This window comes from Neovison vison, chromosome 6, assembly GCF_020171115.1.
Source record: "Neovison vison isolate M4711 chromosome 6, ASM_NN_V1, whole genome shotgun sequence".
Classification (NCBI taxonomy): Eukaryota; Metazoa; Chordata; class Mammalia; order Carnivora; family Mustelidae; genus Neogale; species Neogale vison.
Genome location: NC_058096.1, coordinates 126,657,002 through 126,729,090, shown reverse-complemented (window position 1 = coordinate 126,729,090; position 72,089 = coordinate 126,657,002).

Genomic DNA, 72,089 nt, shown 5'->3' with positions numbered 1-72,089 from the left:
AGCTGCCTGGAAGTCTGGGCCACTTTCCAGTGGAGGTTAGTGAGAGGTTGCCAGGTGATGAGATGGCCACTGCAAGAGAACGGAGGCCATGGCTTTCCTTATTATTACGTACTCACCGAGTGACTTATCTTGGTTGCAGTGCAAAGGACTTTACAAATTTAGTTGTTTCATCACTTCTCCCAGCATTCCCTTGAGTAAGAAAATTTAAAAATTAAAAAAAATATATATGGCATGACTCTTCCTCAATCTTTACAAAATAACTCAATATCTTGAGGTGCTCTTGATATTATAATTTTTTACGTCTAGCAATTTTTTAAATGTTAATATATGTGGCAAATTTACCATCTAATTTACTTATAGATATACCTGTACTGGGTTGTATCTGTATTTTCTTGCCATTATTCACTGTTAGAGAGTTCACTACCCAGGCAGCAGGATGTCCAGGGCTGGCACTTCCTCTTTTTTCCTCTGGCTGTAGGTTTTGGGCCCTCACCTGTCCAGCACGACTGAGTATGAGCACACAGGCTAAGATGATGAAAGGCACATCAGGGACTCTGTTCTCTGTTACGTAGCCATGTTGGCTAAAACTATTTGGCTTATTTATGAATTTCCATTGTCCAAGCTGGCTTCTGCCACTTTTCCTGAGGACTAATCCCAGATGCCTTTCTCTCTCTCTCTCTCTCTTTTTAATAGGCCTAAAATGTCTAATCTTGACCCTAATTTTGGAGGTGCTGTAGCTGCATGAATTACTGGGATCCTGTCGCCAGCTCTCCTCTCTCTGGCTGGCCTGGCCGGCTGTGAGCCAAACTGGAGTAAGGCCTAGGGCACAAAAAGATCCTGTCCTGGTTTCCCTGATCCTGGCAGCACCAGGCCTGGCAGGTTCTTACTGGGAAAGTGAACAACTAATGAGGGGGAGAAATGGGAGAGACATGTCAGGAAGTTCTGTTTTTTCTTCCACTATAGTTTTTGCTTTGAACACCAGCCTTGAGAGGCATCCAGACCCTCTGAGATGAAAACTCAAAACATTTTGCATGTCCTGGTGTTGGGGGTAGGGGTGGAGGGAGGCAGAGAATTAATATTTTGGATCAGTCAGCTCCTTGCTTGTCCAGGTGTCTTTGGAAACCACCTCTTGTCAAAGGAAAGGAACAAATAAAAAAGAAGAAAGTAGGGGGTGGGGGAGGGAGAAACAGAAACAGAGAAAGGCCTTTGCTGAGCCCATGCCTTTGTGCACCGCATTCAAACTGATTTGTACCCTTTGTAGTCTTAATTATTTGTGAGAGCGGGATAACAGGAGTACCCAGCTCACCCATTATTTCCTGCATAAAAAAAGGCGCACAGAAGCCGCTGATCATTTTTGAATTAGCAAACATGATACTAAAAAAAAAAAAAGCATAAAAAAATTCATTAATACCATCAGGGATTAGGAGGCTGATTAAAGTGTAGCTGTTAGCGTATGCAAATGAGCGATAGGCATTTATCGGGGCCTGTGCAAGCTGTCTTGGAGCTGTAAAGCCCATGTATGTTTTTCAGCTGATTAAAATAGTTTTAAGTTCTGGAGAATTTTTTTTTTTTTGTAGGGAATTTTAAAAAGAGACCATCATCTCTACTTTCCCTTTTGGCAAAATTTCTCTAAAGTATACTCCAACCATTCCACTTGACTGCACTCTCTTCTACAGCCTCTTCTCCTTTGAGTGATGAGGATGCTGCATTCCAGTTACAACAAGCTGGGCTCTTTTCCATCTTTCTTTCTCTAGGAATTTTCCAGAACTCCTGTTGCAAGACAAACGGATTTCTTAGCAATGTCCCATGGCATTACCAGGACTCCAGGTTCTCCCCTAAGATGACCATCTTTCTTCCCCAGGCTTTCCCCAAATGAAAACATATTTCACCCAAGCACTCCCATACATGAGAGGAGTCTGCACGCACTCACTCCAGAGTCTGGGTTCTGTGAGGCAAGGAAGGAAGGGTGGAATGGATAAGAAGATGAGGGCTGGCGGGTCAGAGTAGATCTATACTAACACAGACACAGATGAGAGCTGGGTGGTCCTGGCTGCCCTTGGCCTTGAAGCAAAAGCCTTGTGTTGATAAGGAAGGAGAGAGGGACTTCTCCACTTTGGGTCCAAATCCAAATCCCATTTTTAAGACTTTCTATTAGCATCGAAGAGAATTATTTTCACTTCCAGGACTACAGAGGACCACCCACTGACTAGTGGCCAATAGATAATAGTCATAATCATTATTGTTGCTTATTAAACAATGACTATGTTCTAGGCACTGTTATAACGTTTTTTTCATGTTTAATCCCATTTGATCCTCACTATTCCCATCCTCTATAAAGAATAAAATAAATCCAGAATATGACCCCTTCTTAGTATCTATACTGCTAACCTACTGATTCAAGACTAAAATCTGGGTCCTGCAATATTTTCCCTAACTGTTCCTTGCTTCTAATCTTGCTTCCCCCATCTGTCCAGTCTATTCCAAGAATAGCAGGTGGAGGGATGCTTTTATTATACAGTCACATCATGTCATCCCTCCACTCTAAACTCTCAGCAGTTCTTTTTTCCACATGGAATAAAGGCCAAAGTCTTTTCACTGACCCATACGACTGCATAGTCTGCCCTCCTACTTCTCTCACCTAATTTTTACTCTGTCTCCCTTACTACACACCATCTACAATCCAGCTGGGTTCCTTAAGCACTCCAGACACATTCCTATCTCGCTTGACTTTTTATTTCTTTTTTAGCACCTATTTCTTCTAATGCAGTTTAGACTTACATGTTTATTCTCTATTGAACCCAGTTAGACTATAAACTCCTGGAGGGAAGAGGGTTTATCTATTTTATTCACCAGTATATCCCACATATCTAGACTAGGCATTTATTATGAGTTCAGTACTTACTTGTTGATTTAATTTGGAGAACAGTGTGGAGATTCCTCAAGAAATTAAAAATAGAGCTTCCCTACGACCCTGCAATTGCACTCCTGGGTATTTACCCCAAAGATACAGATGTCGTGAAAAGAAGGGCCATCTGTACCCCAATGTTTATAGCAGCAATGGCCACAGTCGCCAAACTATGGAAAGAACCAAGATGCCCTTCAACGGATGAATGGATAAGGAAGATGTGGTCCATATACACTATGGAGTATTATGCCTCCATCAGAAAGGACGAATATCCAACTTTTGTAGCAACATGGACGGGACTGGAAGAGATTATGCTGAGTGAAATAAGTCAAGCAGAGAGAGTCAATTATCATATGGTTTCACTCATTTGTGGAGCATAACCAATAGCATGGAGGACAAGGGGCGTTAGAGAGTAGTAGGGAATTTGGGTAAATTGGAAGGGGAGGTGAACCATGAGAGACTATGGACTCTGAAAAACAGTCTGAGGGGTTTGAAGTGGCGGGGGGATGGGAGGTTGGGGTACCAGGTGGTGGGTATTATAGAGGGCACAGCTTGCATGGAGCACTGGGTGTGGTGAAAAAATAATGAATACTGTTTTTCTGAAAATAAATAAATTGGGAAAAAAAAAAAAGAAACTCCAAAGTAATTTGTAACAGTTCTCATAAATAATTAAATGTGTGGTGAAAGCCCCAAGACACCAGAAACCATGTCTGTCTTGATTCTCACACTATCCCCAGCACTTAGCCTATGGTGCCTATGGTAGATAATAAATAAATATTCAGTGAATAAATAAATAATTGGGACTAAACTTGGCAAATGATATTTCTCTGCAAAATACCCATTTTTCAGTTCTGGTCACACATTTAAAAATAAACAAGCTCAGCCAGTTGTACATAAAGAATGATTCTTTTTAGATCCAAATATTTATTTAAAAATTTTTCTTTAGTCTGCCAGTGGCAAATTTTCCCTAGAGAGTGTTTACATTCTCTATTTTGAGCTGAACCAGAGCCATCTGAGCTCCCTTTGGGGTGAGTGGTCTCTAAAACCCAAGGTTCTATGAGAAGGAAACCCAGCATTAGTCCCAGTTCCATAACCGCCTGTGGGGCCCTGAGCCCAAGCCGAGGTTCTGAGAGGGGTGGCCTCTTGATCTGGCCACCTCCCAAGCCCATTTTCCAGTCCTCTGAGTACCTTCAATGTGATGTCCAAGGAGAGGACTTCCCTGGCTCAGGGAGCCATGGCCCAATCTGGCCGGCAGATGAGAATGAACTAGAGTCTGTTGAAACATCAAGCAAAGAAGCTGATTTATTGAACATTAACTCTGTTGCCCAATAGTGGTTGTGGGGGTGAAGAATGGCAGAGAGGATGGAAGAAACAGAAAGATTTTAAGACCTTCAGGGTTTCAAATGTAGTTAGTGAATTCAAGCAGCTTCACAGGATACCTGAGCCAATGTGGGATCTGGTCCAAGGAGAGTGAGGGGAGTCAGTAAAGGTTTAGGAAGTGGCCTTTGAAGAAAAGGATAGATTAAAGCTTTCTGTATTGGGGAACCATTGTACAGAGCAGGAAAGGGGAGAGAATGTCCATGAGTAAAATGATTTGTGTGTTGGAGAGGAGACTGAAGATCAAATTAGAAAGATAAATGAATGTCATTTTGTGGAAGACTTGAACGTCATGCTAAATGTTTCAGTCTTTGCTCTATGGGTAATAGGGAGCTCCTGAAGTAGGCTCAGGACAAAAATGAGGAAAGGGAGCATCTGCCTCAGGTGGAAAATTGAAGAAGGTGGCAAAACAGTAATTAAGATAAATAATACCATAATGGAAAGTTCTAAAAACTCAAATTGACAAACTAGAGCCATACTTTTTGTAAATAAAGTTTTCCCTGAAGAGTTTGAGTTGGGAATGGCATGTTGAAAGGTTCCCATTTTGGAACATTTAGGGTGGTGGAGAGCTCATCTGGGAAGGCTGGTTTGAGACCAGGTCCTGCCTCTGCCTCAGTGGTAGGAAAAATAGCAGGTATAGCAAGTTGGTGTAGGAGATGCCCCTCATCTTGCTCCCAGACCATCTTGCTGGTTTTTTCCCTCCTATCTTTCTGCCTTCTGCATCCTGCTCTCTGCTCTTCCCAGAGATGCCGAGACTATCAGAATTGAGTGGCTGAGGGATGCCTGGGTGTCTCAGTCAGTTAAGCATCTGTCTTCAGCTCAGGCCATGATCCCAAGGTCCAGGAATTGAGTCCACCATCAAGCTCCTTGCGCAGCTGGAAGTCTGCTGCTCCCTCTGCTTGTACTCTCTGTCTCTCAAATAAATAAAATCTTTAAAAAAGAAAAAAAGAATTGAGTGGGAGAGACAGGTATGTAAACCATTACCCAAGTCAGAACAAAATAAGGGCTGTGAGAGGCACAGCAAATAGTGTTGAGGGGTTGGTTGGCTGACTCCATTTGTTGGCACCTAAACTAGGCTTTGAAGCATGATCTGATCTGGTTCCAATTCTAGCTCTGTCATTTACCAGTTGTATTATCTTGGGTAGGTCATTTGACTTTTTTGAGCCTTATTTTCCATATCTATAAAATAGGGATAATAATAATATTTTCCTCACAAGGCTGTTATGAGGTTTACTTAAGAAATTTTAGTATGGTGGGGTACCTGGGTAGCTCAGAGGGTTAAGCCTCTGCCTTTGGCTCAGGTTATGGTCTCAGGGTCCTGGAATCGAGCCCCTCATTGAGCTCTCTGCTCAGCAGGGGGAGCTTGCTTCTACCTCTCTCTCTGCCTGCATCTCTGTCTCCTCCTTTTGATCTCTGTCTCTGTGTCAAATAAATAAAATATTTTTTAAAAAAGAAATTTTAGTATGTTGATATTGAGGACTGTTATTGTTAATGATATTTCACAGATCAGTCATAGCTTAGTTCATTTGTCAAGTAAAATATGTCTTGTGGGTGAAGATAGCACTGGAAACTAGTTTTCCTGAATGAAGCACAGCCATTGTCAAGTAGAAGAAAGATTTGAGTGAAAGTCAGAGTGATATCTAATGTTAGATTTCTCAATGATTAATTAATCATTAGATCAACTATTACATGATTATTGAATACCTCTTATTTGTAAACTAGGCATTGTGGCTGACTCAGAGAAATACAAGACATAGGTTCTGTTCCCAGTGAGCCTAGAATCTGGTAGATAAGACTTGATATCTTGGACATCCATTATTTTGCAGCTGATATCCACTTTTTTCTCCTCTAATAACAGAATCTGGATTTTTCTGTGGAAACCACCATGTCCCCTCTCTGTCCAACACAGTGTGTATGGTGTTAGAACTGATATCAGTCTAAATCCTGGGTTGACTTTTGGCTCAGCCCCAGCCAATTAATTTATTGCCTTACCCCAGGCCCTATAACTGGTTCAGAGATGGGCACATGACCCAGTCAGAGCCAAGGAGACTCAATGAGACTTTTGCTGGCCCAGCTCTTTTTCCCACTTGACCTGAACCCAAGAGGAGATAAGGTTGAAGTTGCACAAAGCATCTTGCCACTACAGAGGAAAGCTATTCTAAAAATGGGACCCAATTGTAGAGCCAAGAAACGGTTAAGAGAGAAAAATATCCTAGTGTTTATTTGAGCCACAGAAGCACACCATATTTGAACTCAGATTTTTTTCAGTTATTGGGTCAACAAATTCCCTTCTTGCTTAAGCCAGTTTGGGCTCAGTGTTTTGTTCCTTGTGAAACCAAAATCATCCTAACTAATGCAGTTAATATTATTTTATGAAAAGGCTTATCACCAAAAACAACTCCCTTTTTCCTCTTCCAGTAAAATACTGATAAAGAACAAACAGAAATCTGTCATATTGCTGATGAGTAGTGTGGACACAACAACCATTGTGAGCAAAGGAGGGGTCCCTACTCCAGGAATTGGTGCTATAGAAGGTAGCTTCTCTCACACTATCTTCCTCTGAAGATGTCATTGATCCTTGTAATTGGCATGAAGGGCTGCCATACAGCTTTGGGAGCCAGGTGGTTGGTCATATAAGGCTTATGCCAGTTCTCAAGTGCCATTCTTTACCAATGGGAGGGACATTGATCCAGACTGTTTAGAGTGATGGATCACTAATTTAATGTTGGCTTAAAATGGAGTCTTATGAGATGGTGAAACTTTGCAATAAGTTTTGCCTGGTCTCCACCACTCCCTGATTTTTCTTCTCTGTGTATGTCTTATTTCCAACTCCTATCAGCATACGTGGTTTTACATAAGTCTTATGCATAGCTCCCAAGTGTTCTTCAGCAGACTACACAGAAAGAACAAAAGACCTTGCAAAATATGTACTCCACCTCTTTGACTTGCTCCCAATTAGGGGACTTGTGGTTCTATTCAACACAAATACCTAAATTACTAATACGTAGTAAAGACAAAATATACCCTAAGGGGTATCACAAGCTTGCCTATGACAAACTTAACATTTATAAGATATATATTATAAGCCTTATGAAGTACTTTCTGTACCTCATCTTCATTTTTAGATTGTCTACACAGGTTTGTGTTTTAGTTTTATCCTCTTTTTCAAACCAAAGATAATGGCAGTGTTGTGTTTTATTATTGTATTTTCCTTCCCTACTTGTATGCATAGATGTTATCTGTTGGTCATTATTTGGAGAACTAAATACCAGAAAAACACATTTCTCCATCACTATTTTTCTGGACCACATCTTGTTAGTACCACTGATTAGCTGTGTGTGTTGGAATGACCAAATTGCTTGTTCATAGTTTTATTTGTCTCCTTTTAGAGATTGTCTGTATTATACAAATTGCATCTTTTGAGCAAAAGTATAGTAGGTACAGGATGGAATTATTGGCTCAGGGAAACAAATTGATGGCAAATGCCTTTTCTGATAGTAGGGGACATGTGACTAATCAACATGTCGGTTACAACTGAACCTATCTAGCATCATTAGAGAGTATACTCTGAAAATTTAAAGAATTTTTGTTTATGGTAAACCTATTGTCTTTTTGTCAATACTCATCTATAGCAGGTGAATTTGAGCTTGTTTTGGTCTTAAAATATCAAGAGAAACTATAGTGAATGTTTTGTCAAGGTATTTGGTATTAGTTCTCTCCCTTGTGCCAATAATTCCATTCCTACTCGTTACTATACAGCTACTAAAAAGACATGTTATTTATATGATGCAGACAATATCTAAAATGAGACAAATAAGAGTTTGAACAAGAGATTTGTCTGTTCTGACCCAGCACAACTAGTGAAGCCTGCTTTGCCTGAGGTGAAGGCTGCGGTGCCCACATTTGCTGGTCATGACAAATCAAAATGAGAGAACCTGTCCTTTGTGTCCTGAAATTCAGTGGCATAGATTAAGACCTAGCCATAAACCAGCACTGGTTTCTGCTCCTGATGACACCATTATCATTTTTAAACTTATCATTTATTCATTAAAGCAGCCCCAGAGCTTATGGGGTTGTTGACAGAACATAAATACAAACATAAAAATAAATCACAATCAAAGTCCTTTAGAGCTGCCTGGGACTTCAAGGTCAACTGGTCCAATCCCCTGTTGAAGAGATGTAGTCATCAGATTCTTTTCTTCTGTTCCCAAAGTCTTCATTTCTGAAGTCTCTTCTAAGATGAAAGACCTCCATGAAGAGCTAACTAGCTTTTATTCTTTTATCTGGACCAAGAGATAATATGTCTTAATTTTGCCTTAAGTTAAGTAATATTAGTTAAGTAAAATTAAGTTGCCTGAAGTTTGTCACATCTCCGCTAAGAACTCTCTATTTTAGGCTGTGGGCATGCCTCCTTATGGACCTCACATCCCCTGGTCCTTTCAGGCCCAGGTTGAATATGATGACTTCTCCCCAGCTCCCTTCCTACATTGAGTTTGCTAGCTCTTTGGTCATTGATGTCACCTAGCTGGGCACCTTTTCGAAAACATCCATGCTTACTTTTAATTGATATATAGTGCTGGGTAAAATGATAGCATATAACTATGTTGAATAATAAGATAAAAATCCTTTCATACATATACACCCTAACACACATACACATAAGCACACTCCTTCAAGTTATATGACCTTGCACACATAACAACTTCTCTGGTCTTCAATTATTTTCTATAAAATGATGAGTTGGACTAGATAGTATCTATGAACTGTTCATGGATCTGTTCTGATAGGTGAAGACTAAACACTTCCGCTCTCAAAGTGAATATAGAAAGTAATTGTACTCAGATATTCCCTGACAAGTTGAATCATTTGAGTAGGATGGAAAAAAAAAGGTTATGAACCTCTTCCCTAGAAGCAATTTGCCTATGTAGAGCCTACACCTGATTTCTACTCCTTTAGAAAGCATTACTTATAGGCATTGGATGCACTTAATTGATAAAATAAAAGCTCTTGATGAGTTGGATAGCATGTTAATGAATGGTCTACTTTAAGGACTTTAGAACTGGAAGCTTGTTTTTAGTTTCTGCTGCCAATGTTATCTTTGATACAATTCATTTCTCTTTGCCTATTTTTCTACCTGTAAACAGGGATCCCATGCTTCTTTACACTAAGTTTGTAAACCAAATGACATACTGCATTTGAATTCCAACACGTGTATAGTTCAGAAAACTCTGGGGTGCCTAAGTAGCTCAGTGTCTGACTCTTGGTTTTGCTCAGGTCATGATTTGAGGGTTGTGAGATCGAGCCCTGTGTCAGTCTCTTTGCTCAGCACAGAGTCTGCTTGAGATTCTTTCCCTTCCCCTCTTCCCCTCCCACTGCTCATTCTCTCTCCCTCTCTCTCAAATAATTAATAAAATCTTTTTAAAAAAAGAAAGCTTTGTAGGTCACAGTTTTTTACATGCATGTAAGTGTTCTTAACTAGATTACGTCTTCTTGAGAGTAAGAGTTAAGGCTAGCATTCCCCTCTGACCTTTACCTTAACATATAGTAGGATTCAGTAAGGCTTGGTGAGTGGTTAACAGTAGGCCAGAAACCCTTTACAACAACAACCTTAAAAGAAAGGAGAAAGAGAGAAAGAAAGAGAGAAAGACAAAGAAAGAAAGATAGAAAAAAGAAAAGAAACAAGATTTCTAATAAGAAACTTAAGTCTTATCTCATTTTCAACTTTTTTTTTCCATTTTACTATCAACAATAATCATGGTGAACAAACAACATTTTACAATGTCTAAAGGGAGAGAAAAGGGGGAAATGAGATGGACAAGCTACAGAGCACCATGTATGAAATATAAATGTCTGAGTGGTAGTTGTTCTTCCAGAAAATTCTAAGATGTGGTTTTCTAGCTGTTTATATTTTGTGACTATAAAAAGGGATAAAGTTTCAGGTGAAAAATGAATAATGAAGTTATGGAAGATGCTTACAACATTATTTTCATTGTTAAAAAACAAACAAACAAAAAATCAGCCTAAGCTAAAATGTCTTGCTGATGTCCCTAAAATATTCCATCTTTGGACAGAACCATTAACTATTTTTAAAAAGCCAATAATCAATAAGTCTTAATTTGTTGCACTGACATTTGTGCAGGTTTCATCTAGATGAAATTAATTAGAAAGAAAATGGTTTCTCAGCGATTGGCGAGAGGAAGGGAGTCTGTGGCAAGATAAGTTTGACCCTGTGTCGTAGAAACATTTTAATGAGGTTAAGCCTCAGCGTATTTGGATCTGGCTGCTCGTTGGGTGTGCACTGACATTTCTAATGGGCTACTAGAAGATTCTGAAATGGGCCAATGACTTTGAAGGCATTTTGTGGGTCACTGAAGTTCTAGGTAGATAAATTATAATAAGACTGAATAAAAATGTATATAGTTTGTGAAATGAATATCTGGGAGAGAAAATTGTGAAGAACAATCTCACCAAGAACACAGCACTCTTCTCTCCACATTTCTCAGCTGATGCTTTAGTTTCTGTACACCATTAATTGAAGTGAAGTCAGATCCTAATTTGTTGCACCAAAGGACACCATTGCTGTATGAGGGATCCTCTGTCCAGCCTTACCTGTGCCATTCACTGGGGAAAACCAGGTTCTGAGAAGAGCAGGGAAGAGATATTCATCCCAGAGGCCTCAGGGGATAGCACTTGCTTTAATTGCTTCGTATCAATGAGACTAATGGAATTAGACAAGGAAAATACTAACAAGACTTGATCAAATACATTGGATTTCCCCCTTTGTGTATAATTAGGTTAAGAGGTGTGATTTAGAGCAAACCCAAGGTTCTGGCTCATCATTAAACTAAGTCTCCAGGGTATACCATAAGTGCCTGGACACTGAGGTTTTTAGTTTTGGTGTTATATGTCACTTGGAAGACATGCTAAGCAGCCTGTCAGGTCAGTTCTGCTCAGGCCCAGGGCCTGCAGAGGGGTGGTAGAGTCTGAACTTGGGGGGATATCTGATCTCAACATGACTGCTCTCTTTTAAATGGTCTTTTCCAATGTGGGGCTCTTTTCTCCTCTTTGTTTGACCCTGCATTCCCTCTTAGGGAAACTCAGAAGGACACATTAATCAGGCAAGGACTCTCCAGCAGTTGTAAAATGATAGCAGTCAAGTGAACACGGAGACAAGGCGACTAAAAAAAAAACAGTCATGGATAAAATATGTTTATGAAAGTATCTGAGGTTTATGTGAAGCTTAGAAGAGGTTGTGGCATCAACAGTGTGTCCACTGCCTTTGGGTTGTCTTTTTTAGAATAATAACAATAATGAGCACAAACAACTATTTTGCAACCACTGTATACCAAGTACTGTGCTAAGTGTTTTACATGCACTACTTCTTTAACACTCATAGCAACCCCACAAGACACTTTACAGAAAAGGAACTAAGGCACAGAGAATTTAAGGGGCTTACTGAAGGTCACACAGTTGGCCAATAGTTGAAGCCAGTCTGACTGAATTTTGCTCACCAGTTATATCTGTTGTGAATCATCCAATTTGGCCTCACTGCTAGAGAACATCTTTCTGTGGTAGAGTACTAAAGGGATGGATAATGGCTACCTAGAGGGGATAGTAGATAAGACTGAGTAAGAAATTATGAAGAAAGAGTCCATAAAATGAAGGGAATAACATTAATGGTGGTGACACATGACACTGTGGAGAAAAGAGAATTACTGCATTATTAGAGCTACACAAGGTGAGAGCTGTTTGTTCTTCACATAGAGGGTGAATCTGTGTTCCTCTAACTAAGAGCCCTCCAGAGGCACATGGCATGGGGTAACAGGAATCCCGATAATCCCCCAGGAAAGTGGAGTGTCTTGCAGGTGGGAGAAGGGAAACTGTGACATGTGTAACCAAACATAGTTCAATCAGAGGTGGGCTGCCGTCTGGTATCATAAACTTAAAACATGGCAAAATAGACTGCAAGACTGAAAACACACATCTCCTCCCAGTTCTGCTGCTTTGCATACCTTCATTCAAAAGTATTAAGTTAGCCTCCACTGTGATTCATGAACAAGGGATACAAAAGTAAATGAGATAGCAACTTTGCCTTCAAGAAACTCAAGGTTGAAAAGATGTAAAAGCAAAAAATTGCAGCAGAAGGAAACTTGTGATGGATGTTAAAACAGAGGTATAGAAATGTCAGAGTTTAGACCTTAAAGAGGTAGAGGTCAACCCTATGTGGGGTAGTGTTTAAAGTCTCAGAACATGTCATATTTATAAATGAAGAAAAGCACTACATAGAAGTAAGGAAGAAGGGGGGTTTGGGGAAGAGAAAAGGAGAAATGGAGTCCTCTAAATGATTTTCAGTTTTGGGTAGGAAGTCAAAAGTCTTGTGAGTAGAGGAAAATTTTTCTTCTTCCCTGTTAGTTTGTTAAAGGAAAAGAAGGAAAAGAGGGCATGGTCAGTGAAGAAGAGATTATGGATGATATTGAAGAGAAGGATTTGTCTTCCCAGCCTACCTATGAACTGATGGAAAATGACTAAGGACACATTCCAAGGCTGTGTTTGATTAAAGACCCACAAGCTTGCTATAGAGCCTTTCAGCTAGAGTAGGAGAGAGAAACATAAGCTTTGGAAGTTGGACATTTGGAAGGATGGTATGTATGATTTGTGAAGAAAAAGCATCATGGTTCACCTGAAGGAATATATGATGGGGAATTGGATGTGGGATTTTAACTCAGGTTTTGCAATGAATTAGTTATGTGACCTTGGATAACTGACTTCCCCTATCTGGATCTCGGTTTTACTTCACTCTCTGTAAATGAAGAGGTTGGACTGGATGGCGATTAAGTATCTTTGCTGTAACATATTCTAATTTTCTTTTATTCTAATTCTCTGGGAAATGGATCAGGAATAACATAGCTTCCTAGGGTGTGGGCAAGAGGTTATAGACAATAAAAAAAAAAAACAGCATAGCATGTAGTCCCCACACTATGCCAAATATATTGTTCAATTAACTTACAAATGAATTCATGAACTGCCTCAACTGGTAATGAGACTCTTGCTCTTGAAAATATTTGAAAAGAGGCTGGACTACTCCTGAAGAAAAGAGTTGAGGAGGACATGTGATATTGAGAAGAAGTCTTCTCCTTGTCTCTGGTGGCTTTTCTGGAGAGTTTTTCTCCCATATTTCAAGTTAGAACTTAATATGAACATTAGTTTTAGAATTTTTAAAAAGTTCTTCCATGTCTCTCCCTCTTTCATTGAGTTATCTCTTTCACCGGTTTCTTAGTTGCAAACTTCTTAGGATTTCACATATCTTAAACCAGTGATACCAAGAGTGCCCCTCTCCCATGCATTCTTGGATCCGGTCGGGTTTGAGTCATCCCAGGGAAAACCAGACAACAGACTGAGCCTAAGGAAGAGCTGTTTGTTCTAGAAAACTACTTCATGACACCCAACTGTCCTCTCTCAGCCAAGAGACACGAAGAGTCCCAAAAGCACTGAAGTGGTACTTACACCCTTTTTCTTAAAAGGTTGCTTCTACCACATTTCTTATATCAACAAATTCTGTACTCTGAGTTGCCTTTAGCTTAAAGGGTCATTTTGGAGTTTGTGCCTCTACAAAGTACATGGAAAGAATAGCTTCCATCCGCCTGTGTAGGGCTGTTGCATTATTCCGCTGACTTTTTTTTTTTTTTTTTTTCCCCTGGGCTTGCCTGGGTAATGTTCTTCCCTTACAAATTTCATCTCACTGCACTGTGCATCGAAACGACGCAGTTATGGAGCGCACAGGGAAAAAAATTATAATGCCATTAAAAGTTATCATAAATTTCAGATCAGCATCACTTCTAATCCGATACACAATTTTACTGCCTCTATAAAGTAGGTGATTTGCAGTGGTCTGAGGCGTCTCCTGGAGCGTTTTACTTCTTTTTAAATTAAACACACCAACTTTGTGCTGAATTCAGAGTGTGGACATAAAAAAGGGGGTAAAAAGGAGAGGGAAGGGACATCAGATGGGAATTGCAATTGAATCTTTATATATGCCATCTTGGCACTGTGGTACTAAATATAGTGCCAGGTAAATAGATGTGCTGAAATATTCAGAATAAAAAACAAATGTTCCAATAGCAGAAGCAGTGAGCCCCAAGAATGTTTCCACAGTGGGTGTGCTTAAAATAATAAAATACTGTTGTTTAAAACTACTCAATCCTAGAAAACCCTATGTTGTAAAAAAATATATAGTGCTGGTCTATGTGTGAGGGGCTATGTATGTTGAACATATATATGTATATAAAAACTCCTAGGAAATTAAATAGAATATAAGGGGCTTGATTTTACTGGTTAGAAAGTTACACTGATTATTTCTTTGAGGTACATTAAGTATTTCTGGAAGCTTAGGACATCAGACATTGTCACTCACTAAATGGCTATGGAGTGTTTTCAAATGTGATGTCTTTAGCAAAGACTGATCTATTAGCCCATCCATGTAGAGGTGTGTATACTTGTGTACAGAGAGAGAGGTGGTGCACACCCAAGTGCTAGTACAAAAAGGAAGTGCGTTCATGAGGTTTCTGGTTGAAAGGATTTGATGGAACTGTGACATTGTTTCTCCTCCACACCCAATGGCAGTTTGTCATTCTTAACTGCTGAAAAAAATGTTTTCTAAGTGTCTACTTTTTGCAATACTCTGAGTTAAATACCAAAGATACAAAGAAGAAAAACTTCATAGGTCCTACCCTCAAGAAGCTCACAGTCTAGAGGGGGACTTTATGGGAAGTAAACTTGGTTATAGCTGAGTGTTTCAATGCTACGATAGATGTAAATGCTTACTGGGAGTGCCCAAAGAGGGGAAGACGTGTTTGTTATGATAAAATGGAATATGGAATCTTTTATCGCTTTCAAATTGGGTTTAAGTTTTCCAGTCCAAATATTTTTTAGCAATGTTAATTGGTTAGTTAACAAATAATACACTAAACAAATGTATGTTCAACTCGGCTACTGTATATTATTTATTTCCATTTCCCAAGCTTAGCACAGTGACTGGAATAGTCAGAAATGAACTAAACATACTTTGAATTAAAGAAGCTGGTGATAAAAGATGAATAATAATACCCTGCGTATAACACACTTTACATTTGAAGGGTATTCTTACTCAGGTTATGCCATTTAGTCCTCTACAATGAGGTAGGTATTATTGCTACTTTATAAATGAAGAAACAGAGATTCTGTGAGGAGCAGTGATTTCCCCTAGAGTTCTCCAGGATGAACTAAATCCAGATCATCTCATTGCGAGTTCTGCTCTGATTCTGTACCAACTGGGTTGTGATGCACACTCACAGATGTTGGCATGGATAAGTCATGTGTTAGGTCCCTGGAAGGGCTGTGAAAAGATGTTGTGTTTAATGTCTGATTCCCAGTAGAACCAGAGGACCTGGACATAGTTGCCTATAAACTGTGGTGACTAATAATTGCTGTTGTTATGGCCTGTGGATTCACTGTAACAGATCAGATAGACAGTTGAGTTTTGACCACAATGCAATGACTCAAGTCAGCTAACAGTCCATAACATTTATTGGACATGTAATATCTATCAGCATATTATAATCTCTTTCAGTCCTCACTAAAATCCTATAAGGTAGGTACTATGATTATCATCCCTATTTACAGATGGAGAAGCCAAGGCAGAAAGAGATTAAGAAATTTGTTTACATAGAAGAACATACTAGAGCCAGGATTCTAATCCAGACAGTCTAACTACAGAGTTTGTTGCCTGGAAATAACAGGACATCATTATTCATCTAGCTTGTGTTGATTGGGCTGGGTGTCCTCACTATTACTGGAGATAGTCTGCTATGCTAAGAGATAGTTGATGGAGGTAAAACCTGACCTAACATAAGGAGTAGTCACTATTGTGTGGAAATGAATGAATGAATGAAGTTGTTTCTAGATCTATCAGCAGAGAATAATGTATTGCTGATTTCAAGAAGGATAATCATACGCATTTCATAATATTTTATATTTTGAAAGCAAGCTATATGTGTACAGCAGTGTTCACAAAGTTGGAGCTCCTGATATAAAATACAATCTGTTGTGAACTCTAAATATTTATTAACTACCTGATTAATACACTTAGTAAATTAATTATCAAACATTTTTAAAGTGCCTACTAATGTACTAGATACTCTGATCGGTGTTTATCATAGGACTGTTCTTTAATTAAATCAAACCATCTTACCTGAAACATACAGATGTTTAGCATTTAAGTAAAAGTAAGTAATAAGAAATTGGTTGCTCTTCACTCCCATGAATATTGGGTGTATTTAGATTTTACCTGTAGCTAAAATTCTGTTTAAACACAAACTGGAACTGGTTGAATTTGGGACAGATGTGAAGTCTTTCACCTTGTGTAATTTGGGGGTACATCTTGAAGGGGATGAAGGTTTGACAACAAAGTTTAGCTGGCTTCAGGGCAAGAAGAGCTGTTTCAGCTGTGGGACTGTCCTGTGTCTGGCATCTCCTCAGAGTCCTTGACAGATGCACATTACCATCCATCTGAGGGAGGCTGGGATTCATGAAACCCTGAAGTCAAGAGCTTAAATAAAAGTACAATTGGCAGTGATGAAATTAGGGCCAGGGAAAGAATATATCATAAATTAATCATTAAGTAGTGAATTTATTAATTAAACAATAATTCATTTCACTTTATAATCGTTACTTTAAAATAGTTTTGGATAGTTTTCAGATACTTGGTGAGATGACCCAACTAGGCTTAGGGAATAGGAGTAGAATTTTTTAAAATGTCACTTTAGCATCCAATTCAAATTAATGAAACCATTCAGTTAGCAACAGATGCTTCCTACTAGAGACCAGAAATTTTATTATGTAGGAAAATCTCTATGACAGACTGGATCAGTTAGGAAGGTTATTTAGTTGCAAGTAACAGACAGTCTGACTTATAATGATTTTTAAAAAATAGGACTTAAAAATACATTTACATTTAATATAAACAGATGTTTAAGATGTCCAGAGATGGGGAACTGATAGGTTTGGTTCAACATTTCAGTGAAAAAAAGACCTGGTGCTTATGTTTCAGTTTAGTTTTCCCAGGGTTGTAATATGGCTTCACCGAGTCAGAATCTAAGTTCCTTTCGAAGATGGGAAAAGAAGGCGGTAGCCAACCACACTGTGTACTTTTATATAAAAGAGCAAAAATTTTCTGAGAAATCTCAGCAGACTTCAGCTTTATCTCATTTTCCAGAGTTGTGTCTCTTGGCTACTCTTAGCTGCAAGAATGCTGGGGAAATGAGCATTCACATGTTCCAGCCTTTTGGAAATAGATGTTGAGTCATTTAACCTCTAGTGAGGCCTCAGAGATGCATACACAAATCTTATTCCCAAAGAAGTTAATCTATATAATCAACACATTGTCTCTAAAATATATTTCTTTTTCTTTAGATTTTATTTATTTATTTGATAGACAGAGATTAAAAGTATTCAAAGAGGCAAGTAAAGAGAGAGGAGGAAGCAGGTTCCCTGCTGAGCAGAGAGCCTGACGTGGGGCTCGATCCCAGGACCCTGAGACCATGACCTGAGCCGAAGGCAGAGGCTTTAACCCATTGAGCCACCCAGGTGCCCCTGTCTCTAAAATATATTATGCAAAGTTTCAAACATATCCAAAAATAGAGACAATGATAGAGTAAATCTTCATGAACCCATCACTCATCTTTAATTAATATTAACTTATGGCCAGTACTGTTTCATATGTATCCCTACCATAAAAAATATCTCTGGTTATTTTAAAGTAAGTCCTAGACATTATATCATTTTATCCCTAAGTATTTCCAGTATATGTCTCCAATAGATAAGGACTATTTTAAAAGAAAACAACCATATTACCATTATCATCCCAAAATTAAGTTAACAAAACTATTTAATATTATATATTATATTTATTATGTATTTGTCGCAGCCGGTGTGACAAATTGACCAGGAACGTGAGGGCAAGAGGATGAAGAAAAGAACTTGAGAAGCAGAGAGATGGGGGCAGGAGGAGTACTGAGGAGGATGTCCAACAGTGCTAAGTTTATTCAAAGCATTAAGGCCATATATATAGTGAAAATAGGAGAAGCAATGCATCTGTGTCTAGTTAAACATCCAGGAGTTCACATAATAAGTTTCGCATTTAACTACAAGCAGACCTCGTGATGCCAAATGGCTGATGCCAGTACAAGTGTTCTGTATTGATACAGAAAACTTGAAAGTAATTTATGGGCTGTACTAGGGCAGCAAGGACCAGCCACGACCTTATGACCCCAACCGAACTGTTCTCATTTGTTTAGCAAGCGTGTGGGAAGTCACGTAGGCGAGAGCACAACGCATAGCACAGACCCTTTCTCAGCGCTACTCAACTTTTCCCATACTAAACCTTTTGTTAGGTTATTCGGACTTTAAAGGAGGCACAAGTCAGGGCCTGGTTTGGTCCTCGTCTCAAGCCTTATTGCAGCCTCCCACATGTATTATATATAAAATTATATATTTGATAATATATAATTAGTATTCACATTTTCCCAACCATCTCATATTTCACAACTTGTTTGAATCAATATATGTTTCCTTTTCTCTATCATTATTTTCATGACTTTAGAAAATTTTAAATTTGTATATTTAATAGTAGTGATCTTTTTCTCATTATAGACAAATGCTTATGCATTCAGGTATTTTGAAGTACTTACAAAAGTCAAGATTTATTATGGCAGCCTAAGGTTTGAGTACTTGTGCACAAAGAGTCATACTCTATAGGGTCTACTAGATTTTGAGTATTGCTTCCTAAAGTCTAGTTTGAGAGTTAGAGATTGGAAAGTAGGCATATTCCCTTGGAGCAACTTTGTACATTAAGATATCTTAGACTATAAACTGTACATAAACTTCCAAGTTCAGAGATAACTTGAAGTATGTGTTGAACGTGGTAGCACAGATGTAATGCTCTTCCTAAATCCTACTCAGGCTGGTAAGTTTGTTTTTTCAAAATCAAGAGTTAGGGAAGGCCTTTCTAAATGACTTGAAGTTTCGAAGTCATAAATGAAGAAACTGATAAATTTGAGTACATAAAAATAAAATATTTGTATACGAATAGAAGAAAGAAAACCTCAAAAAAGACAAATTTAAAGACAAATGGCAAATTAGGGGAGAAATGTGCCACTCATATCCCAGACAAAGGGCAGTCATCGGGCAAGAGATGTCAGTACTTGAACAGGGGTTGTGCAGTGGGGACAGAAAGACGTGAATTGACTTGGGGTGTATTGTGGAAGTGGTGCCAACAAGACTTGCTATTGGTTTGGAATTAAGACGTGAGGGAGAGAACAAATAAGAAATGAGTTAGGAAAATCCTTGGAAAATGAGCAATTCTCTGAATGAGAGAAACAAAGATGTAAGAATTAGTAGGTTAACTGTTCCCCTATGAATGCCAGGCACATAAAACTTTACTGAGTATACTGAAATAGCCGTAGGTGATGTCCTTGCCATCCCAGGTCATGGATGAATAATTTTAATCAATAGGTGAAGTCAGATATTTGTTGTGTAGGAAACAATTGAGCGCTGTAGTGTTCTGACTCTGCCCTTTATTACCTATGTGATTCTAGGCTAACTTGCCAACTCAGCCTCTCTGAGCCTCTATTTCCTCATGGGTAGAATCAGCCTAGCAATACCCTAATCATGAATTTGTCTCAGAGTATAGGTATAGACTTCTGTTATGGTCCTAACTATGTAACATTTATCTGGTGATTTGTTTCAACTAACAATTTTGTAAAATCAAAACAAAACAAAACAAAAAACCTCACTATTTATAGAATTAAGATGGCCTGCCTAAAAATTACCAAGAATTTATTTTCTTTACCTTTCAAGAAAGCAGGACTCCTTTGAGTAGCCATTTATCAGGGATCTTGCATGATGATACGACTTCCATCTTGAATGCCAGTTTTGATCTTGCATGATGATATACTTACTCCCATCTTTAATGTTAGTTTTGCTGTGTTTTGCTAACTGGGAAAGACTAAGGAAACACCCTCAGGGGGAAATATCAGATCTCTGTCTATTTACAAACAGATTTATTAAAGTTTCACTTATATACAGTATTTAAAGTTTACTGCACATATTTAAAGTTTATAATTTGATAAGTTAGACATATGCATACACTCACGAAACCATCTCCACAACTAAAATAATGAATCTATTCATTGCCCCCATAAGTGTCTTTCTGCCTCCTTGTAATTCTTCCATTTCACTTCTCTCCATATCATCACCCCTATCTCAACAACAGTAAACTGTTGATCTTCTCTCCCCTATATATTAGTTATATTATCTAGAATGTTATGTAAATGTAATCATATAGTATTTACTCTTTTATTGCCTTGCTTCTTTCTCTTAGTATGATTATTTTGAGATCCAATCATGTTGTTGCATGTATTACTAGTCCATTTCATTTTATTACTGAGTAGTATTTCATTGTATGGATATATCAGAAAGTATTTATCTGTTCATCTGCCAGTGGACACTTAGGTTGTTTCTAGTTTTTAGTTATTAACAATAAAGCTACTATGAACACTTACATACAAATGTTTGAATGAAATATGTTCTTTATTTCTTTGTGTAGATCCATATTTCCATTTGGTATTATTTTTCCCCAGTGTGAATATCTTTCCTAACTTTGTTTTTCCTGTAATTTAGGTCTGTTGGTGATCAGTTCTTCCAAGTTTTTCTTAAAACATCAATTTCTCTCCCCTTTTCCCTTTCAAATCCACTTTTTTGTTTGTTTGTTTTTGTAAGATATTTTTGTTGGGTAGAGAATTCTAGATTAATTTTTTTCTTCAGTACTTTTACAGATTGATCTGTCTTCTTGCTTGTATTGCTTCTGATAAGAAATCTGTCATCCTCATCCATGGGTTTCTTCTGTTCCTGTTCTATAGAGGGCCAATCTTCTTGTATCCAATTAAAAGCTTAGTGATTTTGTTAATTTTTGCTATTCTAACTGGTGTAAGGTGGTATCTCATTATGATTTTGATTTGTATTTCTCTGATGGCTAGTGTAATAGAAGGGGAGTGGGGGGGATGGGGGTAACCAGATGATGGGTATTAAGAAGGGCACGTGTTGTGATGAGCACTGGGTGTTACATGCAACTAATGAATCATTGAACACTACATCAAAAACTTATGATGTACTACATGCTGACTAACTGAACATAGTTTAAAAAAAAGAGAAAAAAGGAAGCTTAGTGGTCAAGCTTAGTGATCATTTTTTCTGTCATCTCCATTCTGCTATTGATTCTACCTGTTGTGTTTTAAATTTTACTTATATTATTTTTAATTCCTAAAATTTCCATTTGTTTCTTTCTAAGGTCTTATGTTTCTTGCTGATACTTTTTATTTTTCCATTTGTTTTTGTCCACATTATTTTTTTGAGCATTTAAAAAATTAGTCACCTTAAAGGCTTTGTCAGATAATTCTAACATCTGTGTCATTTTGGTGGTGATATCTTTGTCTTTTCTTATGTGAGCTGATACTTTCCTTGTTTATCACCTGCTGAGTAATTTTATATTATATCCTGGGTATTTTGATTACTGTGAGACTTAGTCTTGTTAAAGACTGTGAAGAATGTTGATATTTTTGTTTTAGAAGGAAATTGACCTGGTTGGATTCAGTCGGCTAGTTTCAATCTGTTTTTTGCAAGCCGTGTTTCAAATTCCTGTTAAATTTTCAGAGCTTTAGCAGCACTCTTTGGATTTGGCCCATGTGTATGCCACCTCATGGCCAATCTGAAAGCTGAATGATGGTTTATTTGTTTTCAAATTATTGGTATGGTATTTAGGATTAGACCCAAGCATGATCAGGGCTGAGATGAGGAGTTTGTAAATAATTTTATGGGCTTGCATTCCCAAGCTCCTCCTTCTTTGTCATCTTCCAAATACATTTTGTTTTCTGGAGCTCCTCTTTTCAGTCTTCTATCCAGAAATATAGGGACATAAGTTACTCTGTCTGCTTCCTCTGCTACCACTCCTATGTCCAAAATTGAGTAGCAAGGACAGGACAGAGAACGAGCACCAGTGAGAGTGTGAGAGGAAGCAAGCAGATCCATTGGTAGAAAAAACTCAAGCTCATCTCAGAATTTTGGCTCCTTAGGATTTCTCTTGCTGCTTCTACTGTGGGATTATTTGGAGGCTGGTGTGCTCAAGAATGGAGCAAAGAAAAAACAAAACAAAACAAAACTGGGATTTCTATACTCCCTCTGAGCATCAGGAGTTCCTTTTCCTTCTCATCGAGCCAGAACTCCTAAAGCTACTCCTGTACCAAGATGCCGACTTTTGAGTTTGGGGTTGCATTGAGATAAAGCTGGGGAATACTGATGGGAAAAAAAGGGTAATCTTACCACTGCGTCACTGACACTTTGAATTCTCTCCTGCTTGCTACTATTTAATTTTCAGTCTTCAGACAGCTTCATCATGTGTTCTGTCCAGGTTTTAAAGCTGCATTCATTGGAAGAGCAAGATAGTGTGTGCCTACTTCGCCTTATCCTGAACTAGAAACTTCAGCCCTATTTTTATATGATCTGGTCCTATAATTTCTAAAATGCTTTTAATTCTAATATTGTTTATCCCCTTTCTGGCTTCAAAGTAGTAGTTATTTTCACCTCTTTGTTGTTTTCTGTTTCCTCTACATTGTAAGAGAGCTTCCTAAGTTTTTCTCCTACATGAAAGTTTTCATATTTTCAAAGTAGTTCTACTTTTTATTGTGTCAAAGAAGATTTTAGTGTGTTAATTAATTTTTGGTCTCTCTTTTTTTTTTTTGTTCCTTCACCATTGCTATTTTTATTCTGTGATAGATTTTTCTATACTCCCACACAGACCAATTTCCAGTGTCATTTCTTTTTTTTTTTCCAATTTATTTATTTTCAGAAAAACAGTATTCATTATTTTTTCACCACACCCAGTGCTCCATGCAAGCCGTGCCCTCTATAATACCCACCACCTGGTACCCCAACCTCCCACCCCCCCGCCACTTCAAACCCCTCAATTTCTCATCCCATCTATCTCCCTTTTGATCTCTTCTGGATTCACTTGTACCTCATGGGTTTCTGTTCCTGTTCTGTAGAGGGCCAATCTTCTTGTATCCAATTAAAAATGCAGAAGAATTTTCTAGGAATGTATCCTAGGTCCTACAATAAATCATTTTTATAGCCTTCTCTTACTTTGGATCTGCAGGATTTTTTTTTTTTTTTTTTTTTTAGTTTCTTCCTTTAATAAGGGAAGAGCATTTCAAATCTAATGTTGTGGACAATACATAAATTCCAAAAAGCCTGGGTGGCTCAGTGGCTTAAAGCCTCTGCCTTTGGCTCAGATCATGATCTCAGGTCCTGGGATCGAGCCCCGCATGGAGCCCTGCATGGGGCTCTCTGCTCAGCAGGGAGCCTGCTTCCTCCTCTCTCTCTCTATCTGCCTGCCTCTCCGCCTACTTGTGATCTCTATCTGTCAAATAAATAAATAAAATATTAAAAAAAAATTCCAAAAAGCCTTTGTATTCACTCTTTAGTCAAATTCTCTTCTTAAATCTGTACTAGAGGAGAAATTGATGTATTTATCTTCTGTAAAGTTCCTACTGCCCAGTGGGTTGTATCCAGGACTTGTCAGATTTAGCAAATAAAAATATAGCACACCCAGTTAAATTTGAACTTTAAAAAATAGGACATACTTCTATTAACAATTATTCATTTTTTATCTGAAATTCAAATTAAGCTGAATGACCTGTATATTATTTGGCAACCATAATCCAGAGTGATTGGGCCAGAATGAAATAGAATCATCTCCCATTCATTCTATTTACCTCCACAACAAAAGAGAGAGAGAGTTCATGAAGAACAATGAGAGTTTATGAGAAGCCACAATCTTTAGGTTGTTCCTTTCTGCTGCTTCTCTGTAAGACAGAAAAATCTCAATTATATCACTTCTGAGCAGCCACAGGTGGTCTAATTTATGCTAACAAAGAAATAAGTGTTAGGCTTCATTCACATTGATGGTGCTTACATTTTTATGACCTTGATGTCATTCTTAAAAGATCCTATTTAAAATTGTATATTAGGCACAGATCAGAGCCCACGTTTTGGAAGAATTGTTAGAAGTCATGGTCTCCGGCATCTACACTAGACACCATACCTAGAGGGAACAGCGTAAAGATGAAGAAATAAGTGGTTGTTTGGTAAATACAAGTATGCTTTTGAACGTTCATATTATGCCACTTAGCTTTTATGAAAGACCTTCATTAGTGCCTGTTTTCACCAACCTGAAAGAAATCCAAAGATTTTTGTGTTTATGGAAAAAAAGATAAAAAAACAAAAATGGTATTCAGTATTTGTTTTGCAGTGAACCATTAAAGAGGCAGCACATACTCTGTGTACCTAGAGTGGTACCCCTAAACTCTTTTCCCAGAAACTACGCTCAGCATCTCAGCACCAAGCTACCATAGTTTTGAATTGTGTCTGTTCACCGGCGTGCTTTATTTCCATCTATTTTGTGCATGTGTTAGCAAGATGTGTCCTAAGGTATCAGAAGAGCCTAAGAGAGGTTATTTTTGGGGTCTGGGAAAATTAATGGTAATCCCTTCTTCACTTTATACTGTTTCAATTTATGAAAGATTTCATAGGAACACTCCACTTTCGGATAGGGGGGTAAATCTGTTTTAGAGATAGCAAGGAGATAGATAGAAGCTTTAGATAGTTTGTTTCTTCAATAAACTTTCCAAGCAATTTGGGGGGGGGGTGGGTAGTTTGGACAAGCTTAGCACAAATGAAACAACTAACAAACTAAGATGCAAATTATTGTATGCTCCTGAGCTTTAAGTACAGGCTAGGAAAGCTACATAAAGAACAGTTGTACTTGGAAACAAGATGGGACTGGAGGGAGACAAACCATAAGTGACTCTTTTTTTTTTTTTTCCAATTTATTTATTTTCAGAAAAACAGTATTCATTATTTTTTCACCACACCCAGTGCTCCATGCAAGCCGTGCCCTCTATAATACCCACCACCTGGTACCCCAACCTCCCACCCCCCCGCCACTTCAAACCCCTCAGACTGTTTTTCAGAGTCCATAGTCTCTCATGGTTCACCTCCCCTTCCAATTTACCCAAATTCCCTACTCCTCTCTAACGCCCCTTGTCCTCCATGCTATTTGTTATGCTCCACAAATAAGTGAAACCATATGATAATTGACTCTTAATCAATCTCACAAAACAAACTGAGGGTTGCTTGGGGAAGGGGGGTTGGGAGAAGGGGTGTGGGGTTATGGACATTTGGGGAGGGTATGTGCTTTGGTGAGTGCTGTGAAGTGTGTAAACCTGGCGATTCACAGACCTGTGACCCTGGGGATAAAAATATATGTTTATAAAAATAAAAAATTAAAAAAAAAAAAAAGAACAGTTGTACTTGGGAGTCAGGACAGAGGGTGTGGCTGACTTATTTAGGTTTGGGAAAGTCTGAGTTGAACTTTAAAGAATGGAAGATATGACATGCTTGAGCTGGTATTTAAGGCTTTTTCAGCACTTCTGACAAACAAAGGGTTAATATCCTTAATCTATAAGGAACGCCCACCAATCAATAAGAAAGAGATAAGCCCAGCAATTGAAAAATGGGCACAGAACATGAATAAATGACAAAAGAAGAAATACAAGAGGATAATAAATGTATGAAAAATGTCTAACCTCATCAGTATTCAGTGATAAGCAAATAAACACAAGATACAATTTTTTGCCTACTCAATTGGGAAATACTTTTAAAGTGGTTTAGAGGGAATACCCAGTATTGGTGAGAATGCAGAAATGGATATCCTTACACGCCGCTTTTGGGAGGGAAAAATTGATTCTATATTTCTGAAGATATATTTAGAAATACATATCAAGAACTTTAAAAATGGTTTCAAGCTTTTGATAAGGTAAGGAATTTCGATAAATTCCTTCATATCTCCAGGAATTTGTCATTAGGAAATAGTTATAGAGGCACACAAGGATCTGTATATAATATGAGTGATAATCATCATAAATGATATTATAATTGATAAAATCATTTGCTAATCTGTATACAAGGATATTTGTTGAGGTATATTTTACAATACAACAACAACAAAAAGGGAAGTGCCTACATGTTCTATAGAGCAGAGATGGAATGGGGCATATAGTGGATGAATGCTAGAGAACCATTAGAAGTTATACTGTCAGAGAAATTTAATCACACAGGAAAATGCTAAAGGTTCATTGTAAAGATAGAAATGTGGGTAAAAACATTAAATGCAGTATACCTATTATAAATCTAGTTCTGTGAATGAAATAGATAATTGTATAGAAACATACCTGAAGGAAATATACTGGAAGGAAACACACTATAGGATGTTAACCTTGAATGATTTAGATTTTCATATATATCTGTATATATATATATAAATACTTATTAATATATATTATATTAATTTTCCATTCTTTTTTCAAAGAAAAGCATTACAAATCAGAAAGAAAAGCATACATGCTATTTGAAAAAGGTATATATACTTTTAAACATTATTTCAGTGAGAAAAAACAAGTAAAATAATTACTTGTGTTGGTAAAATAACTATTTAAATTAATATTCGATTTTTCAACTGCTTGCTAAGGTATTGTGTATCCATGGTTCAAAAGGACTTCTTTTCTTCGAAATTTTGAGGCTGCTGATTAGAACCAGCCGAAAAATTGCTTAGTAAAGCACATAAATTCTGTGCATTCATACTCAACCTCCAAGTTCAGGTAGAACCCCATCGTTGTGAAGGTACTATTCAAGTTATTTTCTCTCCTGAGCTGTCCTTGGCTTAGTCTACTCCATGTGGCTCTGAACACTTTGTGTCAAGGACCTTGAGCGATTCATCCTCGAATTCAGTGGCCTCCATCTGGGGCTGACAGATAGCAGGTGCCCCAGCAATGCCAGTTGGATGACGAGTGAATGAATAAATGAATATGGAGAAGTGGCTCTCATTAGGTAGTGTCTCAGCAAGTAGAAATGTAATATCCTTAAAGGAAAGGTGGTGACTACACTGAGTTAATAGTGTTCTTAAAGCAGGACATTGGAATCATCCAGATTTGGGGTTAAATACGGGCTTTATTCCTTCGATGCTGTGTGGTGTTGGTCATGTCACTTAACTCATCTGAGCTTAAGTTTCCTGATCTGCAAGATGTAAAACAAACACTGTCTATCTTCCTTCCTGAAGATGAAAAAACCCAAAGAGTAGATACAGGGCCTTCATACAGTTTCTGGCACATAATTCCTATTCAATTAATGGAAGCCGATAGTGATAATCATCATAAATGATATTATAATTGATAAAATAATTTGCTAAGTAAAATCCTCAATCAACTGGTTTAATGGGTTTCCTCCTTAAAGTGATTTGTTTCCTTTTTCTCTCCACTTGTATTGATTTAGATATGTATCCAACTTAAGGGGACATCAAAGAGAACGACTTCTCAGTATCCCTTCCTCTACTTCGTTCCTTCAGGAAATTCCTTATTTCTAAGTTGTTGAGCCTAAGATCTGACTTATGTGATTGATCCGAAATGTTGACCTCACACTGCTTTACACTGGTTTTCCTTTCAAAGTAGCTCCAAGTCATGAATGAAGCCCACCCTTTGCCCCCTGCTCCTTCCTCTTTGTTTTCAACACCAGAAACTGCTGGGCTGTCTCATCCCCCATTTGTCTTTGTGTTTGGCACGTTTGGGGAAACTGGCAGATCCTCAATCCCCTGGCTGGGAGGTGAAGACTTCCCCCAGGTATTTTTAAGGTTGAGAATTGGAGAAATTGACCCTTATTTTGGTCTCCTGTGGACTTAGTCTCAGAGAAATGGAGTTCTGGGGGTGTGAGACTGGGTGTGTGTTGGGGGGGGGAACACTGCAGTCTTTCTCTGAGATACTTCTTTTCTTTGTTTGAATTTCAAGGTTACTAAAGTCAGGATTCAAGGATAACTATGAAAGATCAGCTGGTAAATGTGTTCACAAGTGAAAGAAAAAGAAAGCCAAATGAATGTTAAAACCTTTTTTGAAGCAGAACAGAAACAGAGCTTTTGATCCTTTATCACGGAACAACAAAACATTCGCATGATCTCCACGTGTCTGAGCTTTCCCGTGTCCCTCTGTGTGCACATGTATGTCCATATGCCCACACACAGACACACATGGGCAAATTCACACACACTTTTCTCTAAACCCTGTATCAACCCCCCCACCCGCCCCCCACACACATGGATTTCATTCTTTTTGTTTCTTTCTTTTCTTTTTTCTTCTTCTCTCTATTTTTTGATATTTCAAAGCTGGCAGTTCAGGAAATGGCTGGAACTGCCACATCTCTGTTCTTGCTAAAGAAATCAATGCTAATCCTATTACTGGCAGTTATCACCTATCCCAGAACTCACAGCTAAAAGAAAAAAAAAATACACTGAGATGTCAAAGTAAGAAAAAAAAAGGCCTGAAGAGGAGGGGGCGCCCTTCATTCACTTTCAAATAGTGATTGTTTTCTCTGTCTTCTTTTTGATCATCTTTTTTTCTCATGTTAGCAGAGAAACCAAACTACAAAACACCTGTCCTCACGCAACATTACGGGTCTGATTTAAAACCACATGAGTCCGAGTAGGGGGTCTAATTTAGACTTATCTTTCTCCAGTGTGCCTTGACAAAGCCCTGATAAAGAATATTTATTATGGCTCCCAGTTTTGTTAATAACAATAATAATGACACATAGCATTTAGTGGTCACTGCAGACACTGTGCTAGGTCCTCTGTGCAAATCTTCTTAGGAAATACAATAAGCCTCTGATGCAGGTGCGATAAGCATCCCATTTTAGAGATTCAGAGATTAAAGCGTGAGTTTTCCTCATTTGAGCTGAGCAACCTAGGGGGGAAGAGGCAGAAGCTTGTTTTGCATCTAATTGGCTGTCCTGTAGTATGCCTGCTCTCCCCACTGTCTTCCTCCACTTCTAGCCTTCCTCAGCAAGGCAGCCTGTGAAGAGACAGGGAAACATTTAGAATTGAGAATTTGCCGATTCTGAGCTTTCGAGAAGTTTTTCAGAAAGTCAAACAAATATGATACGGTTGGGTTCCTCTCTCCTTACAATGATAACCATTCTTACATACGTGTCTCTCAGTTCCCCCTCTGATCGAGTTACATATAATCAGATATACACAGCTACCAGTGCTTGGGAATCTTTACAAAAGAACAGAAGGGAACTAATTCAACTGGATTAATTGGCACCAGCATTCTTAAATTGACAACCTACACATGCTACTAGTCTGAGGATTACACTTTGAGAAGCAAACCTTAGTGTGCAGTATGCATATCATCTGGGAGCTTGTTAAAAACGTAGAATTCTGGGGTGCCCAGGTGGCTCAGATGGTTGGGCCTCTGCCTTCAGCTCAGGTCAGGATCTCCAGGCACTGGGATAGAGCCCCACATCAGGCTCCTGGCTGGCTCAGTGGGAAGCCTGCTTCTTCCTTTCCCTCTGCCTTTCCCCCTGCTTGTGTGCATCTCTGTCTCTCTCTCAAATGAATAAATAAAACCTTTAAAAAAAAAGGTAGAATTCCAGGCTCCACCCCAGAGTTACTAAATCAAAACCTGCATTTTCACAAACCCCTAGGTGATTACTAACTATATTCACGTTGGAGAAGCACTGGTCTACAATACCTCTGTCCTTCTGAAGAAAACCTCCCCAATGTTCTGACCCTATCCTTTCGTCTGTGAGTCCTGCACCTAGCACAATGCTTGGCCCACAATGGGAGCTCACATATGTCCAATGAATGAATGACCAAATGAACCACCTGTTTAGCCAATTGATAGGGAAGGACAACTCATGTGAGCTATTCACATTCAAACAACTGTGACAGAGTTGGTCCAAGAGTAACTAAAGGCATGCATACTTCATTCCATCACCAGGCATACTTGCAGGCTCTACTGGTTCTTAACCAGTGTCCCTGAAATATTCGCTGCTTCAACAGTCCATTAGTCAATCCATTGTTGTGTACTGAGTTGCAAGGAACTGTACCAGAGCATGTGACCATAAGAGAAGGCAGGAATACCTCATGACAATAGGAAAAATGGCATTTACTTCTCTAGCATTGCAGATGGTAAATAACTTGTTTTCTGGGTTGTTAAATGTCTTGTGCCAATGGGAAGGATTGTTCTGGGCTGAATTTCTGTTCCCCATGGGCTATTTTCCCTTAAGATAAGAATGAATAATCATAAAATAGTCATAATTTTGTGTGAATAATTATAATAAAATATTCATCATATTCATTCATAATTATAATAGAGATTTCTAGGAAATTTATTGAATGTTTTATATGAATTATCCAATTCAATCCTAAAGCACCCTATTGCTGTTTTGCATATGTAGATACTGAAGCCTAGGGAAGGAGTAAATGGCAGAATCAGAATCTGAACACAACTTTTTCTTTTTGTTCCTAACCACTGCTTAATTCTGATGTAGTCAGTTAGTAATATATTTCATATTATTCTTGGTTTCTCCTATACCAGGAATAAAATATTAACATATAATAGGGACAAATATGATCACTGTTTCAGTTCTTGCGATCTCTCCTGTTGCTTTTTTTTCTTCTGAGAAGAATTTTCTTCTTTGTTGTACAACATCAGGTAAAAAAATAAAGCAGGAAAAGCTTTTAAATGAAAGAAACCAGAGAAGCTAGAGAAAATGTATAATAAGCTGAAAGAAATGGTAATTAGAGAGGGAGAGAGAAGAGAAAGAGAAGTGGGGGGAGCAGAGAGACTGGGCATATGATTGTAGTCAGCATGTTTGAGGGTTGGGTGTTGAAGGGAAGCAGAAATATTTGAGGACAGGCTGTGTTCTACATGGCGGACACTGAAAGGGGCAGTCCTGGAGAGAGAAGTTTCAAGATTTTCTACTTTAAATATATAGTACATTTTCCTTTGACACCTAGTTTTTTGAGATAACTAATAAAATTTCAAATAGTTTATAAGTACAAAGAATGAACCACATGGGACTATGGGATTTATTTGTTATATTCCTAGTTATTTATTATGAATTTATGATCCCTGATTTAGGCTGTCTAATATTTAATAGCATATACTATAGGTGAGCCTCTGTGGGCTCTGCTGGTTTTTCCTCTTTTACATTTTGTGCTCTACAATTGCTTTAAAGCTAATATTTTAAATCTAATTTATTTTATATTATAAAATGGTCTCAAGAGTTTAAGTGCTGGAAAACAAAATAAAACAAAATGCCCTGTGGGACTTTGAACTTCAGCTTCTTCTGTCCAGCTGTACTGATTTTAGTTGTCCAGAACCTCACTGGTAGCAAGGTAGAATGGGAGTCAAGGGCAGGGGGAAAATGAGCCGGAGCCCACAAGGCCAATCATTATCACATTTCCTCACACAATCTGGAATTGCTGCCTTGCTCAGTTCTCTTAATTTTTTTTCCCCCAATTTATTTATTTTCAGAAAAACAGTATTCATTATTTTTTCACCACACCCAGTGCTCCATGCAAGCTGTGCCCTCTATAATACCCACCACCTGGTACCCCAACCTCCCACCCCCCCGCCACTTCAAACCCCTCAGACTGTTCTCTTAATTTTAAAAACCAAATAAGAAAGAATTTATCATACCAGTGTTAAATGCATATGATTGCCTCCATGGGGAAGATCTAATTCTCAGGACAGAGAGGTAGGAAATGCTGTTAAGTGTGACAAGCCCAAAGGCCATGCTGATCACTGTGATGCATTTGATTTAATCCTGGATGTTGGGGACTTAGGAAGCTCAGCCTCAGCTCATGGCCCAAGTTCTCCAAACAGCTTATGAAATGCTAATACAGTTAGCAACCTTGGATGATCTCATCTCAGTCAAGAAGGCAGAGAAGACCCAGGCTGCTATATCTTCATCATGCCAATGGTAGTACCAGCTGGAATTTACATAGTTTCAAAATTGCTAACCTGGACCATGTATTCAACCACCACACCAAAAAAAAAAAAAAAAAAAAACAACCCCATTTCTTGAAAGTAGATACTACTGGGTTCCTCCTCCTCATCTCTTACTTTCACTATCAAGACAACGTCTAAACTAGCTTCCTGTCTCTGGTCTGGTACTGCCCCATCTTTCCACCTCAGACATACTAATAAGCTAATTTCAAAGTGAAACAATAACAAAAAATCCTACATGTTACTCCTTTGCTGAACCTTCTATGACAAACTATTGCCTCCAGGATAAAAGCCAGAATTCTTTGGCATTAATGGGCCTCTATACCCCAACTTCAACTTCTCTTCAACAACAAACTGTTGCTGTGCTTTCCTGTAGGCAAGGACTAGTGTTATAAATGCTAAAGGGGGTGACCTTTTGTCAGGCAGGCTTTAGATGGAGAACTCTGACGGACTGAGTAGAAGATAAGTTGGTGGGGGCAAAGTAGCGGCAGGGAGAGTAGTTAGGAGAAACTAGTAAAATACCATAGTTGAGAGAGACCCAGGACTCCCTTTTCTATGGTTGGATAACATACAGAAAACTGTGGCTTCTGAAATCTGGGAGATTTGTATACTTTTCTTGGTTAGACACCATGGGCACTAAAGCAGGCATGCCTTCAGCCTAGTTTTGCAAAGCTAAGTCTGAATCAGCTTTGTACAAGGGTTAGCCCCCTGTCAACACTGTAACAACCCCTGCAATATGGTAGAAGGTGGAGTACAATTACAAGGAATGACAGGAGAAATTGGTTCCCTAGTGCGACCTTCATCATTATACTTGAAAGAGGCCTCCTATCTTTTCCTTGGCATATTATGATACTTCACCCACAGACTTTACTAAACACCCTGATTCCAGGGGCAAAATTTGTTTCCTCTACCTTATCAATAGGCCAGGTGAATGACAAAATTACATAATCTCCTGCATCAATCATGGAAATGAGGAGACAAAGTATTTTAAGGCAAAAGATATTTGAAGTAATAACCAGGTGGCTCTGTTTAATAGATAATGAAATTGATAAGGACTGAGGTCATTTGGGAAATCAGGAGGAAAGAAATAGTAACCATAACAACTTGACCCATACTTGGACTGCTTAGCTTCCTTAATTCCAGTCAGTTTCTAGTTTGATCACCTGGATCGATGCCATTGCCCATTATGTGAAATTCAGAAGAAGAAAGTGTTAGAAGAGGAGAGGTTGTTGGTTTCTAAACCAGTTGAACGGAAGTGCCTGTAGGCCAGTGGTTCTACCACGTTGTCTTCAGACCAGGAGAATCAGCATCACCTGGGAATGTAGTAAAAATTCAAATTCTCAGACCCACCCCAAATCTACTTGATGATAACTCTGGGGTGGGGCCTAGCAATCAAAGGTTTTAACACGCCCTCCAGGTAATTCTGGTAAATGCTACAGATTGAGAACTGCTGTTCTAGGACAACCACGCAGAACTGAATATCAGGTCGTGGGTGAGTGAGTATGGAATGGGAGAGGACAGGAATGGATGTTGCAGTTGACAAGGAGTCTGGACCCTCACTGAGGAGGATAGTGCAGAATGAAAAGGGAAGTGGAAGAGGAGCTACTATTTCCAGCTCTATAGGATTCGATACTGCTTTTTATTTGTATTCTACAGAAGGCATATATGATTTTTAAAGCAGAATGTCCCTTTAATGAAAATGTTCAAGGCAGCAAAGGAAAAAGAATGTATCAAGGTGAAATCCTGAGGCAGAGACAGGGTCAATACAAAAAATCATTTTTTTGGATGGGCTCAACTAAAGCATGTTGAGGCAGAAACCTACATTATTTAAACTTTACAACAATCCTGTGAAACACTTCTCCGTGATGAAATGGAGGCCTTGAGAGGGTAGACTTGCCCTTTATCTAGGATCACATACAGGTAAAGCCAGGATTTCCCCAAGCCTTTGCTCCTTATATAAAGCAAAGCTGTCAATTAGGCCTTGTTCAGCTCTTGGACCCTGAGGTACCTAGATTGGCTCAGTTAGCCCCCTAGGGGACCACACCTGTCTGTATTTGAACTTCCATGAAGTTCCCTCCCACACTGACGATGGGTTTGGTCATGTGGCTTGCTTTGGCCCACAGGACATTAGCAAATGTGAGGCAAGCAGCAGCTTGAAAGGCACTCATGGTGCCCCTTGCTCCTCTCTCTCGCTGATTTTGGAGCTCACCCACATGTGAAGAACTAAGCCTAGTAGACTGGGGACACAGGCCCAGTACCATCCACAGTTCTTACCAGAGAGGACATCTTAGACAAGACAGGCTGAGTCTGTTGCTTGATGATAGTATTCACCTGAGTGATTCCAGAGAAAACCAGCACAACTGCCCCACAGAGCCAATATTGTGACCCACAGAAATGTGAGTAAAAAAGTAATTCTTGCATTCGGCCACCAGTTTTGGGGGTATTTAAGTGTATAGAACAATAGGTTTCTGATTCAAGCCCATTTCTGTGAGGTGGGTGGAGGGGCAAAGTATACCCCAAGAAGACTTAACGGAGTTTTGTTTCTTAGATACTCTTCCAGTAGGAGACCATTTTCCCTGTGATCTTTAAAATGGCCAATCCCTGGGCACCTGGGTGGCTCAGTGGGTTAAGCCTCTGCCTTTGGCTCAGGTCATGATCTCAGAGTCCTGGGATCAAGTCCCGCGTTGGGCTCTCTGCTTAGCAGAGAGCCTGCTTCCTCCTCTCTCTCTGCCTGCCTCTCTGCCTACTTGTGATCTCTCTCTTTCTCTGTGTCAAATAAATAAATAAATAAAATCTTAAAAAAAACAAAACAAAATAAAACAAAAGGCCAATCCCACATTCTCAAGAGCTCTTCAGAATTCTTCAGGATTCTTGCTTAGCCTCCTAAGCATTTCTAAATTCAGGTGAACACGGGAACTCAGTCATGACTTTTCTGTGTCCACTTTTCCTTCCAAAGAAAAGACCCAGTCAGTTACACTACATTCGGTAGATTCCAGTGACAACCACTTTATTAAAATAGGGAGAGTGATCGGGAGGGAGAGAAACCATAAGAGACTCTTAATCTCACAAACAAACTGAGGGTTGCTGGGGGGTGGGAATAGCGGTAGGGTGGTTGAGTTATGGACATTGGGGAGGGTATGTGTTATGGTGAGTACTGTAAAATATGTAAGACTGATGATTCACAGACCTGTACCCCTGGGGCAAATGACACATTATATGTTAATAAAAACAATTAAAATAAAATAGGGATAGTGAAAATAGGTAACTGAGCAGACTTGAAATTCTGATAAATCTTTTCAATACAAAATACCTAAACTTATTTAAATATAAAAAGCCTTTCATTATTTACTTATTTTTAAAGATTTATTTGAGAGAGAGTGTGAGTGAGCATGTGTGCATTCGGGGAGGGAGGAGAGGGAGAGGGAGAATTTCAAGCAGATTCCCATCCCCGCCCTCCCTCGCTCTCCCCACCACGCTGAGCCAGGGATCCCATCACAGTCTTGACTCAGGGCTCACCCATGACTGATCATGGCCTGACCCAAAATCAAAAGTTGGATGCTTAACCGACTAAGCCACCCAGGTGCCCCAAAAGACAGCCTTTCAAATGTACACTTAAAATAAGTAAAAGAAATTAGGTAAAATAAGGGAAGGAAAAATAAGGGAAGGAGAAACAAGGTAAAAGAAAATTGCGTAGATCAAAAATCAGGAAGAAAATAGAAACCAGAGGAGTAGCTAGGCTCTATGGAAACAACTCTTTGGTTTTATGAAGGGTGAGGAGTAACAGCTGAGAAGCTTGCAAGAGTGGGGCCCTCAGAATGCCATCTCTGTGGTCCAAGGGAAGGCTAGAAAAGAGAAACCTTCCCCGTCAGGGGAGACAACCAGGAAACTTGTTAATTTCGAAGTAGGCTTTAGATGGGAAAAAGTCTCCCCGTAAGCATTCATAACTACCAGCAAACAACTGTTGTTTTAAGGAACTAAGTTTTGAGATGCTTGGGATTCAACTTTATACTTCCTCCATGGTCAAGGAAATCCCAAGCTGAGAAATTAGCTTAAAGTGATTCTGGATTGGTATAGCATTCAAAATTATAATGTGAAAGCATCATGAAATATATAAACAGTTTTCTTATCCCAAGAGACTGGAGTCTATAATTTAAATTAAAAAAATTTTTTTAAATCAGTGATGCAGCTTGCTGTGTGATCCTGATCAAGGATCTACCCATCTCTGGGCCTTTCCTTCTTTATTAAGTAAAAAAGGGGTCATTTTTAGTCCTAGTTTTACAGGGTTCTATAGTTCTATGAAATTATTAGTTCATGAATATATGCTACAGTACTGCAAGGTCTAGGGAATAGAAAATTAAGATCTTATCTTGGTCACTGTTTCTGATTAGCAAAACCATTAGTGCTGGCTCATTTTCATTAGCCTGAGGCTCCACCAACCTGAAATAGTTGGTAAGAAAGGGCTCCTTTTTTTTTTTTTTTCTTCTCTGATGTCTCTCAGTGTCTAGGCTATACATATTTGCTTGTTATAGTGTCTCTGCTAATGGCCCTGCAGAAGGCCCCCCTGTGCTTTGGGCACCAGGAGCATCTGAGCTGACTTGAAAAAGTGCATCCCTATGTATTTTTCACCAAGTGACCTCCATTAAGGTCGTCAGGGTACCTTCTCCAGGTGAGGATGTTAAAAGGACAGAGATAATGTCAGAGGAAGGGCTTTTGCTTCAGGTTTAATTTGCTTTATTTTGGAATAATTATATAATATGATGTTTGCTGGACTCAAATATAATTGAAAATAATTCATGGACATTATATATCGATATAGTCAGGTATTTCCATGTTTCTTATAATAAGAATATGTAGTTTAGAAATGAATATGAATAGGACTTTAAGAACGAAGTATTTTCTCTTGCCCTAAGAAAAGTAACGTGCCTAGAGTCATACATCAGGAAAGCTGCAATTAAATAGTTTAATAGACGTAATTTTGAGTAAAATAAATATCTCCTTCCTGCTCTAATTTTATAAAGCTACCAGAAAGACTTTAAAAAAAAATACCCCTGGATTAACGTTTTTACTCTCCAAAGACTTCCTATTGTACTTAAAAGCAAACTCTTTAATAACCTACAAGGCTTTTCATAATCTTGTTCCTCTTATCTTCCCAACATTATTTCAAGCCATTTCCCAGTCCCTAACCCTGGCCTGGCCTGCCGGCCTTTTCTCAGGTCCTTTAATTCAGAAACCCTTCTCCACCTCAGGTTAGTTCTGCATGTACTATTTCTAGACGTAACTGTATGGTCTACTGAATGAAGAAGCTGGCTAGGTACCATGGAGTCCTCTCTAGACTTTAACCTGTACATTGCATTGTGGGTAGCATCTAGCATCTCTTATTTTTGGTAGAAATCCCTGCTTCTGTTCTGAATGGGGCACTATCCTTGTCTCTAGAGCAGAAGTGCTTCAGGAACCAAGATAAACACATAATGTTGCTCTGGCCTCAATAATTGGCAGCAGGGTTGAGCATATGATCTGGATCTAAACTAATGAGTGCATCCCATTTCCCTGGCCACAGCAGTTGGTTATGGGCATATGAACCAATCAGAGTCTTACTCTCCATATAATAATATAGGGCAGAGACAGGTGTTCTCGTTCCACTGAAAGAGAGATAGAACTGTTCTGGCTACTTTGAGCCAATGGGGAATATCTGGTCTGAGATCTGTGCCAAATGAGAGCTAACCTGGGAGAGAGAAACTAAGTTCTAAAAATATCCTTTGATCCCCTGTCTAGCCACACATGGACTTTTAGTTAATGAACCAATAAATTCCTCTTTTGTTAGTGCTTTTCAGTTGGTTTGGAGACTCTGCCTCTTGGAACCTAGACATTTCTGAATGGTAGAGGAAGCTACATCTTTCTGCATCACCACTTCCCAGTTCCTGCTGCCTTCAGCCCACTTCATCCCTGGTGCCCTTGGTTTCTTGATTGCTAGAAGTGGCCTGGGTAGCTTTGAATTCATTTGCTGCAGAGGAGTTTCTGTATCTGTGCGTAGAGAAGTAACATGTCATGAAACTCCAACAACTCCAGGTCAGGGGCTCTTTCCATTCCAGACCCTACTGTATGACACAAAAAAAAGTGGAGACTAGAGGCAGAAGATAAGATAGAGCCCAAGAAACCAGCAAGATGACTATTATAGAAATGAGGGAAAGTTGGAAATCATTATTGAAGATGGACTACAGTCCAGAAATATGATTCCATTTAATCTCCCTGATCACTTTGCTTTAATCCACACTTTGCAAATGAGGCTCTGAGGGGTAACTACTTTGTCCAAAGATACTTTATTTAATACAGATATGCCAGTCTTACACTCCTGGCTTTCTCACAAGGCCACCATTTATAAGTGAGGTAGACGGGAAGTAGATTAGGCTGACGGTAGTCCCAAGAAAGTTAATGGTAGGTAAAAGATATCAGAGCAGTTTCAAAGAAATGAAAGCATTTCCCCAAATTTTGAACTCAATCTCTGTATATTTTAGCCTTCCATGTTCATACAACATGGTTTGAGTGCAGCATCCCAGGCCTCAGAGAAGGAAATGTCTGGATTTCCATCTTTGCCACCCCTTGGAGAAGTGACACTGGGGCAATTATCTGAGTCTGTTTCCCCATATATTGGTTGTCTGCTTCTTGGTATTACAAGTGTGGAGATAGTACTTAAATACTGAGGGCATCACAAATAGATATTTACTATATCTATTTTAATATTATATAATGCAGAAAATTATTAATGCTTAAATAGGATTTCCTTTGAGTATATTTCAAATGTTTCTCTATATTACTCTGATCTGCCTGAGATCATCAGCCCTGTCTTCGTGGAGCTACTTATCTTTGAGGAATCAGAGAAAAGTCCCTTCAAAATGTTGACATAGGAAAGGTCAGAGATAGCATGTGAAGAATTTCAAAGATAATCCTGTCCTTCCCTTTCCTCTGCCAGACTCTGTTTTCAGCTGTTTGAGAGTAATTTATATCTCTGGTTCAGTTAAAGTATGTGACATCATTTAGACACTGCAAATATAATACCAATTTTACTGCAACCTAATTGTAGAGTGACAAGAGATAAATCTAGAAGATACATATAGTATGAAATGGCCAAGTGTGCTTCACTTATAAGAACCACACATAGAGGAACGTTATGCTGGAAGTGAGGAATAGCTGAAGTTGTAATTCACGCAGATGCATATATAAATAATCCTGAGTACTCCTAGGACATCTGCAACTTAATCAGTGGCCCATTAACATATTGTAGGATAAATGTAGATCTGTAATTATTGTATGCTGCTAAAACCACCTTTATTTTCATTTAAAATCCTGGTTAAATGATCTGTGGTATATCTTTGGAGACTTTGTCAACCTTTTGAATTGAGGATATAAATAGGAAATTATGTTTCAGGTAAATAAATAAAAGTGCAATATTCTAAGCTGTTAATGGAGCTTGAAAAAAAACCTACAGAGTAATCCCAGCTTAAAAATCAAGAGACCATGATTAAATTAAAATTAAAGAAGGAAAGGCTCACAGTGAAACAAAAATCCTATACATTAGGTTTATTTTAAAATAGCTCTAAATTCCAAACCTGAATCACAGAACATCATGATTGTCAACCAACATTTATTGAGTACTATAGTAGGTATGTTGAACTTTGAATAATTGAATTGCACATTTTAAAAATAATCTGTCTTTTATGACAGAAATCAGGCAGTTCCTGGCATAATTTGACAGGAACGTTCTGCCTTTTCCCTGTCAGCATGGTGTGAGGCAATGCAATTAAAATCTAACTGTGATTTGTTTTGACTGGTAGGATTTTTCTCTTTTCTTTCTAATGTAGAATACATATTTATTCACATGCTGACTTTTATTAAAGCAATATAATATGTATTTTAAGTAATTTAATGTTATTAGTGTCAATGGAGATACCCTTTGAGGATTGAACCCTTATGCTTTTTGAGTGCAATGACGCCTAATATTCTACCTGCTATTACCTTTTGCTCTCTGAAGCAACTTTAATTTTTCCTGTCCCAAACTGTCCAGACTACCAGTGCCCTTTCCTGGCAGCATCCTGGCCTTGGGATTCCTACCTTTTGCTGTCCCATCTCTAAGGCCAGCTCAGTATCTTTATTCTGTGGTTCACTGCTGACAGTTTAGCCCCAGACAATGTCTTTCCTTTATACTGATACTATTTTCCGTGGTCATGAACCATACTGCTGCATCCCAGCCACATATATGTTTCCTTCTTTGCGTTTATTTTCCAATTGTTACACAGTAGTATTAAGACTCTCCTCTCTCCTTTTATCTTTCTTTCTTTTCATGATTGGTTCAAAAATCACTCCAAAGGGAAACTTCTATGCAAGAAAAGGAAGAACAAGTAGGTGCAAAATAAAAGTGTACAAAAATGGGAATATTTAAACTTTCGTAAATAATACACAATTACCTTTAGAATCTTCCAAGTCTGTATATCTTCTTCCTTTTATAAAATTTCACTTCCTCTAGGTCAGAATTCTCTTATAGTTTTTCACTTGTATATTTCTAATTGTGAGTTAAAATAAACTTTCTTTTTTTTTTTTTTTTTTTTTTTTTTTTGGTATTGTAAAGTCCTATGACTCTTTTCTGGGAACTGACTGTCCTTATCCGTTACCTGTTCTATGTTAATGGTCCTCTTCTCACTGATTTCTAGGAGTGCGTGTGTTAAGGAGTTTATCCCTATTACAAATATTTGGTAAGATATTTTTTCCCATATGTCCTTTGTCCTTGGCTTTATGATTTTCAATGCAGAATTTTTTTTTATTTTGTGAAGTAATTTTTTTTATATTTGAAAGCTTTTATTAGTCAGAGAAAAATGAGTATTCCAGTAGAAAAATGGACAGATGGCATAAGGAAATTTCTTAAGCAAATAGAAAAATTTAAACATGCAGGAGTGTTCAACTTTGTACAGTAAGTTTTTTATCTCTTCCTCTCTTTTTGGCTTCTGGATTTTGAATTTTAGAATGTCATCCTTAATCCAAGATAACAAATTCTCCTGTATTTTCTTCTAGTACCTTTATGATTTAATTTTTTTTACATTTAAATCTTTGATACACTTGGAATTTATAATAATTTATAAGGTGGGGTGGGGTATAAATAAAACTTATCTTTTCCCAGTTAGGCAAATACCATTTATTGAATAATGCATTTTTGTTCCACCGAAATGCCACCTTTATTGGTAATAAATTTCTGTGTATATTTGGGTCTCTTTTTGGAGTCTCTCTTTAGTTCCATAGGTTAGTCTGCTTATGCATGCACGATATGGTTTTAGTCCTTCAGGCTTTATTATATGATTTTATAAGGTTAACACACCTTCCACTGATCTTTCTGTTCAGAATTTTCCTGGCTAATCTTAATTCTTTTCCATATGGATTTTAGAATCAACTGGCCTAGTTTAAAAAAATTGGTATATTAATTGAGATGAGATTAAATTTGTAAATGGCATTAGAATTAATATCTTTACCATGTTGAACATTCCTGTCAAAAAACATGACTTTCGGGTGCCTGGGTGGCTCAGTGGGTTAAGCCGTTGCCTTCGGCTCAGGTCACGATCTCAGGGTCCTGGGATCGAGTCCCGCATTGGGCTCTCTGCTCAGCAGGGAGCCTGCTTCCTCCTCTCTCTCTCTCTGCCTGCCTCTCTGCCTACTTGTGGTCTCTCTCTGTCAAATAAAATAAATAAATAATCTTAAAACAAAAACAAAAACAAAAACAAAACATGACTTTCAAGTTGTTCAAGTCCTTTTTCGTGTCCTTTGTTTTCAAATTCTCTTCATATAGGTCTTGCATTTTTCCATTTAAGCTTATTGCTAGATACTTACATTTTTTTTTTTTAGATACTTACATTTTTGTTGCTATTAGTATTTTCTTTCATTATATTTTGTGACTGTGTTCCATAAGGGTTATAGATGGCCATATATTATTTCTGTCTTAAAGAATTTTCTTGTTTGCAGTAATATTTTATTTACTTATGTTAGTCACTGTAAAATATATCATTAATTTTCAGTGCAGTGTTCCAAATGCAGTAATGTTTTAATCTAAAACCAGATTCTTTGCTTCTTTCCCCCCAAAAAAACATTTAATCTAAAAATATGTTTAACTTCTTTCCAAATTTTATAATTCTCTCCTATATAATGGTATTGAACTCCAATACAATGTTAATTGAACAGTTGTACCTCGAGTATAATATTAAATAATGATGTTAATAGAGGACATCTGTGACTCTGTTTCTGAATATAAAGAGAATAACTTTAGTGTTGTGGTTCTCAGTCTTGAATGCACATTAGAATCACTAGGCAGTTTTAAAAGTCCCAACATCCAGGGCTCACTCTAAAGTGATTAATCAAAATCTCCAGCTGGCAGGACCTAGGTATCAGTATTGTCTAAAGCTTTCCAAGCGATTATTTGTGCAGAAAGATGGCAAATTAATGCTTTAGTGTTTTTTCGCTTTAAGCATGGTACTTGCTTATAATCTGAAATAAATTCTACCGTGTTATCTATACATTTTAATTTTGATTTTTATTTTAAACTGTTTAAATTTTATTGAATATGAATTTTCTCTATAGAACTATTAGTATAATGAGTTATAAACCATTAATATTAATATAGCACATCAATATAATGAAGTTTATTATATTAATATTTCAATTGTACTAATTAATATATACTATAAAATAAAATGTTTATTAATATAATTAATTATACAAATACAATTAATATAATGAATTTTAATTAGTGGATTTCCTGTATTGAACTATCCTTGCACTTCTTAAGTAAAACTCATGAGGTATCCAGTTATCATTCTTTTAATGTTCTATTAAGATTTCCCTGAAGATTTCATGCCATTGATATTCATAAGTGAGACTGATACACTATTGAATTTGTGTTTGTGAAATCATTGATAGATTTGACATTTTTATATTCACATTATGAAATAATTTTGGAAATTTTCTGTGGTTTAAAATAACCTAAACTGGTATTGGAATGGATTTCTTTTTTAAAGTTTGGCTGAGATTCCCTGGAAGTTTATGGCTCTGGTGCTTTCCTGTGTGTATGTTGTGGTAAGGATTAAGTAGGTAGTGCTCTGTCAGCTTTTGCTTTTTCTTTTATAGAGATCAGTTACTTTAGATTTTCTCTCATTGGGTACATTTTGGTGAATTATATTTTCCTAAAAAATTAGCCATTTCATCCAGCCAGATTTTCAAATCATTTTCAAAATGTTGAGTATTCTTTAAGATTCTTCTACTAATTTCCTTTGTTTTGCCATTCTTTCCATTTTATATCTTACTTTTTGCAACTATAATTTTTACCCCATTAGATAAGATATCTAATTTTATTTTGTTTTGACTTTTTTTTTTTTTTTTTGAGAGAGAGAGTGTGTGAATGAGTGCATGGTGGTCATGGGTGGTGGGGGGGTGAGAGGGGCAGAAGGGGAGAGAGAATCTCTTTTTTTTTTTTTTTAAGATTTTATTTATTTGTTTGAGAGAGAGACAGTGAGAGACAACATGAGCAAGGAGAAGGTCAGAGGGAGATGCAGGCTCCCCATGGAGCTGGGAGCCTGATGCAGGACTCTATCCTGGGACTCCAGGATCATGACCTGAGCTGAAGGCAGTAGCTTAACCAACTGAGCCACCCAGGTGCCCAGGGAGAGAGAATCTTAAGCAGGTTTCACATTCAGTGTGGGCTGACGCAGGACTCAATCCCACAACCTGAGATCTTGATCTAAGTCTAAATCAAGAGTCGGACGATTAACTGACTGAGCCATCCAGGCACCCCACAATGTATATTTAATTTTAAAAAGCATTTTTCTTTTAAAAATCAGCAAAAAGTTTATTAGTATTTCTTTTTATTGATTCCAAACTTATTGTTCTTCTATCTTTAATGGCTTCTTTTTTCCTTTGGTTTATTTTGTTACTCTTTTTTTCTCATAATTTGAGTCAGAGTCTTCTTTTTTTTTTTTTTTAAAGATTTTATTTATTTATTTGACAGACAGAGATCACAAGTAGGCAGAGAGGCAGGCAGAGAGGAAGAAGCAGGCTCCCCGCAGAGCAGAGAGCCCGATGTGGGGCTCGATCCCAGGACCCTGAGATCATGACCCGAGCCGAAGGCAGCGGCCTAACCCACTGAGCCACCCAGGCGCCCTGTTGAGTCAGATTCTTAAACCATTTATTTTTCATCCTTCTTATTAAAGTATACAAGGCTGTCAGTTCTCTTTGGAGCTCTGTTTGCTCTGATTACTGTAGGTTTGGAAATAAAATGTTTTCATTATCATTGTTTTCTAAAAATTCTCCCATTTGTATTTGTTATTTCTTTTTCAACTTGAGAGTTGATTGACAGAGTTTAAACATTTTCAGATAGAAATGACTTTTTTCCAATTTAGATAAAATTTCAGTTTATTGAATAATGGTCAGAGGATGTTTTCTATACATTTTTTACTTGGAAATTTTTGAGGTTTTCTTTGTGGCTGAAAATATATTTTCATATATGTTAATTAGGTCTTGGGGTGTTTTCCTTATTGGGTTATTTTTTTATCTTAGTATGTCATAAATTGAGAAACTTGAATTAAACTCTTCTACTAGTATATTTCTGAATATTTATGGTTATTACTACCTTGATTTTTTTTTAATTTTTGAATTTTTAAAGTTTATTATTTTTTTAAATTTATTTTTTATTTTCAGCGTAACAGTATTCATTATTTTTGCACCACACCCAGTGCTCCATGTAATACGTGCCCTCTATAATATCCACCACCTGGTACCCCGACCTCCCACCCCCCGCCCCTTCAAAACCCTCAGATTGTTTTTCAGAGTCCATAGTCTCTCATGGTTCACCTCCCCTTCCAATTTCCCCCAACTCCCTTCTCCTCTCTTTCTCCCCATGTCCTCCATGCTATTTGTTAAGGCAGAGAGAGTCAATTACTACCTTGATATTAAATATATTTGATCTTCATTGTGAATTGAACCAATTGTGAACATGCCCTTTTGCTACGTTTAATGCTTTGAAGCCTGACTTCTACCTTGTCTGATGATGAGATCAAGTCCTGTGTTCTTTGTTGGCATTTGCCTAGTATATCTATACTGTTCCTTTTTTTTCAACCTTCTTGAAACACTTGTTTCCAGAGTGCTTCCGGACAGAGCCTAGGGTTAGCTTTTTTTTTTGTGATCTGATCCAAAGCTATTTTTTTTTAAATAAGTGAATGAAGCTCATTTACATTAATTGGTGTGATAGATGTTTTTGGTGTTACTTCTTCATATTATTTTGTTACATTATTTATATAGACCAAATTGCTCATTAATCTATTTTCTTTGCTGTGTGTATGTGTGATTAGTCCTTTTAATATATAGAAAAACTGTGGTTTTATCCTGATGATTATCTTTATAACCTTATGTAGTATCCTGATTTCCATAATTCAGTGCTTCCCAACCAAGTTCACATCATGCTACACTTAGAAGATGGTGATGTGTGCCACCCTCAGATTAATGGATGAGACTATTCTGTGGTGGGGTGAGGGATCTTCCTCTGTGTCCAGCTCTCCAGCTGAGCTAGGGGATCACTATCTCGGAACACCTGAGCATTTTCAGTGCACCTGTTGATAAGTTTTGCTGTTTCTTGATATCAGAAGGATAAAATTAGCTCCTTCCCTCTTTCTTTCCCTCTTTTTCTTCCTAGTCTTCCTCTTGTTTACATTGATACTGCTATATGTGCTTGCATTCTATTATTGATTTGTCAGCTCTAAACAATATCCTTTGACTCTGTCATTACAGATTCAGCAATCAAGATATTTACCTTCTAGCCACTGTTTCCCCCCCACTTCTTTTGTTACCTGTATCTTCTGTACTTTACTGGGACATAGATTTCTTGTGACCTTAATTCCTGTATTTGCTATAGTTTTTGCTTCGGTTTTGTTATTTGTAGGATGGATTTGTTTTTCTTAGCTTTTGTTCCTATCATTTTTATATCTAAATTAAAAAAACTCACTATTGCCACATAATACAGTTTCTTATTCCTTCTTTCTGTATCCCTTAGGGCCTTGCCACTTCAGTGAGTTTCTGTACTCATTTTTTTCTTTTTAACAAACAAAGGCTATACTATTACTCTTCCATATAAGTCCTTCCCCCTAGGGAGTCTATTTTTGCTGGCATTTTCTGAGATCTGCTGTGGCTGCACCTTCTTGCCACTTTTAGTGCTTTGCTTGGTTTTCATGAGACTTTGTTTTGGGCAACCTTAGACATATTTTGCAGTCTGCTGATAACATCTATCTCTTTTACACACGCAAATGGAGTTTTAAGGCTTGTCATTGTTTTCTTTTTGTTTTGGGTAATTTCCAGCAGAGAAGGAAGAAATGCTGACCTAAATAGCCATATTCATACTAGATGTGAAATATTTCTTTCAATTTCAAGAAAATTGCTTTAATGTACTACTTTAGTTTCCTCATACAGACACAACTCTTTCATTCCATTCATAAGCAGTGGTGTGTGTGTGTGTGTGTGTGTGTGTGTGTGTGTTAACCTGGTTGCAAAGAGAGTTGAAAGAATGGTGTGAGGTTGAATTGAATTGGTAAATGCTCACTGGTCAATCAGGCTTTGGCCAGATGGTAGTTTTTCAAACTTAACATGAAGATATAGTAATGATCAGTAAACAGAAAATGTAACAATAGTAAAAAAGCCCCCAGAACATCATAAATAAGTGATCTATTTGGAAGGCTTCCAGCCATGATTGAAGCATTTCCAATAATTAAAAAGAGTGGCTTCCCCATTCAGTATAACATTTATCTTTCTCCTTTCCCTCCTTTATACTGGCTACTTTCTCATTTTGGTCTTTTGCTATTGTGATAACTTTGTCAGGCTTTTCCCACAACTCTAAATTTTCTTTGCTGTATAATATCTGGACAGAGGAAGGAGTTATTTTCCCAAAGACCACTCCTTTTTCATCTTTCTTCACAATACTTTTCTTACCTGATTATTTCTCCTGTTTCAATTTAATATTTTCCCTTCAGTATTTATCTGTCCTTAATCTCTGCTTATATGTTCTATCTTGGCTTCGGCTTCTTTCTCCATTTTTTTTTTTTTTTTTGCTCATTCTTCTTTCCTCAAAATCTCACCTTGTTCTTTCCAACCACACGTGTCATCGAGATTTTCTGTTCAAGTTTCTCTCCCATGAACTATATTCACTAGGAATCATCTTAGTCTGCTTGGGCTGCTTCAGCAAAACACCACAAACTGGGAGGCTTAAGTGACAGAAATTTGTTACAGTTTTGGAGTCTGGGGAAGCCCAAGATCAAGGTGCTGGCTAATTTGGTTCCTAGTAAAGACTCTCTTCCAGGCTTGCAGATGGACATCTTCTTACTGTGTTCTCACATGACGAAGGGAGAGAGCTGTAGTGTACCTAGCTCTTCTTAGAAGGGCACCAACCCTATTGGATAAGGGCCCTATCATTATAACCTCATTTAGTCTTTATCACCCCCTCACAGGACCTGTCTCTAAGTGAAGTCACATTGAGGGTTAGGGCTTCAACATATGAATAGGGGGGTAGCAGTTACACAATCTGGTCCAAAGCAGGACAGTATGTGTTCATTTATAAACTCTTACTTGGCAAGAAAGTGCTATTTTCTTATATATCATTATACTACTTTCCTCATCATTACATAATATTATGATGCTTTCTATGGAGGCAATATAAATTATTTCTTTTTTAATTGTGGTAGAAAACACATAAAATATATAATCTTAACTATTTCTAAATGTATGATTCAGTAGTGTTGAGTATATACAAATTATTTTTTATAAGCCAAAGACCTGTTATTTTCTTGATCAGCATTTAAAGTTTTATGCTGATAATATTTTTTGAGCATTTACTTCTTGCTAGACATAGTATTGAGTGGTTTACATGGATTATTTTATTTAATTCTCATAATAATTCTATAAGTTAGAAACTATTATTTCATCCTGTTTAACAAGGAAAGACCCAAGACTCAGCTAAATAACTAGTCTAAGGTTGCACAGCTAGTAAATAGCAAAGCTGGGATTCAGTGTGTTTAAATTGAATCCAAATTTACTGTGGAACTAATCTCCTTAACCACTCTTCTGCACCACATTTTTATTCTGTTTTTAAAAATAAAATATGCTAATATGGATAAGGTATTTACTATATGTTCCAGTGTTTATGTAAAATGGATCTGTTACAGATGCCTGATTTGTGCTTCCAGTGATAGAGAAATCATCAAAGCAATTAATGTAAAACTGACATGAGAAGGCATTTACTTAACTCCTGCAGAATTTGTTTTCCTAAGGTAAATGGGCATAGAATGAGATTTCTCAACTTTGGCATTATTAACGTTTTGTGCTGGATAACTGTGGAGAGAGGAGCTGTCCTGTGCATTATAGGATGTTTACTGAGCTCTACTGCCAAGATGACAAGAGCGCTTCTCTCCTAAATCCTAACAAAAAATACCTTCCGGGACACCTGGGTGGCTCAGTTGGTTAAGGGTCTGCCTTCAGCTCAGGTCATGATCTTAGGGTCCTGGAATTGAGCCCCACATCGGGCTCCTTGCTCAGTGGGAATCTACTTCTTCCTCTTTCTGCTCATGCTGTCTCTCTCAAATAAATAAAATCTTTTTTTTTTTCAAATAAATAAAATCTTAAAACAAGAACAAAACAAAACAATACCTTCAGATATCGCCAGTTGTCCCCCACAGGGCAAAATCTCCCACAGTTGAGAACCACTAGCCTAGAATGCAAAAATATTCTATTACAGTTGACTCTTTAACAACATTAAGGTTTGGAGCACTGATCTCCCATGTAGTCAAAACTCCATGTATAAATTTTAATCACTAATAGTCTACTGTTGACTGGAAGCCTTACCAATAACATAAATTGTTTAACACATATTTTGTATATTAATTATATACTGTATTCTTAAAATAAGCTAGAGAAAAGAAAATGTTAAGAAAATACAGTGTATTTACTGAATTTACTGTATTTACATACTTTACCATAATTACTGAAAAAAAATCCACATATAAGTAGATCCACAAGTTCAAACCCATGTTGTTCAAGAGTCAACTGTATTTAGACCCTAAACCAGTCAACTGGATGTTTTATGTATTTAAAAAAATCTAGGTTGAATGCATACAATGTGCAGGTACCATTTTCTAAGGTCTTTACAGGTATTAACTCATTTAATCCCCTCAAATTAAAAGGTAGATACCTATTAAATATACAAATTATAATCCCTCAATCCTGTAAGGTAGATACCATTTAATAGATACATTATGTTGGAAAAAATACAAACCCTGCTAGTCTGATGGGAAAGCCCCCATTCCTATCCACAATGCCTAACTTCCTCCTTGGCTGTGCTAGTGACTTCCAATTGCTAACTTTTTTTTATTATTATGTTATGTTAGTCACCATACAATACTTCATTAGTTTTTGATGTAGTGTTCCATGATTCATTATTTGTCTATAACACCCAGAGCTCCATGCAATCCATGCCCTCCTTAATACCCATCACTGGGCTGATCCATCCCCCCACCCCCTCCCTTCTAAAACCCTCAGTTTGTTTCCCAGAGTCCATAGGCTCTTGTAGTTCATCTCCACCCCTCCCCCCACGACTCCCCTTCATTTTTCCCTTCCTTCTCCTAATGTCCTCCATGCTATTCTTTATGTTCCATATGTAAGTGAAACCATATGAAAATTGTTTTTCTCTGCTTGACTTATTTCACTTAGCATAATCCCCTCCAGTTCCATCCATGTTGATGCAAATGGTGGGTATTCATCCTTTCTGATGGCTGAGTCATATTCCATTGCCTGATTTCAAAGTATATTACAAAGCTGTGATCACCATGAGAGCATGGTACTGGCACAAAAACAGATACATAAATCAATGGAACAGAATAGAGAACCCAGATATGGACCCTTAACTCTATGGTCAACTAATCTTCGACAAAGCAGGAAAAATATCCAATGGAAAAAAGATAGTCACTTCAGTAAATGGTACTGGGAAAATTGGACAATTATATACAGAAGAATGGAACTGGACCATTCTCTTACACCATACACAAAGATAAACTCTATATGGATGAAAGACCTCAATGTGAGGCAGGAATCCATCAGAATCCTAAAGGAGAACATAGGCAGTAACCTCTTCAACATTGGCCACAGCAACTTCTTTTAAGACATGTCTCCAAAGGCAAGGGAAACAAAAGCAAAAAGTCCAAAACTTTTTGGATTTCATCAATTGCTGTTCTTGATAAAGTTTTCAATAATATGTAACTAATGGAGAAATGTAATAAAATATGCAAAATAATTTTTTCCCTCAGAGGAAGAGAATGTGTAATAAACTTAATAGAAAAGGATATAATGCAGTGATTGATTACTTTGGCTGTCTTGGCCTCCTAATGTGCCTTTTTGGCCATTGCCTAAGAGCTGCTCATGATTCTGGATCATTCATCCTCCCAGAACAATGTTGAGAAGTAAGTAGTGTTCAAGTTTCTGTTGGTAGAATACTTACATATGTCAGTTCCCAGCAGGAACTTCAAGATAATTTTCCCCTAGATGCAATTTTGTAGTTTGAGCAATAGGGAAATTGTCAATCAAAATGTCTGTCTTTCATCACCTATTGGATTATGAAACCAAGTGGTATAGACACTTCTTCATTTGATAGGAAGTGAAGGCTGGTAGACTTCAGGTATCAGGTTATCTACATTAAACTTAAAAAATTGCTTTTTATTAAAATTTTTAAACAACTACAAATGTAGAGAGAATAGAATAATGAATCTGATTTATGATTTACTCACCATTCTTTTTTTTTTTTTTTTGGAAGATTTTGTTTATTTGACAGAGAGTGTGAGCACAAGCAGAAGGAGAAGCATGCAGAGGGGGAGGGAGAAGCAGGTTCCCACTGAGCAAGGAGCCCTATGTGGGGCTCTATTCCAGGACCCTGGGATCATGAGCCGGAAGCAGATGCTTAACCGACTGAGACACCCAGGTGCCCCTCACCATTCATTACTAATGCACATGTCATCTATACTTCTCCCAACCAGATTTTTTTTTTTAATTTTTTTTTTAATTTTTTTTATTTATTTGAGAGAGAGAGACAGTGAGAGAGAGCATGAGCGAGGAGAAGGTCAGAGGGGGAAGCAGACTCCCCATGGAGCTGGGAGCCCGATGTGGGACTCGATCCCGGGACTCCAGGATCACGCCCTGAGCCGGAGGCAGTCGTCTAACCAACTGCGCCACCCAGGCGTCCCAGATTTTTTTAAAACAAAACCTGTCATAGTATTTTATTTGTGCTGTTTTATTATGTCTCTCTAAAAAGTTAAAAGGGATTTTGAACATAGCTACACAAAACGATGATGTCACCTAAACATTTAAAAATAATTTGATATCAGATACCAGACAATGATCATATTTCTCCAGTTGTCATATAATTATTTTTACAGTGTTTAATGTGAATCTAAGTAAGGTTAATTAACTGCTATTGTTTGATTTGTTTTTAAATTTTCTTTCTTATGATGACTTTATTTTTTGAGGTAAAATTTGCCTTTTAAGTCTCTTTCAATCTATAGATTTTCCATATTTTTTTCTAGAATTCTTTTCCTTTTTATAAATATGTTGCTTATTTTATAATATAATGGGTTTATTATTTTAATACACTAATAAATATTTTTAAAAGTTTCTCAGTTTTTATTTCCAACATGGTAAATATCAATAGATATAATCCACATGAACAAAAGCTCTTTGCGGTTCCCAGCAATCCTACCCCCTTCCCTTCCCTCCCTCCCTCCCTCCCTTCCTTCCTTCCTTCCTTCCTTCCTTCTACCACTTCAGTCAAACATTTACTACCTAGGGTACACACATGTATGTCACCTTATACAGAAGATGCACATTAAAGAGGGCACATGATGTGATGAGCACTGGGTGTTACACACAACTAATGAATCACTGTACACTACATCAAAAACTAATGATGTACTATATGTTGGCTAATTAAATTTAAGTAAATAAAAATATTTATATATATATATAAAACTAATTGCAAACAATGTAACAGATGATTCCTAGGGTTCCATCTAAACCTAAGATTCCACCCTTCTATGCATGAAGGATCCTAATAAATGTGCCATTTTTTCAGCACTTGTCATTCTGAAGTCTCCTTTTTCTGTAAACCCCTTTGAATCCCCTAAGCCATGTTAGCCCTTCCCTTGCCCATGCTCTCTCACAAGTACATACCTCTTTTGTGGCAACTTATTTCAGGCCAGGGAACATATACTGAGAATTCCAACCTTTGTAAATTGGGATCTGCTTTGGTTTACCCACATTGATTTGCCTTATTTTCCAAACTTCAGTGATTTGAGTAGTACCATCACATTTTTTTTTCGCCCTATATGCCTAACACTTTTACTGCTATTTTTCTTTAAGTTGGCATACTTTTGTTTTGAACTTGAGTACCTTCTTCAGCTTTATCACACAGAGTACTATCCATGAACTCGTGGTTTGAAGGTGCTAGTTATGCATTTTTACATATTAAAACAAAATATTAAAACAAAAGCATATCATAAGAAGGGTGTTGACAAATGTTTAAAAATACAAAGTAATCATCTTTTTTACTGCCAAAAATCACCTCCCAAACCTACAGTGGCCTGCACATAGCATTGTGGGAACCCTTCCTATGTACCTGCACTGTTCCTTGCCCACCTTCCCCCTTAGGGAGGCAGGAGACTGGCTTTCATCTCTGTATCACCCTGTTAGTAAGACTGGTGCCTGGTGCATAATATGCTTACAATAAATGTTTGATGAATGAATGTCTCTTCTACAATCACCAGAGTGAAACACTATTAGCAAATAGAAATCTTTCTTATTTTCTCTTTGATTCCCAACCTCAGATAATTTCAGCACTTAAACATGGAATCAAAGCATAGAGAAGTACCTGAAAATGTAGAAGTGAGGTGATGTCTGTTTTTCTATCTCAAAAAACTTTTTCTTTTTTATGATAAAACAAGGGTGCATTTCTTTTCTGTTGGGGAAAAAAACAAAAACAAAAACAAAAAAACCCAGGATAAATGACCCACAGAGTTTCCCATCCTCAGATTTCTGATTTTCCTGTAAATTAGTATTTAGATCTAAAGACTTGTTCAGAATCAGGTTACTTAAAAAAAATGGCTATTTAGTTTTGACAATACTACTTTATAGGTGGTGGTGTTTTTTCATCAGAAGGGACATAATTTCTGGTTAGTGGCTTAAATGACCCTATATTAGAGTCATCAATTCATGAGGGGTTACAAAATTGTGGTAGTTTAATTCTTTCATTTCTTCTTTGTCCTTTATCTGGAATGTCTGTAAAAAGAAACTTTCCTCTATCAACAGTTTTGTTACCCTGAAGTGCAGGTTATGCAAAAAATTTCATTAAATGTTTGCTTTTTCCTTTTTTTAGTTTTCAAAATAATCAGTTGGCTGCTTAACCTCCTCCAAAGGAGTTTGAGCTGTATGGGTTTATTTTATTTTATTTTATTATGAATAAAAATAACATGTGAGTAAATATTGATACATTTAACCTATTGGGTTATCTGCATGCTCAGATCATCCCAATTTTGGCCAGTGGGAGTCTTTTCAGTTTGGCTCCTGAGATTCTTTAGTATAATCCTGATAAATTCACGTAGTTTCCTTGCTGTCTGGTATCTTGTACACTTTCTGCCTCAGACTGGGAATAGACCATTCTTGAAAGAGACTTGGTTCCTTTTAGTGGAAAAGGATTTTTAGGAACCATAATCTGAGTGCTAGTGGTGTTCATTTCTACTCATCGTTATTTTGAGGCCTTCACAATGCTAGAATTAGAATATATGTTACTTTTAAAGATGGAATAAACCCTAGGTTCACATGCAACTTTCCTATTCAAATTCAGAACTTTCAAGAGTTTTTACTTCATCTGACATCTGTGTTTTCTTTAAATGACACCGAAAGCCTTAGTTTTTAACAATACTTGAATAATCACTCATTTTACTTATTTCCCAATACTGTACAATTGTCTCATATTAATAATATTGACATTATTACTAGCAATGTTTACTACAAACTGAATATTTTTTTTCTCATTCTCATTGTTGTTAGATTATATCCGTTTAGAGATATGTTGTTAAATTGCTATATTGCAAAGTTATTTGGAATAACTCTTGAGTTGTTATGCTGAGAAGTTCTGATGCTTGGGGAATGGTTTATTTCTTTAATTTTGTCTTATAATTTAATTTTGTCTTATATATATGTAAAATATTTACCGGGTTCTAAGATTAAATCTACAAAACAAGTTACATTCAGAGGAGTCTAGGGTCTATCCTTGTCCTCTAGGCAGTGTTCTTCCCTTTTCTATAGGTAACCATTCTTTAAAAAATTTGATTTTTTGGTATCAGGAAATATGTTTTTATATCCTTCTTAAACAGAAGGCATTATAAATACTTTTCCTCATCTTGCTTTTTTTTTTTTTACTTAATAATGTTTCTAGGAGATTTTTTTCATAGTAGTATATTAAGATAGTAACCATTCCCTTTTCTGATTGTATAGTATTCCATTGCATGGAATAGTTTATTCAGTCAATTTATTTGAGAGAGAGAGACAGAGAGAGACTGCCTCCGGCTCATATATAATATATATGTGTGTATATATACATAATATATACATAATATATATATACATAATATATATAATATATACATAATATATATAACATATATAATATATACATATATTATATTATATAATATAATATATATGTATATATATGTATATATATGTATATAATGTATATATGTATATAATATATGTATATATGTATATAATGTGTATATATGTATATATGTATATATATGTATATATACATACATATGTATATATGTATATAATATGTATATAATATACATATTATATATGTATATATGTTATATATTATATATGTATATATGTATTATATATGTATATATATAATATATGTATATTATATATGTATATATGTATTATATATGTATATATATAATATATGCATATTATATATATGTATACATGTACATATGTTATATATTATGTATATATAACATATATATTATAAATAATATGCCTAAATAAAGATGCACTGACCAAACAAAAGATATATGTTCAACACCAACCTGACAAAAATAATATGTGTGTATATATGTGTATATATATTATAAAGAATATGTATATGTATATGTATATATATATATACACACACACATATATATTTTATGAGACTGACACATATATATATTTTAAACAAGGATCTAGGGATGGTAAAATCACTCTTATTTGTTTGAAAATATATTTTTGCCTTTAATAATATAGTGTTGCTGGGCAAATAATTTTAAGTTAATAGTTAATTTTAAGTTAATAGTTATTTTCTTTCAACACATTGAAGATAGCAGTCCATTGGCCTCCATTGTTGCTAGGGAGCGGTTCACTGTTAAAACATGGAACTTTTTATTTGTAGGTAGTTGGCCTTTTCTTCTTGATTGCTTTAAGATATTCTTTTAGTTTCAGATTATATACAGTTTCACTAAAGTGTGCTTGGAATGGCTACATTTTAATTTACCTTGTTTGGTTTTCATTTGGGTACCTTAATCTGTAATAGTCTAATCAATTCTGCAAAAAATTCTTAGCCATTTTCTTTTCTATTATTACTGTTCTTCAACTCCAGCTCCTTTACCCCACCACCTTTCTCTTCTCATACTCTTATTAATTGCACTTTCTCATTCTACTTTCCATGTCTCTTAATTTCTCTTTCTACACATTATTATTTCTTATAGTCTCTCAGTTTAGCAGTTTTGGTAATTTACTTATGTATTCTTGTTCACATTTTTAAAGAGTTGATGTATGTTTTTATTAAGCTGGTTTACAGTGCAAAGTAATTGTATGTGGAATAGGTGCTCACTGGGATTTGTGCTTGCTCTGAAGTGACCACTAAAGTGTAAAAACTGAAGGAAAGGAGACCTCAAATACGTTACATTCCAGAGAGTCCCCCAGCAACTGGGGCTTATCAAGGGTAGTCTCACTGGCTCTGCTATCTCCAGAAATACCCAGGGGCTTAACTATGTAATTAGAACATAAGGAGAAGAGGAAATCATGGGAACCAGGATAAGCCATCATTTTACTGGAGAGGGATCTCCTACCACTAAAAACCAAGTGACGGGGGAAGCACCAAATATCTCATTAACATCTCATTCCCCAGTTGGGTAGCAGACATGCTGGTGTGTTTCTGTGACTACATGAGCAAGAGGTGAAGAGAACCTGAGAAAGATGGGAGGGTGAGTACATGGGGACTCCAGGGAAGAATCAGGAGCCCTCTCTGCTATTTGGTGGGTCAGATTCATTTGGGTCAAGTAGACACTGGGAAAAGTGGTCTTGATTAGATATTTTGCCAGTTGCCACCTGAGAGGAAAGGCTACTGGGTGAGGAGATTCTAGTGACAAGAGACTGTGGGATAGACCTCCCAGGACAGAAGCTGAGTGTGGAAATATGAAATATGATGAGTCACAACCAGCTGCTCTCTTACAGAGGGTGGGGGGCCTCAGAGGGTGTTCTGGAGGACTTAACAACTATTCTTGCTTTGCGTTTCTGTTTCTCTCCAGAATCTTTTGTTTCTTGCTTTGATCAATAATTTTACTATTACTACATTAGAGTACACCCCTTTTCTTGTCTTTTTCTTTTTTTTACATGAGGGAATACATTTATTGCTGTTTTCTGTCTTTACTATTTTTTACTCATTTTGTTTGGCCTGTTAAGCACAACACTGACCTTTTAACCTCATTAGGCTGTATTTTGACATAGAGCTCCCTGGTGTTTGATGTGTTAGCTCATATTAAAACGAGCCTGCTGTAGTCCATCTAGCATTTGTTGCCAGCTTCCTCCTCTGTATCCAGGTGCCCTGTCACTACCACCTTTCTGCATCGAGTGAGCCCTCCTTTGCAGTTGCAGTTGCTGTCCTGATGCTCCTCATGGCCAGCCCTCACATGTGCTTTGCGCTCCAATAAAGGGGCCATTTGTGTGACCAGGTAGGAAGAGATCGATTTTTCCAGAGTGATTTATACCTTCTGATAATTGAGCTATCATCAGTGACACCGCTGAGCACGCAAAAGAAAGTGGCACCTCTAGTCACAGGGAGAGTTAAGTCCTTGGAAGCAACTGAAAATAGTGACAGCAACATCTGGATATCAAAATAAAATTCTAGCATCATCAGGGGCCCCTGGGCAGTATAAGGAAATAGTCTATATTCAAGGAAAATTCTGCTAATGAGAACTGAGTTTTGAATGAGGTCATAAGCAAAGCCAGAGATGAACCTTTATATTACCCCCATATTTTTGTGCTTCTTTCTATAAACAGGTTTTTTTTTTTGTTTTATCATTAACATTTATATAAACAGATTTTTAAGTAAGATGTGTTCTCCTCTCCTGTGGTCTTATTACATTCCAAAATACGGATACACATCTCAACCATCGCAATACCCTGCTGTGTGACAAGTGGCTAGGAATGTCATACTTGATCAACAGAGAGGCTTGGGTTAGAATGTTGATATTGTTTACTTATTGCATGACCTTGAGCAAGTCATTCACCCTTTTTGAGCTTGTTTCCTCATAATACCTATTTTGCAGTGTTGTTCTGAGGGTTAAACATGAAACTGATGTAGAGTCATTTGACACCTGGCCTATAACTCACAAGGTTGTCTTCTCTGTAGACCATGAGAGTAAAACCCACATTGGAATGAGCTTGGACTTATATTTCTCTTCTCTTTGATTTGTTGTTTGATTACACTGATTGGAAAGCAAGTCATACAGATTAAATTGGTTGACAAGAAGGTGATTACTGAACTTAGAAATATTAAGAATAGAAATTTAAATAGAAGTTGCAAGAAAGAAAGCTGTATTCTGTGAAAATAGTGAATCATGGAGATGGATGGACCCTTTTATAATTTAACAGGGTTTCTAGGTCATTGGCTTTCTATTTATTGTCTGAAGCATAAGCTGACCCCATTTGATGACAGTGGTAAGAACTGATGATTTCTTTATCCCCAAAACAATTGTAGACAGAGGAGGAAAGGTATAAAGCTCTAGAGTTTTTAAGGTTGGGGACCATCTGCTCAGGGATCATCTTCATATATATGAAGTTAAATAGTAGGCACATGAAACTTTGAATTTCCTCCCCATTTTTCTGCCAAAACCCACCAGCTCAAAACCTTGAGAACTTTGCTATATTGCCCTTGCTTCTTGTAGTCAGAGCCTGTATATGGTTTGGAGTGGGAATGCTGGAATTGAGAGCATGTCTTTAAGTAGGACACCCCCTGGACCTGATCCTGGTATATGGTCAGTGCCCTGTAAATTGTGTCTGTTATTATTTTTACTCCCAATTCAGCTTTTGTACTTGAGTCACATTGATCCTTAATCTTCCTTTGAATGTTTCCGTGTAGAGGAGTCTTTAAGTGATTAGTTTTGGATTCTTAGCTTTTATATTCTGCATTTTGAATTCTGTCCATGTAGCCAACTGACTCATGCTAATTGCAGTGCTCTCAATATAGAAGACATTTCTCAGATACAGGTTCTATTCCAGAGCATTCGAGGAAGACTGACAGGTCATTCCAGGATGGGCTTCATTCTCATTCCACTTTCCAAATTCAGTTTTTCTTAAACTGTTCCAGAACCTGGGAATTTAAAGACCCTCATTTTAGTATCAGGGCTTTATGCAACAGCCCTTCCAGCCCCCCTTCACACATTCCCATTTTGGCCAGGAAATCATATAGAAGTAGTCAGGGGACCCTGATGCCTTATTTTGAAAAGGCACATATTAATGCTTATCTTCTCTTCTCAGCTTTTGATCAGAGCTTTGTCACCCTATAGGTAAAGACGTGGTTAGGATTTTTTCCAGCCTTTTTGTTATTTCATTTTGGTATTCTCCTTAGATTCAGAAGTCCTACCACCCCCTGCCCCTCTCTGTCACACTTTCTCTTACCGGATACCCTCCTTTCCTGGCCACCCATATCTCAAGTCATCTGTCTTTTGGAATGAGATGTCATTACAAACCTCACAATTTTAAAGATGAAGATAATAGCTTTACTATTTTAAGTAAGATTTACTGAATTTTCACCATGTATTGGACACTGTTGTAGCCACTTTATTTTTATGAACGCACTTAATACAACTGCTCCATGAAATAGATGCAGTTTTTATCTCCATTTTATAGGTGGGAAAACTGCTACAAGAGAGGATCAGTACCTTGTGTAACTGCAGCAAGTAGACAACAGCTTGGTCACAGCTCTACTTGGACATTCAGATGCTGACTGTGAGGAATTTTCTCTGTAAGCACTTCTAGGGTCTGGACACGGACATCCAGGATCCTGGCTCAGACAGTCCCAAATAAGGCGCTCTTGTCATCAGCAAGAGCACAACCTAAAAACATTTCCTACAAAATTTATAAAATACTGAAATAATGTCATTCCTGCAAATCTCCTTTAAAAGCATGTCTGCCAGACAACCTTTATGACAATACCTTTGTACTCAGGAAAAAAAATTATGAAATAATAAAAAAAATACTAAAATAAGTTCACTTCCCTCCTCTTCACATGGTGCTGAGAAGGTATTTTTAGAGCTTGCTTTCCAAACAAAGGAAGTTGAGTTGAAGAAGTCACTTTCATTTGGAAATCAGGTGAAAGTCAACAACATTAGCTTGTGAAATGAAAAAACAACACATTCCTAGGAGAGTATCTCTACATGCAAACTAATTTCTAAGATTTAAAAAAAAAAAATTAGACCTAATTCAGTCCAACAACAGGCAATTTTGAAAAGATTCTATTTAGGAACTACCCACTAAGTAGGAGTTAGCAGCTTACAATTATTTTTTGGTTTATTCTAAAAATCACTTGCATAGGCACAGGCTATTTGGGGTGGGGTGGGATGGGACCCTGATTTGAAACATGTCGCTGCCAACTAAGCAATAAAATGAAGAGAACAATAAACAAAGGAAACCCTTTCCAAAGGCTCTCTTCATTTACATTCTGAGATTACTGGCCTCATCTCTCTGCTGAAATAGCCTTGCGTTACTGGCCGTCCAAAAGCATAATCAGGTACTAGCGGGAGCTTTTGCTCCAGCAAACTGCACCAAGAATATTTGAATGCTGCCAAGACTATAGGTGCCTGTTTCAAGTTGTCATAGTATATGGTATACCGTATCATAAATAAGGGAGGTATATTTATAAATCTGACATTAAAAATGTGTTCCTAAAATATCTCGTGTGTTCCCCAGCCATGTCAGCATAGAAATAATGTTTAGTATTTGTTTATTTTACTGGACCACCCCATAAACCTGAGGGAAACATGTTAGAAAAAAAATTATAGCTACGCCAACTATTCTGGGAGATACACGAGCCCTCCATGTTTATCAGGTTGAGGGCACTGTATTTTGATGTCAATAAGCAATTTTTCCAGCCCGGTCTCCTGCCCGACCCTTTTAATCCATCAATATATTATTAGAGATAAAGTTGGTGGATGCCTGCTGCAGTTAGAAGATAAATGACATCTCTGAAGTCAGGCATTAAAGACTAGATTAAGGCCTTGTGACACCGTTTTCAGTGCTCATCTGTGCACTTCTGTTCAACCTATCACACTGAGTGACAAGAAAGAAAAATAATGAACTGGGCCAGGGGAAGAAGAAGGAAAAAAAAAAGGCAGAAAAAGAGAGAGATTTTTTTCCCCCTAACACACAAACTACATCAGTTCATACTCGGGATTAGACTGCATTTAAAGAAAGGAAAAAAGAAAAGAAAATGGGGAATTGGGAAGGACAGGGAAGGGGCTGTTCTATAAAGATGAAAATAAGCAAAAGGAACATTAAAGCCACGAATTCCATTTCTGCCTGGCCGGTGTGGCTTTTGGTACCCCCACCTGCCTCCCAGCCTCTCCCATGCAGACGTCTCCTGGTTGGCATCCAGTTGCTCTAGGAATCTGCTCCTTCTCCGAGTTAGGAGTGCTGACATAAATCTTGCTAAGAGGCAGCGCTTGGTTCTAAATCTTAGTGAATCATGTTCTTCTATTCCCGCCAAAGGATTTCCTTCACACTGCTACCATTGGTCTGGTTGGAGGTATTAAAGAGTTTTGTAACTGTACTCTGATAGTGATTTGAATGTGGCTCCTGACGTGACAAATACACATGTTGAAGTTTTTCTGATTGTGTGTAATATAGTAGAAACAAATTAATGCGAGGTGGAAGCAAAAGGAAGGCGAGATGTACACCGGGGGAGAGGGCCCAGGTTTGTGGACAGGGGACCTAGAGTCGACTTTAAAACTGATTTGCCTTCTTACTCTTTCTCAATCACTTGTGTAGGAAAAAACCACCCCCTCCCCATATGTCACACCATGTTTGTGAGGACAGAAGGGGCACCTTCCTTATAGAACACTTTTGTTCCCAGCATTTCAATAATCCTCCTCAGACTGAGACATTTTGTGCATCATGGTGTTCCTGGGACCCTCCACAGTGGAACACATAGAAGGCCCTCCACTGATACTTGGTAACTGACTGAGAATTCACAAACAACTATCTCTGACACCAAGCTCCTGCTAAATGTCTTATGTAAATTCTTCTGCCATCATAAATATCCCTTGCCTCCAATTAAATACTTGGCTTTCTGGCCCTTAGTAAGCTTCTCCTGCTGTCAATCTCATCACCTAGGGTCAATACATTCTGTTTCCAGGTCCTGGACTTTGCTTCTTTCTTGCATATCCCTTGTTCCTTACCCCTTTCTGTAGTTCCAGTTCAGGGCTTCTTTGTCCTAGACTTTATCTCCCCACAGTCTCTGTCCTTCACATCCATTGTACCAGCTGTTGCCAGATTAATAGTCCCCAAACCCTTCCTTAACTATGACCTTTCTTGCTCAAAACTTCAAATTCCTTATTATAGCATTAAGACCCTCCAGAATCTGATCTAACTGCTTTTCCAGTCTTTTTTTTTCTCTTCTTCCTCTAAAACTCTTCAGCAAAGTAGTTGACACGCTTCAGACATGGTTATTATTTATTCATCTCTATCTACTTACTATTGTTCTCCCTTGTATTAAAATTTTCTTCCTGAAAACTTGTCCAAAATCTGTACATTCCTCCCTCACTTTCCTCCTTTTCCATTTGACTATCCTTGTCTTCCCTCAGTTGGACATGGTTTTTTGCCTTCTCTGAGATACCATGCTTTAGAACACTTGTGGCTATAAGTGACATAACCTATTTTGGCTCAGATAGGCAACTGCTTAGATGGCATGGTACTCATGGAAAAGGCAGGGGTTCTGTGGGTCTCAAGGAATCCAGCCAGAAGATTGCCATATCCAATCCAAGATTGGCAATCCGAGATTGGCAGAACTGGTCTGGCATTCTAGTTTAGTGTCCCTATTAAAAAATGCTTAGTATGTCCCAGAGAAAGAGGAAGCATAGCATTGACTTAGTCTTCATTACCATCATTAGTCTTCATTACCATCGAGCATTAGATGAAGAGGGTCATGAAGATGGAGATGAGGATTGTGGCAATGAGCTAAATGAGAATTACAGGCTCAGGGGATGCAAAATGGGAGATCCTCCAAGATGTTGTCTCTGGGTCTCAGTGACAGTGGCCAAGTTAAATTGGCATTTCCTGTGGTGGAACATTCACATTAGGCTATTTTAAGGTATTTTCTTCATTATAGGGAAGACATTTTAAATTCCAAAGGTATAAAAGTATGAGAACTATGGGGGGAAACATCTAGTTATAGGAGGTGAAACACACAAAGTAGTGAAGGCAATTCTAAGGAGATGAATTTCATTAGATTTAAGAAACCAATTTAAAATATTCTATAGAGAAGTTATTTAAAAAAACCCTGTATATTTCTTAAGAAAGTGTGGGAGAAATTTTTAAAAATTTCATCTCTATTAAAAATTAGTGTGTGCTCTGCTTTAGTTGCTGTAGGAAGTTAAAAAATATATCTCAAAGGGCAACTTTATTTTTAAAACAAGGCAAACTAAAAAACAAAACCAAACAGTGTAAGATTAGAGTATGATGAACTCCCCAAAACTCAAGTCCATTAGAAATTCAGAATGTGACCTTTTTTGGAATAATGGTATTTGCAGATGTAATGATGGTAAAGTTTGAGATAAGATTATACTAGACAACAGTGGGTCCTAATTCCAAGGACTGGATTCCTTAGAAGAGAGGAGAGGGAGACAGAGAGGAGAGGAGTAAGGCAATGTGACTATCCACAGGCAGGGACTGGAGTTATGCTGCCATAAGCCGAGGATGACAGGAACCACAGAAGCTGGAAGAGGTGAGGAAGTATTCTCTTCTCAAGCCTTCAGAGAGAGCATGCCTTCATCATACATAAAAATAAACTCAAATGGATTAAGGACCTAAATGTGAGAACTGTAACCATTAAAATCCTAGAAGAGAGCACAGGCAGTGCAAAGGAAATAATCAACAAGGGAACCTACTGAATGACAGAAGATATTTGCAAATGATGTATCTGAGAAAGGGTAAGTATCCAAAATATATGAAGAGTCATACAATTCAACATCCAAAACACAAACAATCCAGTGAAAAAATAGGCAGAAGTCATGACTAGACATTTCTCTGAAGAAAACATCGAGATGGCCAACAGACACATGAGAAGATGCTCAACATCACTTATCATCAGGAAAATACAAATCAGAAGGACAATGTGGAATCACTTCAGACCTATCAAAATGTGTAAAATCATAAACATAAGGAACAACAAGTGTTGGAGAGGATGTAGACAAAAAGGAACCCTGATGCACTGTTGGTGGGAATGGAAGTTGGTGCAGCCACTGTGAGAAACCGTATGGGGATTCCTCAAAAAATTTAAAAAAGAACTACCGTATGATCTGGTAATTGCACTAGTGGGTATTTACACCCAAAAAACTAAAAGCAGTAATTAAAGAGATATATGCACCCATATGTTTATAACAGCATTTTAAAATAATAACCAAATTATGTATGTATGTATGTATGTATGTATGTATGTATGTATGTATGTATTGCACACAGGATGAGGTATGAGGGAAGGGGCAGAAGGAGAGGGAGAGAGAGAATATTAAGCATGTTCCACAAGCAGCATGGAGCCTGACCTGGGACTTGATCTTACAACCCTGAGATCACGACCTGAGCTGAAATCAAGAGTTAGGTGCTTAACTGACTGAGCCACCAGGGCGTCCCTATAGTAGCCAAATTATGGAACCAGCCAAGTGTCCATTGATAGATGAATGGATAAAGAAGTGATATTTACATACGATGAAATATTATTCAGCCATAAAAAGGAATGAAATCCTGCCATTTGCGACGACATGGATAGAACTAGAGGGTATTATGCTTAGTGAAATAAATTAGAGTAAGACAAATTCCATATGATTTTATTCATGTAGACTTTAAGAAACAAATGAACAAAGGAAAAAAGAGCAAGAGCATTTTGCCAGTGTTTGGACTTAAGGCCTCCAGAATTGTGAGAAGATAAACTTTTGTTTGAAGCTACCCAGTTTGTAGTGATTTGTCAAGGCAGCCCTAGGAAATAAATACAATGATTAACCAGAGTGTCAGGGAAGAAAAGCATCTGGAGAAGGCAGAGTTTCCTGGAGGATGTCAGGCTGTAAAACAAAAAGGTTTAGGGAAGTGAGGAAGAGTGGGAGGGCTTTCCTGGCAGGAGGAACATTGGGAGCAAAGGTATTAAGTACTGTACTTGCTCTGATTTATACCTGATGGGGAGCTCTTGGATTTCTTGTCTCTTGGTACAGATATATCAGAAATAGTTTCATATTAACTCTTATAATAAGGGGAAGGTTATTGGTTCCCATGTAGACCAAAGAAAACTGAAAGAGAAGGAACAATGACAAAGATCATGAAATTTGAGGTGGAGGCTTTTCCAGTAGGGAAACAAAATGAGGAATGTTGTTGAAGCACACGTTGGTGTACATGTGTGAAAAATATTTCCTGATTACATATATTAGGATATGTATAAACAAACTAGGTAATGAAAAAACCCAAGGGAGCAGTGAGAGAGAAAACAGTTTATACTTTATGTGCACAATCTCCAGATAGGGAAAGAAGAAGGAGGAAGCAGGGAAGAGAAATTCAATTAAAATAAAGCTACTGTTCCCTCCTCCACCCACCAGGTGGTGTCATCAGCTTATGACAGCTTGGTTGCCACTTAGCAGGTCAAAGCGAGGAGAGTTGAAGTGCAAATGTGCCTTCAGAAATTTGTGAGGCTTGGCATATTTGCAGGCTATGCACTTATGATTTAGGTAGGGGTCTATAAAATACAGATGCTTCCTAAACTATCTAGACTCCAATTTTACAAGAGTTCAAAATGGTCATGGATCTTCCAATTGGCTAATGAATGAAAAATAAGGAAAAGCAGGAGGTTAATTACATTTGTAAGTTAACATGTGTATTGTTCTACAATATTATAAAGTCACAAGAATTTTAGAATTGTAAAATCCTGTTTACTTGGGTCTAATTTTTTAATATAGGCTTAGCTGCTCAGGTAGATAAAACCCGAAACCCAGAAACTATGCGTTATTCATTTTTTAACCTTCGGCAGGCACAGAATATAGGTGCTTAATCAGTGTTTGTGGAATGAATGAATTCTATAGAATTCTGTAAATGAAACTGGCAGTCTGGTCAAATATGCTGTTCCTAATAGTGATACGGTATGCCTAAAATAATTTTTATGAAGAAGTGGAATATAGGAAAATTTCTCAGTAGGAGAAATTCTTGAGCTCCTGTGATAAGCTTCTAGGATTTAGGCTTTATCATGCCCCACACACCATGGGGATTTCAACTGGCTCCTGGGAGTCCTCATTCATGGTAGGAGCTCATTGTCTTTGCCTGGCCTAAAGCAGTGGATTCTCGATTTGCAGGTACACCTCTGAAATGGGGGCCCATCTTGCTCTTTACATACTTAGCAAGGGCCTCAATATTTCTAAGAAGAGGGAGAAGGAAAGAGGAGTCTCAGATGAGGCTTTTGGTGACTCCTGAGCTGCAAGTACAGCCCTGTCCTATCCCAGGATTAGTTCCAACGACCACCATGCTCTGATGTTTTGAACGAAGAACAACTTACTGAAGTATTTTAGGTGGTCAGGGTGGGTCTTGGTGTGGTCCATCATGGAAGCAAAAGAAGTGAAAACTAAAATTTTGTGCTAGGTATGATCACATCAAACAAACCCATGTTCTGTAAATCACCTTCCATAGTCCAACACTGTATGAGCCATGGCCACTGTGCTCCTCCCCCTCTGCCTCCACCCCATAATGTTCTGATATGTGTGCCACTGTCCCAGCCATGCATGCATATTTTGGGTCAGTCTGTCTAAATCAAATAAAACATTAACTTATCCTATGGGTGGAATCCTGGAGGAACATTCCCCACCCCCCCCTTAAAGTATCCAGGTCTCTCGTTTGAAAGATGGGAGCTGTAACCTAATGGTACCAAACCCCATCCATTATGCCTTTCAAAAGTCTTCCTGCAAGATATTCAACTATTTCATCTCATGTACTCATATCCTGGTTGCCCCACAATTATGTTATTCTAGAAGAAGTGAGTTCTCAGTCCTGTAAACCTTCATGAGCTTGTTGATTATGGCCCTTGTCCTAGATAACCCAGATCATCAGTAGCTATGCAGCAGAGAGTCTGAATTAGGGCAGGGATATGCTCAGTAGGGCAGGAATAGGATCCTTCACTATGAGTCATTTCCTTGGACGGACATAACTTTAGAAACTGGGACCAAGATTCTAGGATAGAGGTAGCCTTTGCAAGTCAGTGAAGGGCTGGAGAGACCTCTGTGGAGAAGGAAGGGGAGCAAATCTCGCCAGTCCTTCCACAAAAACCTTCTAGAGGCAGTATTTGTGGCCCGATCCTTCTGCTCTGCTAGTTCCCAGCTGCATGAGAAACTGGAAACCCTTCTTGTCTATAAAATGGGCATAGTATAAACTACTTTGCAAGTTTATTGTAAGGATTAGAGAAATTAATGCATTTTAATGCATTGGAACATTACAGGTTATTAACAAATATTATTAGTTTATATATTTAATTTAAATACTAATTTAAATATTAATTACTTTCCTTTTATCCCTTCTCCTTTTCCAGTTTTATCAATAAGAATTTACTGAGTTCCCACTAGAACAGTAATCTCTGGAATTTGGGTGTATAGAGTAATTGCGTTTTCTGTTAGATCAGAATGAAGGAGTTCAGATGCTTTGCTTTGGGGAGCTCACACTTTGCAAAATCAGAAGCAGGGTTCAGTCTCTGCAGGAAAGACAAAGCCAGAAGAAGCTATTCTATGTCTGTGCCTTGAGGAGGCCGTAAGTCCCTTCACACTGCCTAAGGCACAGCCTCCCTTTTCCCTCTCTGCGGGAATCTCCTGGGGGCCCCTGCAACCAGTGACTCCATTGTTGTGTATCTCAGTTTTTTCATCTGCCTGAGGAGAGCTCAGTGATGTTGACCTTGTGAGCAGGAATATTAAGTAATTTTCATAAAGACTTATAAAAAGACAGGTATTTCTAAAAACCACGCTGTTTGTTTTCCTAGCTCTTTACAGTGCAGATATGCCTGTGTGGATATGCCCTCCACATGGCTTCTGATCATCTGGGAGCTTTATCTTTCTTGTCTGGCCACAGTGAGCTATAGCAAACACACCCTCAATTCCCAGGCTGACACAGAGTCTCCTTCTCCTTCTAGCGCCTTCATCATCACTGTCTCCTTTTGAAGATTCTTTTTTCAGCTCACTCTTTTTCAAAAGATTACTTTGTCACAATTATTCAGGAAAGGGTTTTGCGCCTGTAGGAAATATTAATAGACTATTATGAGGTCCTACAACTAATTTTTCCACACATATCATCTGTCTTTGCATGGTTATTAAACTTCAACAATATTTCATGCAATGCTTCCCTGCTAAATTAATTTGGTTCCTTCTTTTCTGGCTTCTTCTTTTCTGTCCACAAGCTTTAAAATTAAATTGAATCTTCATAATTATAGCTTTTTGTTGTTCTCCTTCATATCTTTTTCTTTTTTTTCAATTTCTCTATCAAAGGAGCAATAAAGACATAAAGAAGCAAAATTATAACTCTAAAAGACCCAAATGGTCTGGAGTTTGATGGGCTTGAGGTTGGGTGTCTTTTAAGTAGGAGGAGAGAGGGTGAAGAAATTCAGACCTGCCTGGAATGTAGATAAATAGGCTCTGATTTATCCTAGGGCATTGAAAACAAATGAGAATTGTTCTCTCAATCATGAAACTTTCATAGTTGCTATGGTGTTCTTATTTGTGTCAAGTGATACTCTCATTTTTTTTTAAAGTAAATATTCAGTCTCTTTCCACACATTCACACAGAGGCACACACAAATTTTTATTTGTGGATAAATTTTCCCAAAGTCCTATACAGCTATTAAACTTCCCTTAAAATTCTTTTTTTAAGGCACCAAGGAATCTTCACTTTTATGTTAACATATCTCAAGACTGGTGGATGAAAATCTGAAACCACCATAGAGCTTGGAGTTGACCCTTCCAGGGCACTAACCAAGGGGCTAATGGGGACTGGAACCAGGAATAAGGCTCGGATAGGAAGCCCTGAGAGTCAGGGGTAAGAGTCAGTTAAAGTTTATCTGGGAAAGTGGAGGCTCAAACAAAACGGGAATATGGGGGAAAGGACTCGTCAACTCTCTTCCATCTTCTGCCCCTTGGTTCACTGTTCTATGAGTTTCTCAATAAGACAGAATAAGATACCAACCTGATGCATGAGATAGGTAGGTATAGCTGATTGGGCCCTGTTCCTGGTAGGTGGGATTACCATGTTTCTAAGGCCAGTGCCCATCCTTAGCCCTTCTTCAGGTGGAAGAGGGCCCCATCAGGCAAGCCAGCCATCCTTGTGAGCCTGCCTTTTGAATCCAAACTTTTGTTTGGGTCGGGGATCCAAGACCCATCATGATGCTTGCTGCCTCCTTATCTCCTCATTTCTCCAGCCAAAAAGTTTTTCGCCTGAGATTCAGAAAGGAAACTTGCATTTAGCAGTATTGGTGCAGGTTTAGTAATAAGGAGGTACCATTATTCCTGTTCTGTCCCTGTGGCAAGGGTGGAAAGGCAGAGCAGGATTTCAGTGGTCTTAGGACTTTGGCCAGAATGTCAGGATACAGCCAATATCTTAATTCTAATCCACAAAAGAGGGACTAAGTATAAATATGGAATCAGGCAATATTCAGAGTTTACGGAGGTATGATCAGTGGAAGGCCAGATATAGGACGGGGATTAGTGTCCTGGAGCATTGCTTTGAACATCAGTAGCTATTTACATTTCACAGTAATGGGCTGTGGGTTTTATGGTATCTGATGTGTCAGGTTGGGTTAAGGTCCAGAAATACTTCTCCGTAAATCCAAACAGGATTTACCAAGCCAGTAATTGTGTGATCAGATCTCAGACAAAGGTGTAATTTACTGAAAAAAATAAATTAAAACAAGGATTAAAAAAAAAATAACAACTTCTAGTTTTCCAACATACTTGCAAAGCAAGAATTACTCTCCTGATCACAGAGGAAGGAGAATCTAGAGATGATCTAGTCCATTCTTCTCACCTGAGGAAGAACTATAAGCCCCAAGGAATTGGCTGGAACTAAGACCCCAAGTCTCCCCAAACCTAAGTCATACCCTACATCACTTATTCTAGTACCCCCTTCTCTAGCTCCTTAGTATGCATTTAAACAATAACACTGTACTTCTTAAACCTCTATGATTTGGAATTTTTTCTCATTCAGCTTTGGCAATTCTGGATTAGTAAAATACTAATTAATGAAGACTACAATATCACACTCTAAGGGGTGTGATCAAAGAGGTGAGACTAGAGTTTTTAAGAAGTTAATTTAAATAACAATGGCAATATTTAGGGTTACTTTTATAATGCTTTACTTTTGAAAAAAAAAAGAAAAACTAATTATTTAGTTAGATTTTTTTTGCCATGCCTGTAAATTAGAAATAGATATAATATTTCCCCCATTTTAGTAAATGGGGGAAAAATTGGTAAATAGACCAATTCTTAAAGCAGTTCTCTTATCTCCAAGATGGTGGCCTATTCTGCTATGAGACAGATCACCAATAAGGCTATCTCTACAACTCATTAACACAATGAAGGCCATGATGTGATAGCAGCAAAGCAGTGTATTCAGGTAATTGATCCTCAGGGCAGAAGAAGTGGCTGACACTGGCGCCTATCTTCACAATCCATGCTGTTAAGACCAAACTACAGGCAGGGGTATCTGATGAAGAAGTAAAATGTTCAGTACAGAGATGTGGCCATCAGTTACCATCAAATTTGTTAATATTTTCCGAACTCAAATCAGATGTATTTAAAAGCTCAATTAATTTGGGGGCACCTGGATGGCTCAGTGTGTTAAAGCCTCTGCCTTTGGCTCAGGTCATGATCCCAGGGTCCTAGGATCGAGCCCTGCATCAGGCTCTCTGCTCCGCGGGGAGCCTTCTTCCTCCTCTCTCTCTGCCTGCCTCTCTGCTTACTTGTGATCTCTTTCTTTCAAATAAATAAATAAAATCTTTTAAAAAATAAAATAAAAGCTCAATTAATTTGGTTGAATGGGCATGAATCATTCCTCTGGAATGATCAAGGACTCACCCAGGAAGAGGACCCAGGCTCTACTCCCATTTAGCTCCCCTTTTCCCTACACCCACACCGGGTCTTAAGCAAGGCAGGCTGTGAGTAGTGGAAGTGGGATTAAGTAATAAGTTCTAGCCATCATTTACTGAATAATTGCTATGTATCAGACATTTTTCTAAGTTTCTGGACTAGACCATTTTGTTTGATAGTGAAGGAAGATAACACACATTCATTAGTTCATTTGTTTGTTCATTCACAAACATTCCCAGACTAGTCATTTTCTTCCAAGCACTGTACCAAGCACTGAACACATAAGAATAAATAGGGCAAAGTTGACATTCAATAGAAAAATGTGTTGTGAATTGTGAAATGCACTACAAGGTTAAATGCTTGGTAGTTTCTAATTCTAATGGGAGGCTCTGGGAAGGAAGGATCTTTACTGAAGAATGGTGGCAGCATTCACTCCTGTTTTCACAGAAGTGGTGAGGATGGGTGGAACAGGGTGGCTGAGTGCGCTGTTGTAAGAAGCACCTGTGTGAGATTCTTGGTTGCCTTCCTCACCCATTCAGACTCTCCTTGCTTCTTTCCCTCTCTTCCCTTTGCTAGCCACTCTCCTCTCTGCCACCAGCTTAAACTGCCTAACTTTCAACTTCAGTCATACTAATAATAGCTAATACTTAAAAGTCCTTATTCTGTATACCATTCTAAGCTCTTTACAGATTATAAACTAATCTGCACAACCCTAAGAGGTAGGTACCATTATTATCCCCATATTACAAATGCAACAACTGAGACCCTGGGATGTGACTTGTCTCAGGTCACAGAGTAAAGGGAAAGGGAAGGGAAATCAGCAAGCCTGGCTCCAAAGTCTTCATTCCCAGGGGCCAGGCCAGGTCTGCTGCCTCTTCTGTCTTCCAGTTCAGAAACATACCCCAGTTCACTACTCATTACCAAGTAAATCCAAACCTTAACTTGTAACCTGAATGCAACCTCTAGTCCTGCCTCCCACTGCTCACAGGGATCACTCACCCCCCTCTCCATCAGGCAAACAGAATTATTTAGCATTTTAACATTCTTTAACACCCTTGGATTTTCACTTCTTTGCCTTTGCTTTTTTTCCGTCCACCC